A 71857-nucleotide genomic window follows, 5' to 3' on the forward strand; every position below is an offset into this window, starting at 1 on the left:
CTAATACATGGTGACAGGTTGTGACAGCTGCCAGTTTACATTGCTGCCTTATCAACTGTTCCGTCTGACGATGGGGATCCAATGACACATTTGCACGTGACGTGATCGTGCATCTCCATCCTCCCAGGCTGTGTGATGATTCAGTTTTCCCATCTCCTTTCTCTACTGTGAAATCTTTGTTCGTGCGGGCACTGTGACACCCTGGATTGTTACTTGGCATGTGTAGACACTCACACGAAGCTCTAATATGAGCCCTGGTGCCATATGGCTGGGCTCGGGGGTAAGGTGGGCATTCTGGTCATCCAGAAGAGATTCTGGTAACTTATTTAAGAGTAAATCAAAATGAAAACATATGGAATTCCCAGGTGGTCCAGTGGTTAAGACTTGGTACTTTCGCTTGCCATGGGCCCGGGGTTCGATCCCTGGTCGGGGAACTAAGATCCTGCATGCCGCTCAGTAGGGACAAAAAACAAGCAAACAAATGAAAACAACAACATAATAATCTCATAGCTTGTGGGACCCAGGGAACAGACTTCCACGGACCCCTGGATTACCCATTGCATTTGAGAAATAACGTACACAGTATAGCACAGTGTCTGAGATCATGGAAGACCCCTGTGAGCAGCAACTTAATTTTCAGGCGATTGCCTGGTGCACTTCTGATTTTCACGCATTTGCTGTATCAAATCCTCTTACATTTGAGTATCATGAGCTCCAGGCCAACACTCATTGAAGGATTTGTTTCCTTTGGAGTTTTAGCGACAGGCAGCCTTGATGCACTGAGGGGCTTTTGGATTCCAGGGGGGAAATTAAGAACCTTGCCACCAAAATCACAAGTACAGAGAAAACAGTTGAGTGGGATGTTCTTCTGTCGAGCTGCTTTGGGGCTCACATCTTCTGGCGCCAGAGTTGCTGAAGGGCAAAGGCTGTTTCCTGAAGACACTGTCCCTTGACTTGTGAACAACTGGGCATGGGGACTAAAGACGCTGCCCCAAAACCCTGAGACCAGTGGCTGTAATGAATAATTATTCATGTCAATGAAACGTCAGTTTTTATTTCTTAGACTTTACGGAGTTATTTAAAAGAAGATTCTTACCAAAAGAGTACATGTCTATGGTTAAAAGCAATATTCTCCCGCCTCAGTCCTATTTCTGAGCCAACTGCTTTCTGTTTCATGAGGCAACTGCTAAGTCTTTTGCAGCTCTTTTTATGTTTTCCTCCATGTGTCTAAGTATATGCTTTTACTTCTATTTCTTTTTTTTAAAGTTTATTTATTTACTTTTATTTTTTGGCTGGGTTGGGTCTTCGTTGCTGCATGTGGGCTTTCTCTAGTTGTGGCGAGTGGGGGCTACTCTTCGTTGCGGTGCACAGGCTTCTCATTATGGTGGCTTCTCTTCTTGCAGAGCACGGGCTCTAGGCACGTGGGCCTCAGTAGTTGCAGCATGTGGGCTCAGAAGTTGTGGCGCATGGGCTTAGTTGCTCCACGGCATGTGGGATCTTCCTGGGCCAGGGCTCGAACCTGTGTCCCCTGCATTGGCAGGCGGGTTCTTAACCACTGCGCCACCAGGGAAGTCCTACTTCTCTTTCTTAAAGTATAAACTTTGTACGTTATCTTTTCTATCAGACTGATGTCATTTACATCTCTATTGGACAAAAGTCATATGCTCTTTATTTTCTACAAGTTAACAGTAAGTAGTAAGTCAAATAAAGTTGTGTTTGTAGAGAGTGAGATGATGCTTGAGTAGGCCTGGTAGGTAATGCTCTAGTATGACCTTGAAAAGACACACAGTGTTGGTGGGAATGTAAATTGGTGCAGCCTCTATGGAAAACAGTATGAGAGTTCCTTAAAAAACGAAAAATAGAGTTACCATATGATCCAGCAATCTCACTCCTGGGTATATATCCAGAACAGACGAAAACTCTAATTCAAAAAGAAACATGCACCCCAATGTTCATAGCAGCATTATTTACAATAGCCAAGACATGGAAGCATCATGGATGTACACTGACAGATGAATGGATAAAGAAGATGTGGTCTATATATACAATGGAATAGTACTCAGTTATAAAAAAGAATGAAATAATGCCATTTGTAGCAGCATGGACGGACATAGAGATTAAAGGCAAATATCATATGATATCACATGTTGAATCTAAAAAAATGATACAAATGAACTTATTTACAAAACAGAAATAGACTCATAGAAAAGAAACATGGTTACCAATGGGGAAAGGTGGGAGGGATAAATTGGAAATTTGGGGTTAACTGATACACACTACTCTATATAAAATAGATAAAAAACAAGGACCTACTGTATACACAGAGGACTATATTCAATATCTTGTAATAACCTATAATGGAAAAAAATCTGAAAAAGAATATCTATCTATCTATCTATATATACATATATATATTGATATATATATAACTGAATCACTTTCTTGTATACCTGAAACATTGTAAATCAACTCTATTTCAATTAAAAATAAAAGGCACACCATAATTATCCCCCCCACCCCTTTTCCAGGAATTGGACAGTTTTTCTTAACGACATCGTCCTTTAGCCTTTTCATTTTATAGGTGAGGGAAAGGAGGTGCATGGCGTGGCTGTGACTTGCGGAGGGCGGCACCGACCTTGAGTATTTGAACTGGAAATAAAGGCACTCTTGATTTGGGGTCCTTCAATTTCTGTCTCCTGGAGTTGGGATATTATGAAACACTGTGGGAGAAATCAGCAACAATTACCCAGAGCAAGACAGCAAATACGAACCACCTCACTCCCATAATTGGGGCTGTACTTACCTAGCAGGGTGTCAGCGGTTGAGCCACCCCAGGCAGAGCACCCCTGGCCACCTAAGCATCATTATGCAATGCCGTAAGTGCTGAGCTGTACTGTGCACCGGTTTCTCAAACTTGAAGCAATAGCAGAATCACCTGGGGTGTAAACGAAAAGCTCTGGTGTTTGGGCAGAATTTAGACCTAGTGAGTTAAACCCATTCCCCTCAAAATTCCAACTTACCAGGTTTAGAGCTGGGCCTAAGATGAAAGAGGTGCGTATGGCAAGGTATGGAGACGGAGCGCGGAGCTCCCTTCTCTCTGAGGGTGCCACTCTCTCAAGATCTCCACACGTTCACCAGCCCAGAACTTCTCCAAACCCCATCTTTTGGCTTCATTACATGGGTATGATTGATTAAATCACTGGCCATTGGCAATTGATTTCAGCCTCCAGCCTCTCTCCTCTCCCTGGAGGTCAAGGGCGGGTGGCACTGTGAAAGTTCCAAACCCTCTAATCAAAGAGTTCGTTTTCCTGGAAACCAGCAAAATCACCTCTTTAACATAACAAAGACACCATGATTGCTCTCCATACCTAGGACATTCCAAGGGTTTTAGGAGTTCCGTGCCAGAAACGGAGACAAAGACCAAATATATGTTTCTTATTGTGAATCACAACACACGGTTGCATATTAGCTGGGCTGTGTCCTAAAGAGGTAAAATAGTATTGAGCTGAGTACATGAGATATCAGGAGGCAGGGCTCCATGTACGGACTTTCCCCTTACTGCTCGGACATCTCCCCCGTCATATGGGTTGGTAACCAAATCTTGTTCCCAGGCTACAGGGGAAGAGGCACATACCATCTGCAGGGCTTGGGCGTGGGGTGGGAGTGGGGCAGGGAGGACAGAAAAGACCAGTTTTCAGCATCACAGTGGTGAACCACTCCCTACCCATACCTTTGTGTAAGCCAGCTCATAGATGGGTCATCATGGTTGGTGTGACCCCGTCCTAGGAGTTGGTGAGGCCTGGGAAAACACTGGCCATATTTAGGAGAAAATTTTGTTTTGAGAAGTAGAGAGATCAGAGCTAAGAGGACTGGTGACAGATTTTATTTTTCTATGTGGAAAACTCAGGCTGTGTTCATGGTCTTTTAAAAACAATGTTTTCCAGAAAGAGACTCACAGACATAGAGAACAGACTTGTGGCTGCCCAGGGAAAAGGTGGGTGGGGGAGGGATGGAGTGGGAGGTTGGGATTAGATGCAAACGCTTATATATAGGATGGATAAACAACAGGGTCCCGCTGTAGAGCACAGGGAACTATATTCAATACCCTGTGATAAAATACTATGGAAAAGAATATGAAAAATAATGCATATATATATACATATATATGTATAACTGAATCACTTTGCTGTATAGAAGAAATTAACACAACATTGTAAATCAACTATACTTCAATAAAATAAATTAAAAAAATGTTTTCAAGTACATCATCAGTTGTCTAACCCTTAACATTTTTTTTTTTCCTGCGGTACGCAGGCCTCTCACTGTTGTGGCCTCTCCCGTTGCGGAGCACGGGCTCCGGACGCGCAGGCTCAGCGGCCATGGCTCACGGGCCCAGCCGCTCCGCGGCATGTGGGATCCTCCCGGACCGGGGCACGAACCCGTGTCCCCTGCATCGGCAGGCGGACTCTCAACCACTGCGCCACCAGGGAAGCCCAACATCGACATCTTTGATCTTGCTCACTGCTGGGTGGAAGTTGACCTTTAAGGAGGTAACAACAGAAGCAGGGAGACCATTTAGGGGTTATTGCAATACTCCCAGGGAGAGAGTCGGTGGTGGATTTCAGAGAACAGAACCCTGATCAGTGGTTGTGAGTTACAAGCAAATTTTGGCATAGAAGGAGTAGATTTTTTTTCTTAACACTTAGGCCTGAACAACAATAGGGTTTCAAGGATAATGATCCCCTTTCACCACCAATGTTGAGGCTGAGTCTGATTCCTAATGCAGAGATAGGAAGCCAGGAGATCTCCAAGTTTCCACCTACTACGTGAGTCTCCTTGGACACAGTGCAGTGTTTAACATCCACCACTGAGCACAAGGCGTCCTATATGCCTCAGTTAACACACGGTGCAGGAGACCGTGACCCAAAGGAAACATATCACATCGTGGTTAAGAACAGAAAGACTTGGCTTTTTATTTTTTTGGCTGTGCCACACGACATACACCATCTTAGTTCCCCGACCAGGGATCTAAGCCACGCCCCCTGCAATGGAAGTGCAGAGTCCTAACCACTGGACCACCGGGGAAGTCCCGAGACTTGGCTTCTAACTCAGCTAAATTTCTCAGTAGCTATGTGGCTTTGGGTAAGTTGTGTCATCTCCCAGGGACTGTTTTCTTCCATAACAAATAAAGAGGAATGGCCCCTAAAGGGTGGTTGTGAGGATGAAAAGATGAATCAGGGAAATCTCTATCAGATACAGAACGAGCTCTCAATATTGGTTATGCAAAACTGAAAGGAGCACAATGAATGGCCCCAAATCAGAGGTGAATGAGGCTATGGGTCACACAAGTCAGTGAATCAAGAGAGCCACACCTCTGCCTCCAAGCAGTCCAGAAGGAAGTTCTCCTTCACTCAGCGCCTGGCCTTTTCTGTATTTCCTCATCGGTGCTTCCTGGCATTTACTCTGCTCTGGTTTCTCCAGGACCCCAGCCCAGCCACACCACTGTTGCCTCCCAGTCACCCACTGAAGGCTCACAGGACGTCTGTTCCGGACTAGCTTTCTTGCCAAAGTGGGCACACCAAGAGCCAGGAAAGAACCCTTCTTCCTTGCTCATTTAAAGGCCTGGGAGTCCTGGACAGCTTTACCGGGCCCTTGGGTGCAGGTGGAGCTTGAACATTGGACTCGAGGACAAGAGCATCTCTTTGGACAAAGGTAACTCCTGCTGTTCAGAACCATGTGTGGGGAACCTTCTTTCACTGCTCTGTGTCCAACCCTGAGGAGCCTCTCTGGACCTTGGTCCAAGACACAGGGTGTCAGAGGAGCTGGGACTGCCTCCAATGATGTAGGCTTACTTCCTTTCTGGGGATGACTATAGAATCAGGCACTGCAGAGCCTGAGGCAGAGAGGGATGTGAACAACTGGTTCTCATTGTGGGGAGTTTGTGGTCTTTTGGGGGAACTGTCCTGGGACCCTAACCATACGCCCAGAGGTGGATGTCCCGTAACAGTCAAAATACCTCATGGGGCCCATGGATATCCTTGTGCAGAATCCTTAGAGATGCCTCTTTGGATGAGGGATGGGGGACGATGGGGGTGAGAGAGACAGGGTAGCTGCCCATTACTTAGGATGTTCAAGCTTGAAGTCGGGAGAATTGGTGGCTTACCAGCTGTATGGAGGGCTAAAGGGAGATAGGCACACCTTCTTTCTTCCTTCCTCTGAATCCAGAGACTCGCTGCACTAGAAGGCGGTTGAGCTGATGCGCTGGAATCTCCTAACAATCCCAGATGTGACAGATGGAGGGCATCCCAGGGCCACTGCAGCCACGAGAGTGATGGGAGCTTCCAGCTGGGGTTTTATGGCCCTGGAACATGATTTCCCATCCTTAATCTCAAATGTGCATCTATTGATAAGATAGGATCTCAGGGCACATTCCCTCACGACAGATGGAAAAAGAGAGCTGTAGCAGTGTTATTTCCCTTGTTCCAGTCTCTGAAACAGTGGTTTCCATGACTTTTTCCTCCAGCCTTTGAAATACTCTAATATTCAAGATGTTGATGCTGTTGTTGCTTTCTTAAGCTCGAGTTAAGGTGGCCTTACTCAGATCCAGGGCTCTTGGCTGGTGAGTTATCCATAGACTGGCAGAGATGGGGTTATACTTGTTATGCTGAAGGATAGCCTTTCCCCTGAATCTCTTCCATTCAGCAACCTGAACCCCCAAATGCAAGTCTATTTCAGATTCCTACTCCCTCCCACCCATCCTTTCCAATTTGGGTCAGTGTCTATATTTGCTTTTCCCTTTCTTCATCTCCAGTTTCTTTTATTCTTTGGAAGAGAAAATTTCATAGGCTCTGTGAGCTTGCAACTGAGAATTTTTGTCTCTCACTTAGGTTGAGAATTTTAATTTTGTTTATAATCTAATGTGACCTTGAGGCAAGAAAACAACACTAGTTATCAATGAGAAAGAAGAAGGGAAGAGAAATATGCAGAAAATAAACTATCAATTAACTGATCAATTAGCATTTGAGTCATTTATAAGCAGAAGAGCCTTGATTATGAAGAAAATACTCCAGAGTCAACTCTAAGCCGTATGATTGGGTAATGACTCCAGGAATAAGTGGACAGGTCACGTGAAAAGTCATAATAACATCATTCCTCATTGGTTCTCTACTTGGCCAAAGATGCAACTAGAAATGAGATTCCCAATAACAAAGATTGTGCAGCTGATAGAGTGCCACCTCCCAATATCTAATACCAACCATTAAAAGACCAAAACCTACACAGTGATGTTCTCTACTTCTGTGCAATTTAGAAGATCTTTGCGGATTAAAGCTCTGATTAATATCGGCTTCATCTGTGCCTATAATAGCAGCATGACCATAATAAAAGCTGTAACTTACTGCCCAAGGTCAAAGCCAGCAGCAGTGGTTTCCCTAAACCCACCATGTGGCTTGAACCCCGAATACCAGAACTTGGGTTAATTCTCAAGAGGAGTGTCAGGACCGATAATTTCAATCATTTAGCAAATGTTTTTTGAGCACTTACACTGTTCTAAATGCTGGGGATACAGTAGTAAACAAGCAGAAAAACATATCTAACCTCCTGGAACTGACATTAAAGTTTGAAGGTTTGGGGGTACAGTCCCTTACCCCTGGTCCCCATCTACATTCAAACACAGAGAATACACTGATGACAAAATAAAACTCAAAGCAGTGCCCTTATTTTTGATGCAGCTGAAATAGAGAAATGAGAGGTACCTTCTACTCCCCACCTCAACTTTTGGGGCCTAAACTGTGTTCATCAACTCTGATCTCATAGTCTCAGGCCACTGTGATGACCTGTCATCTGCAACAGAACCAGGAGAATGAGGCAGAGGGTTAAGCTCCCAGCTGCTCTAGGCAGCCTCAGGGTGGAGCTGGTCCTCTTACCCACTGCTCTATGGTGGTCAGAGTCTTGTTGACCAGAGTTACTTCTCCTCCCTTGAGACACTCACAGCCTCTGCTTATAAACTACTTTCCTCACAACCCATTCACTCTTTCCACTTTAAAAAATATAAATTTCAGCTGTTATTAATACATGGCTACATTCTCCTGTAAATAAAAAAAAGTAAAAACATAACTGACAAATCCAAATCCTTTCCCCAAATCCCAATTCCCCCCCCCCCCAACCCAACGATAACCACTGATGTGTTGGCATCATCCTGGTCCATTTCCTATGCATTTACATACTCCTATGTACCCATTGGAAACACTTGGTGTTGTTCTGTGTGTGTGTATTTCCCTAATTGGTATGATACAATACCTATATTCCTCCAACTTTTTTCACTCAGCAATATGTTCAAATAGCTATTTATGCTTATATGGATGGATCTATCTCATTCTTTTCAACTGCGGCAGTTTCCAATAGAATGATTTTTACCATTGGTTGAATAGTCATCCCTTCATTGATGGACAGGTAGTTTGTTTCCATATTTTGTTGTTGTTTTACAATGTGTCAGTGAACGTTCTAGTATATGCTTCCTGTGCACACACACAAGACATTCTTTAGAATAGATTGGTGAATTGCTTGACCATAGATTAAAGAAATTCTTTCTTTTCTTTTTTCTTTCTTTTTAAAATTTTTGGCCTCTCCTTGTGGCATGCAGGATCTTAGTTCCCCAATCAGGGATTAAACCCATGCCCCCTGCAGTGGAAGTGTGGAGTCCTAACCACTGGACGGCCAGGTAATTCCCTGGACATTCTTTATTTTCAACTGCTACTGACAATCTGCCCTTCGATGTAGATTTTCCAATGTATACTCCCAATTATGTGTTCATTCCTCCCTGCCCAAAACTTACTTTCAAGTTAAAAAAAAAAGTTTTGTTCATCAGTGTACAAAGAATAACCTCTCGTTGTTACTTTAATTGGTAAGTCCCCGATTACTAGTAAGCCATTTGCTGTTCACAACATTCTGAAGTCAAGACCTCTGACTTTTGACTTCTCCACCAAAACCTTTCTTTTGAGCATCACCAATGATGTCGCTGTTGCCAAATCCAGTGGACACTCCACTGTCCCCACCTTAATTGGCATTGGACATGGCCTGCTGCTCTCCCCTCATCCTCACCCTCAGTGCTAGGGGTTCTGCAGCAAGTCACTCCTAGTTTTTCCCCAACCTCGCTCTCCTTTACTGATTCCTCCTTATGTGACTTCTGAAGGTTGAAGTTTCTCAGGGCTCATCCTTGAGTCCTTGTTTCCTCTATACTGTTTCACTGGATGATCTTACTTGTTACGAATTTAAATTCCAAATGGATATTGACAATTTGATCTGGCCCAGAGCTCTTCTTGGAGCTCCAGGTTTGCATTGGCAGCTACCAATTTGGATTGTCTCAGAACTTGCAAATTGAGTATGTCCTAAGTAGCACCCTTGATCCTTGCCCAATATGCCTATCCCGACTCCCAGTCCTTTCCATCTCGGTTACTCAAGACAGAAACCTAGGAGTCATCCTTGATTCCTCTTTTCCCTAAAGACCTACATCCAACCATCCAACCCATCAAGTCTATCCACCAAGAAGTCTACCTTCAAAATACATCTCAAGTCCATTTGGAATAACTATTGAGAACCTGCTTTAAGCTAGATGATATGGTGGGTGCTTTCTCATAGTAATATCTTCTTCTTCTCTATACTTCCTTATTTTTTAATTTACATTTTAAAACAACCTAATGAGATATTATTCCCATTTTGCAAACGAGGTGAAGGCACTCGTTTAAGAGTTCTCAGTTAGGGGATGGCAGAGACTAGATCTGATACAAAGTTCAGTTATTTATTTATTTATTTATTTTTTTTGCGGTACGCGGGCCTCTCACTGTTGTCGCCTCTCCCGTTGCGGAGCACAGGCTCCGGACGCGCAGGCTCAGCGGCCATGGCTCACGGGCCCAGCTGCTCCGCGGCATGTGGGATCTTCCCGGACCGGGGCACGAACCCGTGTCCCCTGCATCGGCAGGCGGACTCTCAACCACTGCACCACCAGGGAAGCCCTAAGTTCAGTTATTTAAAAAAACTCATTTTCTTCACCGCGGACATCAGTTCAGCCCTGGATTACCTGCAGTAAACTGTTGAAACATGGACGGTGATCAATACAGCCCTGATGTGCTGATTTACATACGAAGGAGGAATTCTTCCATCACTCAACACCTGCCTGGATCAGAGCCCCTCAGAGTGTGGTCCCAGCTTCAGCGTCAACCGGCAACCTACCAGAAATGCAAATGCTCAGACTCCTCCCGGACCTGCCGCCTCAGAAAAACTCAGGGGTGAAGTCCAGCCACTGTGGTTTAACAAGCTCTCCAGGTGATTTCATTTTAAATTGAGGTAAAATTTACATAACATAAATGCACCTCTTAAAAATATACCATCCGGCGGCTTTTAATGCATTCACAGTGTTATGCAACCATCACCACTAATTCCAGAACATTTTGCTGAGCTCCCAAAACAAACCCTAACCCATGAGGCAGTCATTCCTCATCGCCCCTCCCCCCAGTTCCTGTCAACCACTAATCTGCTTCCTTTCTCTCTGTATTTGCCTAGTCAGGACATTTCATATAAATGGAATCATTCAAAAAAAACCCACCTCAGATCCACCTATCCCTCTCCCACTTCTCTGCCACCCACCACTGCATATCTGGCGACCACCATAGCTCACCAGTCCTGTAAATCTGCCTCCTGACTGGTGACCTCCATCTACTACTCCATCTATATATTAAATCAGTTCTCTTTGAGCCAGCCAGGATTATCCCCATAAACGGAAATTCAACTATGTCATTCCAATGTTTAGACTTCTTTGATGCCTCCATTTGCAATTAGAATGAAATGCAAATTTTTTAACCATGGTGTACAGGTTTGCCTGGATGGTCTGGCCCTTGCTGACCCAACCCTTCTTCCAGGTCACTGTCTCCATTGCCATATTCAGTCATGCTAATCTGTCAGTTCTTTGAACATGCCAAGTCCTTTATAGCCCCAGGACCTTTGCATATGCTATGCTCATGTACCTCCCTTTTACGTGTATTGGCTTATTCTCATTCTTTGCCTCTCTGGCTCCTACAAGGAGCTCCTTATATGTCACATCCCCAAGACGCCTTCCCTAACCACCATGTCTGAATTAAGCTGTTTCTTCTACCTCCTGAAATTTCTATCTCCAGTTTTCCATTGTTTCCTTCACACAATTTGTAATGACTTTATTTGCCCTTGTCTTTCTTTCCTTCCCTCCTTGCAATATAAAGTCCTTGACTGCAGGGAAGTAGTGTTTGTCAAGTTCACCATTATATCCCCAGCCCCTAATACAGTATCTGTGTCTAATAAATATATGTTGAATAAGTATATTAATTATTAATAAATTGCTAAGTGAATGAATAAATGAGGAGCTGACTTCCTCCTCAGGCAGCCCACCTTCCCTAGCAAGACTAGCCTCATTCAGAATAAAGCCTACCTTCTCGTCCCTAATCCTAGATGTCACAGAGAAGGGAGCTCCCAAGTCCACACAAGGGCTTCAGCTTGTGAAGGCAGCGCCCACGGCCCTTTAATTTCCATTTGTTGCCAAGGCTGTTGCCCCAGAATCATACCCCTGCCCCTCCCTTGAATGGAAACTACTTGCTCTTATCTAAATTTCAGGAGGAAGCTGCAAAGAGAAAAACAAGAACTGGTTAAAACCAACTAAGTCCAAGATGGGGGAAGATTTGACTTCCGTTAGACTGTGAGCTCATTATACACTCATTGTAATGCATTAGCTAAGTCACACACACACACACACACACACACACACACACACACACACACACAGAGTTGACGGTTGACATGACAACAACCGAAAAAGCCTGACAAGGACTGAAAAGGAGTGTTGCATCAGTTCCAGGTCCAAACCATACCCCAGTTCACGACTATTCCTCCCTCTCTTTCCAATTCCCTCCCTTTCACCTCAACCTTCTGACATGTACACTGGTGTCTCCACCCAAATTGGATTGAGAAGTTGATTTGTGAACTAAGTTCCCACTTCTCCATTCTTTGGCAGTTGAATAAAGCTTGTGCTCTTCCAGTCTCAGCATCGGTTTTGTTATCGGCTGTGCAAATCCGAGTGGAAAAAGAAACTCCTTGGTTGAGACAAGGGATCTCGGCCAGGGTCTAGTTTACCAATTTGGTAACACTTTCCGCTTTGACATGAACCACCAAAGAGGGAAAGCAGTTCTTACTCACTCATGATGCTTCCTTCCGTGATGCACCTGGCCTTCTTCCTCCCCTGCACTCCTGCTACCCAAGTGGAGGGAAGACCACACACCCTGGTGCACACCTATTGTCCTGGTGTAATTGCTGATACCATCTTCTTCCACTCTCAAAAGTACTGTATTATAGGATAAATATGGGGTCACCTGACTTATTAGAAGCTGGGGTTGTATGGCCCACCTATTTACCTAGTTTCTATTGGGAACCAACTGAATTAAAGAAAGCATCCCTTCTACTCTGCTCCTTCATTATTTACATTTTTATGAGGAAGTCTGGGAGAGTCCAGAGCTGCCTGTGACTGGGCATGACTGTGATTCTCCCTCAGTGCTTCATTTGTTTGCAAAGAGGAATCCATGGGACTTCCTTGGTGGTCCGGTGGTTAAGAATCTGCCTTCCAATGCAGGGGACGTGGGTTTGATCCCTGTTCGGGGAACTAAGATCCCACATACCATGGGGCAACTAAGCCCACGCTCTGTAACTACTGAACCCCTGCACTGCAACTACTGAGACTGTGCACCACAACTAGAGAGAAGTCCGCACGCTGCAACTAGAGAAGCCTGCATGCCGCAAGGAAGAGCCACAAGGAAAGATCCCATATGCCTCAACTAAGACCTGATGCAGCCAAATATAAGAAACAAAAAACTTCCCCAAACCACCCCCCGAAAAAACCAAAAAACCCCAAAAGGAATCCATACTCTCCAAAATCAGCTTTATCAGTAATACCCTTATCAGTAAGCAAAAAATTGGACTTTGTCTTAATTCTCAATTTGTTCATAACTCAGGTGGGAAAGAGGGATGCCATTACCCCTCCCCTCAAACTCTAACAATTAACACGGCAAAAAATGCGATTCTGGCCTCACTGCCAGGGTCATCGGTATCAACGGGTGTGTCCCACTCCAGGTTGACCTAATATTTGGGTTCAATCTGAAGTGACAACTAAGCACACGTGACACAGCAGCACCGGTGAAGGAGGAGGCTGGAAACAGCCATCAGGGCAGCAGTGCATATATTGGCCACTCGTCTAGAATATCATGATGGGTACTTGGATCTGCTGTCATGGTCCAACGGTGAAGAACCCATGTCTGATTGTCACAGTGCCCCCATCAGCCTAAGACCACCAGGAACAACTCCGTAGCCCGACAACGTCAGGTTAATTGACTCATTGCGATAAGGGAGACTGTCCAGCAGGAGCTGTGGGCCATCTCACCAAACGAGGGAAGAGAGACCGTTATTGATTTGGGGCAAGGGTAATGCTTAGGCAAGATTTAAGTGAAGCAGTGTTTTGCTGGACCCACAGCAAAAAGACTGTGTGGAAAGGGATCAACCTCAGTCTGTGAAAGGCATCCCACATCTGTGTCCTTTGAAAGTACAAAGCTGAGATAGATCTAGAATGCTGTGCCCAGAGCACTCTCTGAAGCTCTGTGTTCGGGCTGGAAGTCAAGGCTGCTCCTCTGTGTCAAAGTGACTTATATCCTTCAGGTAAAAGTAGATGTTTCATTCTTGCTGATATAATTCAAACAGTCGAATTTCTTTTTTTGGTCTGTATGTCCTTTGACTTAAAAAAAAAATTGAAGTATAGCTGGTGTACAATAGTATATAAGTTACAGGTGTACTCTATAGTGTTTCACAATTTTCAAAAGTTATACTCCATTTATAGTTATTATAAAATATTGGCTATATTCCCCGCTCTACAATATATCCTTGTAGCTTATTTTATACCCAACAGTTTGTACCTCTTATTCCCCTATCCATTTATTGCCCCTCCCCCCTTCCCTCTCCCCCCGGTAACCACTAGTTTGTTCTCTATATCTGTGAGTCTGCTTCTTTTTTATTATATTCATTAGTTTGTTATATTTTTTAGGTTCTGCATGTAAGTAATATACAGTATTTGTCTTTCTCTGTCTGACTTATTTCACTTAGCATAATACCCTCCAAGTTCATTGATGTAGTTGCAAATGGCAAAATTTCATTCTTTTTTTATGGTTGAGTAGTATTCTGTTGTGTATATATACATCTTCTTTATCCATTCATCTTCTGGGTTTTTTTGGCTGTGTTGGGTCTCTGTTGCTGTGTGCAGGCTTTCTGTCTAGTTGTGGTGAGCGGGGGCTACTCTTCGTTGTGGTGCGTGGGCTTCTCATTGCTCCTCTTGCTGTGGAGCACGGGCTCTAGGCCCGCGGGCTTCGGTAGTTGCAGCACACGGGCTCAGTAGTTGTGGCATGTGGGATCTAGGGTGCTCGAGCTTCAGTAGTTGTGGCACATGGGCTCAGTAGTTGTGGCTCGTGGGCTCTAGGCTTAGTTGCTCCTCGGCATGTGGGATCTTCCCGGACCAGGGCTCAAACCCATGTCCCCTGCATTGGCAGGCAGATTCTTAACCACTGCGCCACCAGGGAAGTCCTCCGTTCATCTTCTTATGGACACTTATGTTGCTTCCATATCTTGGCTATTGTAAATAATGCTGGTATGAACACTGGGGTGCGTATATCTTTTCAAATTAGTGTTTTTGTTTTTTTTGGATATGCACTCAGGAGTGGAACTGTTGGGTCGTATGGCAGTCTTATTTTTAGTTTTTTGAGAAACCTCCATACTGTTTTCCACAGTGGCTCAAACAGCCAAGTTTCTGATAGTCCAGAGTTTTAAAGAACAAAGTCTCTGAGAGTAGAAAAGTGGAAGTCACTCAGAAAAGGGGGGTGTTATGCCACTTTTCAGCTGCAGCATGTTTCCTGTTAATGCCCAGTTGGCTTCCTCTGTGTTGTTAAGCCCAGCCTGAAGAGTGACTGGGCTGTTTTACTCTCTTACACTCTCTCAGCGTCTTCCCACTGGAGGTCCCCTTTTTATTCCTGAAGGGAAGGATGAGGCTTAGGACAACTTATGAAGCCTAGGAGAGCAACAACTCATGGAAAGTAGACTCGTCAGCAGTGCGTGGGGGTTGCATTCTCAAAGACTGTGAGGCCAGGGAAGGACCCTGAGGCCTTCCCAACCCATCAACTGCTTTGAGCCTGGGTCCCAAGGGCTGGAGGGATACTCTGGGATGGGCCAGGAAGTGAGCATCACAAAAGGTGAACAGGTGCATCTGCTTAGAACTTGCTGCTCTCGGGCTCTGGATCAGCATCCCCTCCCTGTCCCGTGCCGGGACAGCAAGGTACCAGTAGGGGGAAGCGCATTGTCCCCTCTTAGAGATCAATGTCTCCAGGCCTGTCTGCTCCCTGAGGGTCCAAGGCCAGTTCAGGGCCAAAGTCCTTCAATGTTCTTATTCTCTGTCTCTAGTCCTGCCCCTTCCCAGCTCTGTTGTGAGGAACATTGTTTCACCAACTCACTGCCCAATGGGAAGCAGCTGTCTCTTTGAGTCCTGTACAGGCTAAGTCCCTTGTCTGTGGTCACCACAGGCCAAAGGCACAGCAGTGATCGTGGGATCAGGGGCAGCAGGTTCCCAGCACAAGCTAGGCTCAGGGGCCCAGACACCAATGTGGATCAGGGTCTCTGCTCTCGTAGACACAGCCGGAAGCACAGAAGGATTTTTCTCTGATATTTACTGTAAGAACCTGGTCCACATCCTGGAGGTAAAATTCACAATGTGTCGGGGCTCCTCTTGATGGGCCCCTTCCAGTTTTTCTTCTCCGACTTGTCCCCTCGGAGGCTCCAGCGATTTGTCAATTACCTACCCTGGCTCTGGTTCCCACAGAGGTTTCAGCTCCGGAGTTTTTGCTCTGATGGCAACTGTATCATCACCACGTGTTGAAAAGACTATTCCTTGTCCCTGACCCAGAAATCTTGTGTCTCCGGCCAGCGTTGCTGGAGCTTGGCAGTCTAACTTGCTAGCAGCTTGCCCAGTTACAGAGGTTGGCGGTCCCCAATCAGAGCTCCAGTGTGATGGAGCTCTGAAGTGGGTGTGGGTACTTCAATCCCTGAGTACTGACATTATCCATTCGTCGTGTTTTCATTTAAATAAGGACACATTAAGTTTCTGGAAGACCAAACTTATTGTGATGAAGAGATACAAACTAATGAAAATCCCCTCTTTTTTCACACTAGATATATATACAATATGAAAAATGCAATCATTGCGTGTTAGCTTCAATAGCGGCCTTTGTTCAAATTTTGCCATATTTTAACAAGATGATAAAACTTGTATAATCAATATTATGACATCTATTTTTTTTAACATCTTCATTGGAGTATAATTGCTTTACAATGGTGTGTTAGTTTCTGCTTTATAACAAAGTGAATCAGTTATACATATACATGTGTTCCCATATCTCTTCCCTCTTGCGTCTCCTTCCCTCTCACCCTCCCTATCACATCCCTCTAGGTGGTCACAAAGCACCGAGCTGATCTCCCTGTGCTATGCGGCTGCTTCCCACTAGCTATCTATTTTACGTTTGGTAGTGTACATATGTCCATGCCACTCTCTCACTTTGTATGACATCTATTTTAATTATACCACAGAGATGTTTCATATCCTGTTTTTTAGATGTTTGTTCTAAATATAAAATCTATGTGGATCTGTAGTAATCCTCACTTCCTATATGTCTACCTACATCTAACTTGCATTGTTTAATAGTAAAAACATGTAAATGAAGGTGAAAGCACTAAAGTAGATGTATAGATTGACGTAACATATATTTATAATTTACTCATAGGATAAATATATAGAACTCACATCACACCAGACACTATCTCATTTAATCTCAGCAACACTATAAATATGGTCGTAACACTTAACATGCAAACCAGGGTACTTCTGAGGATGAATAAGATTACTATGAATAATTATTTTGGGACAATAGGCAAAAACCAGGATGACTAGTCACTCCACCAACAGGGTGAAAGTTTTCTTGACTAACACATCCCAGAATGATTCTTCTTTCTCAGCAGTTTTACCCCATTTACAAATGAGGAAATCAAAGTTTAGAGAGGCAAAGGAACTTAACATAAGTCCCACATCTATTAAGCATGTTAGTTGGAATTCAAACTTGGGACATAGGCTAAAGGTGACTGCTATCATAAGAAGTGAAGAAAATATGCACATTTCAGAACAGAAATTATAGCATATTATCATTGGTTAAATCTACATGTGCATGTTTAATTATGAAAGACATATGTCTAGAAAGATACATAAGCAAACAGCTAACAGTGATTACCCAAGAAGAATAGATGGTTGGAAATGGAAAGGCTTTCATTTTAGTATGTGTATATTTCTGTATTGTCCATTACCACGTGACTCATCCTCCCATAATCTCTCCACTCAGCCAATTGCATTATTTACTTAGAGAAAATATCATCATTGTTTAAATTTTACCTTTTTTATTAGAGACAGGCAAAAGTTAACATGCCTAAAATATTACAGATATAAAAACAAATTTGAACACATTTAAATGACATCCTGCTCTATAAGGATTTAAATGACATCCTGCTCTATAAGGATTACACTGATTGCAGGTTTATCATAACTTAAACCAATATTTTCAATTTTAAATGAAAAGCTTTAGAAGGTTACAATTGTATAATTAAAGCATTGCAAGTGTACTCACATATTGGTGAGGATTAAAAACTATGCTGTATTAAATACTTTAAATGAAATTAATTAAATAATAGACTTTACTTTTCAAATCTGAGATTTTATCCTATTATTTTCTTGCTTTAGCAGGGTTTCGGCTTAAATAAATGAAATGATTCGTTTAATAAATTAAGTTATATTAACACTCGACGTTAATCTTTATCACCTGGGGTAGGTAGTGTTTACTAGGTTTCTCCACTGTAAAGTTACTCTTTTTTCCTCCTTTCCATACTGTGATGAATGGGAAGGAAGTCACTAATGCAGTCCACACTTAAGACATGTGGAATATGCTTCAACTCTTTGAGGACACAGTACCAACATAAATTATTTGGAACTCATCTGAGTGGGGGATTTGTTTGTTCTTCGCCATTTATTTATTTCATCATTTATTTATATCAGTCTGGTTTCATGAATATTTATTTTATACTTTTCATTATAATCCATTGCTACTTCATTAATTTTGTTGCTCAAATTGTTCCGTCTTTGGCCATTGGATACTCTTTCAGTTAGCTCTTGTGTCTCTTTGATAGACCCCATCATTGTGGATTTTTTTAATAAGTATTTTATTGCTTTCTGGCACTTCAGGGTGATCCAGGCTCATCTTCCTGCCCCAGTACTAAAATCAGCCATTTCCCCAAGGGTGTGGGATACTTTTGTATGCCTAAAAATATCCTCCAGCTTTGTTCTGAGATGCGATTACGCTCCTGGCAAAGAGTTTGATCATTCTGGGTCTTGAGCTCAGATTTGATAGGCGAGGCCACAGCAGTACTTAGTCCAGGTCTCATTATTTTCCACCTCTTAAGCAAGGCCTTTCTGAATACTGTACCCCAATGCCTTGCGAATCATGAGGTTTCTAGTCTGGACGGTGGGAACAGGTATTGTTCCCACTAATCTTTTAGAATGTTTTAATCTCTAGCCTTGGGTAGGTTCCTCCCCTACATGCACTGAATAGCGCTCTGGTGATTATGCAATGGGGACCTCCTATAGACCCTCTGGATTCTCTTTCTATGCAGCCCTTCCCTCTCATACTCTATTTTATGATCTCTAACTACCTTTATCTCCATGAACTGAAAAGTTCCATCTCCTCTACTCGCAAAGGATGCAGGGCCCTGCCTGGGTTTCTCCTCCAAAGCTGGGGTAATTATTGAGTCACCTTATTTGTTTCCTGTCTCTCAGGGGTCACTGTCCTTCACTGGCCGATGTTCAGTGTTTTAAAACCACTGCTTCGTAGATTTTATCTATTTTCTTTTCTTTTTCAGTGGAGTCAAGTGGGAAGTTAAATTTGGTTCTTGTTATCCCATCCTGCTGGAAGCAGAACTCAGCACATTTTAATACTACGGAAGCCACATTTACATTTATAGCAAGAGTCTCAGATTAGCCACTGTATAATGCAGTATGATTCAGCCTCTCATTGTGCACGATGAATTAGTCTTCTCAAGATATCACTGTGTATCTGGAGAGATAATTCACATGCAGATGAAACTGTTATCAGAAACACCAGATCAAAGTTGGAATGCAGGTAGGTGATAATTCAAATAGATGTTTATAGCATGATATAGTCTTAATATAGGGGGTGGTGCTCAGGTATGGAGAGATACAAAAATACTAAGATCATTTCTTGCCCTTTGCCTGTCATCAACCTGGTGGGGGGAAGCAGGCCTAGGTTCCCCAATACATAAAAAGTGGACAATGTGTACCCTAACTAAGGAAGCACGGAGAGGTGACATTTGACTGGTGATCTAGGGGTTGGCAAACTTTTTCTGTAAAGGGCCAAATAATAAATACTTTAGGCTTTTCAGCCCTACAGTCTCTGTGACAGCTATTCAGCTCTGTTGAAGTAGCAACACAAAATAGGTATAGACAATGCATAAGTCAATAAGAAAAGCTGTGTTCCAATAAACATTATTTACGGACACTGAAATTTGAAATTCATATAAATTTTACTGCTATGATATATTCTTTTTTTTTTTTTTTTTTTTGGTGTGCGGGCCTCTCACTGCTGTGGCCTCTCCCATCGCGGAGCACAGGCTCCGGACGCGCAGGCCCAGCGGCCCTGGCCCACAGACCCAGCCGCTCCACGGCACGTGGGATCCTCCCAGACCAGGGCACGAACCCGTGTCCCCTGCATCGGCAGGCGGACTCTCAACCACTGCGCCACCAGGGAAGCCCTGAAATATTCTTTTAAAAATTTATTTCACTCATTTAAAAATGTAAAAAAACGTTCTTAGCTCATAAACTGTATAAAAAATAACTAGTGGGCCAGATTTGGTCCATGGGACATAGTTTTCTGACCCCTGGTCTAAATTGGCCTTAATATTCCTTATACCATATACAAAAATTAACTTAAAATGGATCAAAGACTAGAATGTAAGATCTGAACTATAAAATTCTTAGAAGACACAGGGAAAAACTTCATGATGTTGGATTTGACGATGATTTCTTGGATATGAGACCAAAAGACAATAAAAGAAAAAATAGATAAATGGGACGACATAGAAAAACACACAAACCTTGCGTACATCAAAGAACACTATCAAAGGTGCTTGACTAAAAGAATGAAAAGGAAACCCACTGACTGGGAATCATATATCTGACGCGATTAATATCCAGATTATACAAAGAACTCCTACAACTCAACTACAAAAAGAAGAACCATCTGATTCAAAAGTGGGCAAAAGATAGAATTGTCCTTTTCATTTCTCCAAAGAAGATATACAAGTGGCCAATAAGAACCTGAAAAAAATGCTCAGCATCACTAGTCATTAGGGAAATGCAAGTCAAAATCACAAGGTACCATCTCACACTTGTCAGGATGGCTATTAAAAACAACAACAACAACAATACAACAGAAAATAACAAGTGTTGGTGAGGATGTGGAGAAATTGGAATCCTTGTGCACTTTTGGTGGGGTTGTAAAATACAGCCATTGTGGAAAGCGGTATGGTGTTTCCTAAAAAAATTAAAAATAGAATTACTGTATGAACCAAGAATTCACTTTGGGGAATATACCCCCCAAAACTAAAAGCAGAGACCTGAATAGATATTTGAACACCCATGTTTATAGCAGCCTTACTCACAGTAGCCAAAAAAATGGAGGCAACCCAAGTGTTCATGAATAGACAAATGGATAAATAAGGTGTGGTGTAGCCATACGATGGAATGTTATTCAGTCTTAAAAAGGGAGGAAATTCTCAGACGTGCTACGCATGGATGAGGACATTGTGTTAAGTGAAATGGGCCAGTCACAAAAGGACAAATACTGTATGATTCCACTTACACAAGGTACTTAGAGGAGTCCGATTCAGAGGCAGACGTAGGATGGTGGGTGCCAGGGGCTGAGGGTAGGGAGAAATGGGGAGTTATTGTTTAATGGATACACAGGTTCAGTTTTGCAAGATGAAAATTTCTGGAGACGGATGGTGATGTTTGCACAACCATGTGAATGTGCTTAACGCCGCTGAACTGTACACTTAAAAATGGTTAGGATGGGAAACTTCACGTTATTTGTATTTTACCACAATTAAATACAATAATAATTTTTTAAAATTAGAAAAGACAATGTGCAAAAACCTATGCAATAATTGTTACCAAAAACAGCAAATATATATATATATACATATATATATACACATACACATACTTATATATAAGAAATAGTCCCTGTTCTTGAGGAGCTCAGAAAGGGGATAATTTTGCCCTCTCTGTGCCAAGTGTCACTGACAGAGCCAAGGAAGTCTTAGGGCCTCCTCCCAGGGGAGCCCCGATGCAGCTCCCCTTAGCCCACCTAGTTCTGCTGTGGGCGCTCACTGCTTCAAGTCCTTGGTGGAAAGGAGCAAAGACTACACGGATTGGTCGCAGGATGTTTGAAAGCGACGCATCCAAGCGTGGCCTGCCTGATCCAGACTTGCCAAGAGCGCCCTCTCTGGTGAGGTCACAGTCATGCACACAGAGCCTAGGCGCTGACAGGCAGGAGGAGGGGCGGGCCCAGGGAGCAGGGAGAACGGAGCCAGAGCAGCGCTCTTCCTGAACTGCTGGTTTTTCCCTTCCACGTTTTTGGTTTAATTCCAATTTCACGCTAGGTCCAGAATCTGGTTCAAATCCTAGCTATTCCGCAGACAGAAGTCTGGCAGTGACCAAACCACACAGCCCGTGGGAGGGGAGTCCTCAGGCTCTGGAAACCTCTGAGGTACAGACGAGGGAAGCACCTGGACCTGCTCCGGAGGGTCTCACCTGCATCTGGGATAAAGAGGTTGCCAGTGGCTCTGGCCCCGCCCTTGGTGACTCAGACAGGAGAAACTGCCTGTGGGTACGACACGCACAGGGCCTCCCCCTGCCTCGTGCGTCACGCACAGGCTCCCAGATCCCAGCTTGCAGAACTGGCCCATGCCCAGCCCTCCCACCCTGGAAGATTGCACGGGACTAAGAGGGGGAAACAAAGCCACACGTTTCTGGCTCAGCACCCGGCTGCAGCGCCCGCACCTCAAACCTCCCTGTGATTTCACGGGGAGCCCAGTGTTTTTCAGACGTGCTAAGAGCCCAGAGGCACCTTGCCCTCTGTCGCTCCCACGGTGACTGCAGGGTGTGTCTGGAGCTGGGTTGGGAGTCCAGGGCCATGTCCCTTTCTGCTCAGGGCTCCCTGGAGGCCGTGTCTGTCCATCACCACCGTCTCTCCTGTGCCAGGTGGGGCCTTCATGGACGTTCTGAGCCCCCAGAAGTCACCCCAAGGAGTGAGGAATCCCCGCCATCCTGATGTCTGCCACTGTATTGTCTGTACTGGAGCCGTTTGTCTCTGGACCAACTGGTGGTTCCCATTATCTTTCTCAAAGTTGCTGCTTTTCTCGAGACTTGGTCCTTCCTGCAAACAGACCCCTGGCAGGGAGGTCCCCTAGCCTCCTGCTCTGCCCTCCTTTCCTCTATTGCCTGAATCCGTATGAATTCCATGGTTTATTTGTTCACAGTAGGGGATGGGGTGAGTTAGTCTGGAATCGAACTGCCTGAGTACCAATACTGGGTCCATCTCTTACTAGTTTGTGACCTTGTGACCCAAACTCTCTAAGCCTGATTTTGGCGTATCAGTCAAAGGTGAATAAGAATAGAACTCTTCTCACAGGACCCCTGGCACGATGCCTGTCCTGCTTTTGAGATGGTGCAGCGAGTGACTGTGCAGCGAATGTTAACCTTCTTGGAAATCTTACAGCATGTGCTGCGGCCTCTCAGCCAGGCTGAGGCGGGGACTTCTCCTTCACTGGCCCAGGTAAGCATGTTAGCACATGCAAGGAAGTGTTTGGTCTTGAGCCAGCCCCAGATTTAGGTGAATGTGAACTTGTCCTCTGCTATGGTCCCAGTTTCCTCTTTAAGTACCTGGGGACGAGTGCAGGAGACCGGGAAACACAGAGAGGGCAGGAAGCAGACGTCTGTGGGTTTGTACTAAGCGCCCTTTTTTTTTTTTTTTTTTTTTTTTTTTTTTGCGGTACGCGGGCCTCTCACTGCTGTGGCCTCTCCCGTTGCGGAGCACAGGCTCCGGACGCGCAGGCTCAGCGGCCATGGCTCACAGGCCCAGCCGCTCTGCGGCATGTGGGATCTTCCCAGACCGGGGCACGAACCCGTGTCTCCTGCATCGGCAGGCAGACTCTCAACCACTGCGCCACCAGGGAAGCCCTACTCTCATCTTTATAGAGAAACAAAAAGGAGGTGAGATGAATCATTACATCAGAGAGATGAAGCGAATTTCCCAAGGCCATGTAGCTGATGATGATGCTGACGATGGTATAGCTGACATTTGAGCACCTACTATGTGCCCAGCACTGTTCTAAACACTTCACGTACATTAACTCATTTAATCTTAACAACCACTCCTGAGTAAGTACTGTTTTTTTTTGTTGTTGGGGTAAAATTATTTTACAATGTGGTGTTAGTTTCTGCTGTACAGTGAAGTGAATCAGCTCTATGTATACATTTATCCCCTCTGTTTTTGCATTTCCTTCCCATTTAGGTCACCACAGAACATTGAGTAGAGTTCCCTGTTCTATACAGCAGGTTCTCATTAGTTATCTCTTTTATACGTATTGGTGTATATATGTCACTCCCAATCTCTCAGTTCACCCCACCTCCCCCTTCCCCCCTTGGTGTGCTTATGTTGGTTCTCTACATCTGTGTCTATTTCTGCCTTGCAAACAGGTTCATCTGTACCATTTTTCTGGATTCCACATATATGTGTTAATATACGGTATTTGTTTTTCTCTTTCTGACTTACTTCACTCTGTATGACAGTCTCTAGGTCCATCCACGTCTCTACAAATGACCCAATTTCATTCCTTTTTATGGCTGAGTAATGAGTAAGTACTATTTTTATCCCCATTTCACAGATGAGGACTCCAAACACAGAAAGGTTAAATAACTTGACCAAAGGCACATGCTAATAAGTGACAGATTTTTAAAAAATTCTTCTTTAAAAATTTTATTTATTTATCTTTGGCTGCGTTGGGTCTTTGTTGCTGCACGTGGGATTTCTCTAGTTGCGGTGAGCGGGGGCTACTCTTCATTGCGGTGCGCAGGCTTCTCATTGTGGTGGCTTCTCTTGTTGTGGAGTATGGGCTCTAGGTGCATGGGCTTCAGTAGTTGTGGCACTCGGGCTCAGTAGTTGTGGCTCGTGGGCTCCAGAGCACAGGCTCAGTAGTTGTGGTGCACGGGCTTAATTGCTCCACGGCATGTGGGATCTTCCTGGACCAGAGCTCGAACCCGTGTCCCCTGCATTGGCAGGTGGATTCTTAACCACTGCGCCACCAGGGAAGCCCCAAGTGACAGATTTAGGACTTGAATCCAGACAGTCTTGACCAGAGTTCAGCAAATTTTTCTCTAGAGGGCCAGGTACTAAATATCTTAGGTTTTGCAAACTCTGCGGTTTCTGTCACAAATATTCATTGTTGTCATTGTAGTACAGAAGCATTCATAGGCTGTGTTCACAAATGGGTAAGGCTGTGTTCACAAATGGGTAAGGCTGTGTTCCAATAAAACAAACAGTGGGCCCATCTTAGCCCACGGGCCAAAGTTTGTCCACCTGTGGTCTTAACTGCTACATCAAGAGAATGAAGGGCCAGAAACATCAAAACTCTGAGAAATAAAATCGTAATTGTGAACAAAATGTTAGACAAGTCTCTGGCCTTTTCTACATGACACAGCCTGTAATCCATTCGATGTCATCGCAACATTATTAATTGAAGGCTTACTGTATACTAGGCACCACCTTAAGTGCCTAGAATATGCCAATGAACAAACAGAAAACACCTGCATTTGAATGAGCTTATCTTCCAGCAGGATTGGCAGGGGAGCTGATAAATAATACACATAATTATTATACAAAGAATTATTCAGTGTGCTTACGAATGGGGAGTGCTTTGCAAAGAAATGGAGCGTGGAAAGGGGAATGTGGGAACAGGAGAGAGCAGCATAGGATGATGAATGTAGGTCTCATTGAGAAGGTGACAGTTCAGCAAAGCCTTTAAGGAGTAAGGGAGTGAGCCATGCTGATATCTTGGAGAAGAGCTTTCCAGGCTGAGAGAACAGCCAGTGCAAAGGCCCCGAGGCAAGAGCATGCCTCACTTGTTCAAGAAAGAGCAAGAGTTTCATGTGGCTTGAGGTGGTGAAAGGATGAGATCAGCAGTTAGTGAGAGCCTGATCTGGAAGTATGGTGAAGACTTGCCTTTTACTCCCAGAGACATGGGGAACAGGGGGCTGATGGGATTGGACTCAGATTGTGAAACCATCACTCTCACTCGTGCGTTGTGTCTTGGGGTCAATAGCTTTGGACTCGGGTTTCCTGGGTTTGGTTCTGACTCTAATACAAATTGCAGGTCCAATATCAGGAAACAGTTAATCTTTCTATGCTTGGTTTCCACATCCGTGAATGAGACATAATAATGGTATTTACCACACAGGCCAGTTCTGAGCACAAAACGAGAAAATTCAGGTCAATCATTAAACATTGTTCTGGGGACATAATGAAGACCAAATGAATACTGTTTATTTTAATTATTGTTAAATTTATCTTCTTAATAAAAAACTACCATTTTACTATAATAAACGTTTTGTGAATGTGTGCTTACATACTGATACAGGTGTGTACACGTGTTGTTTGAATCCTCATCTCTCTGTCAAGGGCAGGAGCCACACCTACCTCCAGGGCACTGCTGCTCAAGGGTGGTTGGAAGTCACCTGGGGTAACATTACCCCTCTGCAGGATGGGACAGCGTCTGGGCACCTCCATAGTCCTATAAAATCTGTGAAGTATTGAGCTGTTTCCTAAGAAGGGAGGATAGTCACTGAAGACTGGAGAATGAAAAAACAACAGGAACAACAGAAACAGAAACTGCCAGTCGTGATGACAAGGTGTATCAGTTACCTACTGCTGTGTAAGAAATGATCCCCAAACTTAGCAGCTTAAAACAACAAACATTTATTATTTCATATAGATTCTCAGAATCGGGAATCTGAAAAGTGGCGTTAGCTGGGTGGCCTGACTCAGGGTTTCTCATGAAGTTGCAGTCACGATGTCAGACAGGGTTGCATCATCTGATGGCTCTAATGGGGCTGGTAGGTTTGCGAGTGAGCTGTTGGCTAGAGGTTTGAGCTCCTCACCACGTGGGCCTCTCTGCAGGCTGCTTGTGACACGGTAGCTGGCTTCTCCCAGGTGAGTGGTTCAAGAAAGGTCCAGGGGGAAGCTGCAATGCCTTCTACCATCTAGCCTCAGAAGTGGCATGCTACCACTTCCACCATATAGTATATTATTTAGAAACAAGTCACTAAGTCCAGCCACGCTCAAAGGAAGGAGGATGAAGCTCCACCTCTTAAAGGGTGGAGTATCAAAGAATCTGTGAACATAATTTAAAGCCACCACACATGGTGTGTGAGTCTGGGGCAAAATAACGTTGTTTTCGCTAACGCCAGTTTCATTTTCAAAAAACCCAAAACATGACTCTCATACAAACACATAGTGAGCATGTGTCAAAGATTTATCTTTGGGCTTCCCTGGTGGCGCGGTGGTTGAGAGTCCGCCTGCCGATGCAGGGGACACGGGTTCGTGCCCCGGTCCAGGAAGATCCCACATGCCGCGGAGCGGCTGGGCCCGTGAGCCACGGCCACTGAGCCTGCGCGTCCGGAGCCTGTGCTCCGCAACGGGAGAGGCCACAACAGTGAGAGGCCCGCGTAACACACACACACACACACACACACACACACACACACAAAAGATTTATCTTTATTAATAAATGAAGGAACTGGCAGGATGATAAAGTTAATTCAAAAGATAAGTTAAGGAACAGAGGCTTGTATGATCAGTCAGGAAAAAAATTGTGGAGTAGATTGGCTTAGATAAAAAAAAAAACTGCTTAATGAATTGCAAGGCAATCCAACTGTACCCTTTGAGGTTATCTTTTCTATTAAGCAGGAATCATTTGAAATTTATCAATCTTCTCTTAGTTCACATCTAACTTCACAGAGTTTGATAGCTAATCCATGGTAGTTAGTAAGTCAAACAAAGACAGATGTTCCCCAGGGAACTGAGCAATTGTTGGTGGGACTGTTTGAGGATGCTCCAGTATGACACTGAGAGCACATGATGTCATCATTGTGTTTTATTTTCAAGTTTGGAGAAATTTTCTTAACAGGGGTTTGTTTTATTTTTCGTACTTTCACCTTCCTGGCTCATCCATTTGTTGTCCCGTCCATCCGCTCTGTATCCATCCCCTGTTATGCACATGGTGGAGTAGACCGAGCTGGCGGAGACATCCCCCTGAATCCTCGGCATCCCGGGGGTGGGCAGCCACGTACTGGCTTCATTCTTTATTAGCAGAATGAGGAAAGCGCTTGATGAAGCTCCACGGCAGTGTCCTGGGGTGCAATTCACTGGGGTTAGGAAATCAGAGAGGGCAACCAGGGCAGATGACATTTTACCTTTTTAGGGGAAACAAAATCTTCTCTATTATCACTTTGTAAATGAAAGCCTGTTTGCTTAAAGCCACTTTGCCTAATGGCCAACTCCTTCTGGAGTTTCTTTTTTCTTTTGTTCTTTTTTGCAAGTATTTGCACAAATAGTGTTATTTTTGTTTGGTCAATTTATGGCCAATTCAACAATTTTGCATAAGCCTCTACATTTTCTGAAAGGTGTTTATCACGTTAGTGGCATTATGAGTGTTGAGTTATTTTTCTATCCTTTGAACAACTTGATATTTTATTTATTTTTGAACACTTTAAGGACATTTTAGCCCATGAGCCTGAATACAGTTTCTTTAAAAGGTATGCCTTAGGGCTTCCCTGGTGGCGCAGTGGTTGAGAGTCCGCCTGCCGATGCAGGGGACACGAGTTCGTGCCCCGGTCTGGCAAGATCCCACATGCCATGGAGTGGCTGGGCCCGTGAGCCATGGCCGCTGAGCCTGCGCGTCCGGAGCCTGTGCTCCGCAACGGGAGCGGCCACGGCGGTGAAAAAAAAAAAAGGTATGCCTTAGCAATAAATGGTTATCCGTGGTGCTCAAGACAAAATTAATTTGTCATTATGCACTGACCCTTACCTTTCATTTAGATCCATCACAGAGAGTGTATGGATGGATTAAAACAACATGCATCGTTACACAGTCACATGTTATTTTACCAGTTAGGTACTGAAGAAAGATCAATCATAGATGGCCCAAGCTAGGTTTTATTTCCAAGGGATATAATCAGACACTTGAGCAAAGAAGTTTGTCACAACATGCTTTTCAATGACACATAATAATAATAACAATAAGGACTAATAATAACAGATCGGTATAAGTAAATGATGTTGCATTTGTAGAATGAAACACTATATGGCTATTCAGTATTCTGATATCATTGTACTGGGTATGGAAGGAGATTCTGCTATCTTGCTACATGAAAAAAGCGTGCTGGAATGAGTGCAGGTTCTGGGATGCAGTCGTGTGTAAAGCTGTGATGGTTACAGGCGTGTATGTGCAGGGGAAAAACTGTTTTCCTTGGTTTGCTGATGACGCACACACTGGAGATTAGTATCCATGTGTTTTGTTTTGTTTTGTCAATACGGATTTTCACGTTAATCTACAATGAATACGTAGACTTAACATCCCCTAAGCAGGAGAGCTCCACCTCTAGCATTTCCCGTAGTCCCGGCAAAGGCAGAAAGGAAGGAAGGAAAGAAGGAAGGAAGGAAGAGAGGGAGGGAGAAAAGAAGAAAGGAAAGAGGGAAAGGAAGGAGGGAGGGAACAAAAGAGGGAGAGAAGGAAGGAGGGGAGGGAGGAAGGAGGAAAGGGGGTTGTTCTAAAATATGCTTTCCTTGAGCTGTTCTCTGCATGATACCCCTGGGTCTGGAAGGGCCACATGTCCAGGAGCTGAGTGCTCACTAAGGGCTGCAAAGCCCCTGGAAGTTCTTCAGAATTGCTAGAAGAAGACTGTCTCTTCAGAATTGCTAGAAGAAGACTGTCTCCAGCAGCTTCCGTCCCTGAGAGAGATAATGAGCATCAGGTGTTTCTGGAAGCGTCAGGTGGTGTGAAATCACTCTGGAAACCCCCCTTCTCCGGAGGCTGAGGCAGTTTCAGGGGCCCCACCCTAGGGCGTCACTCAAAGGGCTGAGGCAACCTCGGAGGAGCGGGCAGACACCTCGGGTCCTGCCAAGAGAAAGGAGCAGTCTGAGGTGTCCTCTGGGGAGCTGGGCTTCACCTCTCCTAACCCCAGACCTAGAATCCCCTGATCCTTGGGGGCTGTTCGTATGCCGGGGCGCTCAGGGGGCTGCTTACTGGGGCCCCTGCCGGCTCAGCCTCTATCTCCACCTAAGATTTTCTGTTATCTCAAAATAGGAGTGTCAACACACAGAAGATCGAGATGGTCCTGAGTGGGGCGCTGTGCTTCCGGTGAGTATCTGAGCCTCTGCTTGGGTCATGTCCTCTGCGGGGGAGTGAATTCTGGGTAGATCTGTTGTCCAGCCTTTCCGGGGAGGGCGCTGTGATTGTCCCACAGGTGGGATGGGCAGCTGGGAAGGTGTGAACAGCAACTCCCTGCCCTTAGAGGAGTTCTTCCAGCCTCTTCAGACGGGAGCAGGCCCTCTCCTGGGGCTTCCCTGATGAGAGGGGCTTGTGGCCTCATCCCTTTTAGGGAGTTAGGAGGCCCGGCTTAGAGCCCTGCTGTTACCACCCACCGCAGTGAAGAGATGTCAATCCAACCACTACCTCCTGGCTGCCCTCTGGGACAAGACAGCAGCAGCAAAACTCTTCTATCAGTCAGCCTGTCTGTCCATTGGCATGTGCTGAGCCAGGGGCTCTACAATGAGCTGGACTTTTGCAACAGTGAATGAGAAGAATCTTGCTCTCACTGAACTCGGAGTCTAGTATAGCTTTTCCCAAGGTGCGTTCTGTGGAACCCCAGTCCTACGAGTGTCTCTATACAATGATGCTCCTCGGTCCAGGAAATGTGGGAAATATGCTTTCTAAGTCCCCTTAAAAAAGGACCATAGCACACTTCAGCATATTAGTCACTTTGAAGTAGAGATTTGTTTAATTGTGTTTAGTCAGCATTGAACCAATTTGTACACATCTGGAGGAACCCCCTTTAGAGTACAGCTTTCGCCTCACAGGATGTCAGAAAATCAACTGAGATTGTAGGTGTGAATTAAATTTGAAAAGCAAAATGAACGAATTTTAAATGTAAAGAAATCCCTCACGTGGTAGGGACTGTATGGCCAAGCGGAAGTAAAGGCGGAAGTCAGTCAAGGCGCATTTTTATCCTGAAGAGGCCTGGGCAGCATCTGTCCCATCTTCTTAGTTTAGCAATGAGGAGACTCAGGCCCAGAGAGGGTGAATAACTTGTCTGTCGTGACTCAGCAGTGATGGCGGCAGAGCCGGGATGAGAACACAGGACTCTGACTCAGTTTAGTTTCTTTTCCAACATGACACCGGGAAGAGTCTGGTTAGCGTAGAAAAGGTTGAATAGGATGGGCTTACCTGGTGGCGCAGTGGTTGAGAGTCCGCCTGCCGATGCAGGGGACACGGGTTCATGCCCCGGTCAGGGAAGATCCCACATGCCGCAGAGCGGCTGGGCCCGTGAGCCATGACCGCTGAGCCTGCGCGTCCGGAGCCTGCGCTCTGCAACGGGAGAGGCCACAACGGTGAGAGGCCCGTGTACTGCAAAAAAAAACAAAAAAAAAATACAGATTGAATAGGATGAAGGGGCAAACCCCAGACTCAGATGGGAGGCTGTGGCCTTGTCCTGGCGGTAGGCATGAGCCCCCAGGGCTGGGAGAGAAGGTTCTGGCTCAGTGGGAAGACAGGGTGACGGTGCCTGAGACTGGGGGACTCTCAGAGCCCAGGCAAGCTGGAGCACCCACCACCTGCCCTGAGTGTCATCCTGTCCTGATGCTTTAGAATGAAGGATGCGGCACTGAAGGTGCTTTATCTGCAAGATAACCAGCTTCAAGCCGGAGCGCTGCAAGCAGGGAAGGTCATTAAAGGTTGGTGGCAAATGAGGACCCTACTTCCCTAGGTTTCTAAATACTCTGAGGGGAGGGGGCCTGAAGAGGGCTTAGAAACATTGGCACAAGCCAGCAGACCCTGGGCCTGACACAGTAGACGGGGCGTCAGAAAACCAGGCTCTGAGCAAGGACAAATAAAATAGCACACCTTCCGGCATGGCGTCATGCCCCAGTCCCACCGGAAGCCTCTAAGCAAAGGTGGGATTATTTTCCAAGATAGCTGTTTTGTCATTTCCTCGCAGGTGGACTTGGGTCCAACATCCCTTTTTGTGGGAACCAGTGCTGAGGAGAGCCCTAAAGCAGGCTCTCTACACCCTCACTCCCATGTGGGAGTGGGTTTCTGCCCCTTTGCCCCTGGTCCTCTCGGTGCTCTGAGGGTCCTCAGTCACTCAGAGTGGTGGGGCCTAGAGCAGCAGGTGATGCCATCTGGCCTCGTGCTCATTCACGCAGCCCCACACAGTGTGACAGGACCTTCTCCCTAGCGTGGCACATACCTACTCGCCTAGAACAGCCTTACTGGGCGCTGGGGCCAGGCAGAGCCCTCTGTGAGGCTGAGTGTGTGTGTGTGAGATGGAGGGATTTCACGGAGAAAAGTGAGACCCTTTTCTGTTCTCAGGAATCTCACAGGGGGTGGAAAGATACCAACTAACTCTAATAGGAGGTTTATCAAGACAGGTTACAGAAAAGAGGCTGGAAGGTCGAGGGGCATTAAAAGAGGTGGTCAGTCTCCCTTTGGGCTTGGAGAAGACTTGAACTTTTGACCCTGGAGTGGGCGTGGGGTTGGGAGGTGGTACCGTGTGCTATCTGCCTTGACTTCCACTGGACCAGCTGGCAGGAGACCCCCCTTCCCTACATGACAGCTGTTATGAGGCTCCCCTTCTGTCCAGCCTGGGGACAGGAGGCCTGATACAGCCCATGATGGGGCAGAGGGAGGGAAGGGCGGCCAAGGTCCCTGCATCTGCTTCCTTCCTCTAGGTGAGGAGATCAGCGTGGTCCCCAATCGGTATCTGGATGCCAAGCTCTCTCCAGTCATCCTGGGCGTCCAGGGTGGGAGCCAGTGCCTGTCGTGTGGGATGGAGCAGGAACCGACTCTGAAACTAGAGGTGGGTCCTGTTGGGGGTGCCTCACCACGTGGCTTCACTAAGTCAAAGATGCCGATGCCACGGCTTCCTGGGCTCCTCTCCCTCCAGGGTTCTGTTAATTATGGCTCCGCCTCCCTGTGCCTTGGGGCCGGCCCCTACCCCTCAGCCACCTGCCGTGCCCTTTGATTGCAGCCAGTGAACATCATGGAGCTCTACCACAGTGCCGAGGAGGCCAAGAGATTCACCTTCTACCGGCGGGATACGGGGCTCACCTCTAGCTTCGAGGTGGCCGCCTACCCGGGCTGGTTTCTCTGCACCATGCCCGAAGTGGACCAGCCTCTCCGGGTCACTCAGCTCCCGAAGGACACCAGCTTGGACGGCCCCATCACGGACTTCTACTTCCAGCAGTGTGACTAGGGCGACATGCCCCCAGGGCTCCTGGGGCGGGCCAGCTTGGGCAGGGCCAGGAGGTGTAGGAGGAGACCCGTGGTGATGAACCCACCTCTGCTCTCAGGGCCTCCACCGTGGAGGGGCTGGGCACACGGCCACTCTTCCTCCCTGTTTCCCAGGTTGGGTAAATCCTTCTGAGATTTGGGGCTTAGTCCACAGTTTTCTTTTCTGCTGGGTGGCACTACTGATGTGAAACCTTGCAGAAAGGTAAACCCCTAAAATAAACCCCTAAGGGGTCAGGGGCAGGGGCAGGGGAGCAGTGGGAATCCTTCATGCTTTGTGGTAACGTACAGGTAACAGTCCTGTGCTCTGACCTGGATTGGTCACAGTCTTCTGAGATTCCAAGAGGTGGGATCCAGCCTCCAAGGGGTCTCCTGGGCTGGTGGAATACTGTTCCCCACAATTCATGTCCTTCTGGGAACCTCAGACTGTGATCTTTGTCAACTGAAAAAAGATGTACAACCTTAAGTTGAGAGTTATGTTTTATTTGCTGGGCATTCTGAGGGCTTCAAGCCTGGAAGACAGCCTCTCAGATAACTCTAAGGGACTGCTCCAAAGAGGCAAGCGGGAAGCCGGGATATATAGGAGTTTTTGCAACAAAGACCAGGTATGCGGAACATCAAAGATGATTGTTAATTTAAGGCAATCAGACATCTCAAGTTAAGGAATTCAGCGCTTTTCTATATATGGGAAGATGCAAGATTCTGGGCTCACTGGAATCTTTCCTTTGATAGGCACCTCAGCTATCTGGGGCCAGTATCCTGTGTTTTCTCATCCGGGGTTTCCTCAGGATGCACTGTGGTGGGTGGCTGCAGCTATGGGCATTCTGTTTCCATCCTGAGTTCCCTCAGACCTCACTGCTGGGGGAGGCTGTAATGTGATGGCTTGGTGGCTACCACATCCTCTGGTTACTGAAATGGCAGGCAATACTTTTCATTCACACCTTGTTTGGAGGTAGGGTCTTTGTAGATGCAATTAGTTAAGAGGTCATGCTGTATGAGGGTGAACCCTAAATCCAGCAGGACTTCTGTTCTTGTAAGAAGAAAGAAACCCAGAGAAGGAGGCCATGAGAAGATGGAGGCTGAGGAGAATGCCACAGGCAAGGTGTGCCAGTGATTGGGGCACCATCAGAAGCGAGGAGGCAGGTTCTTCCACAGAGCCTTCGGAGGGAGCTCGGGAGCCTTCGAATCTCCTGAACTGCGCGAGAATAAATTTCTGTGGTTTGAAGCCACCCAGTTTGTGGTAATTGGTTAGGGCAGCCCCAAGGAATGAAGACAGCAGCCAATGATCCCCATCTCTTGGTATTCACACCCCCTGTGTGCCCCCGCCCACACTGGATCAGAGTTGTCTCCATGACCAGTAGAATGCTGCAGAAGTGATGTTATGCCGCTTCTGAGATTAGGTAATAAAAGACACTGTGGCTTCTATCTTGGTCTCTGTTTCTTTCTTCACTTGCTCTGGGGGAAGCCAGGTACCATGTGTGAGCTGCCCTGTAAGGAGACCCATTGGTGAAAAATGAAGCCTCTTGACAACTGCCACACCAAGGAGCTTAGAGTCAGCTCCTCCAGCCCAGGCAAGCCTTCGGGCGATGCGGCCCTGGCTGACTGCAACCTAGTGAGAGACTCTGAAGAGAATCACCCAGCTAAACTGCTCTAGAGTCCCAACCCTCAGAAACTTGGAGAAAGTTAAGTGTTCCTGCATTAAGTTGTTAAAGTTTGGGGTCACTTGTTACACAGCAATAGATAACTACTATGCAGGGGAAGAGAAACAAATTCGTTATTTTATTATGATTGCAATTTTCTCCATGACTTTTATTTTCCCTCCCAAAATGAGCACCAACCCTTTTATTTCCACAAACATCTGATTTAAAAGCAGATCGTACCAAATTGGTTGAATATTCTCTGTTCCCACAAGGTTTAGATCTTCCCTGACTACCTTTGCACCTTCAGACATACGTGCCAGGGACTGTGACTCCAGGGTCCCTGCCTAAAGTCTGGGGAATGAGAACAGAAGCCAGAGGAGGGGCTCAAGTCGGAGCCCCAGGAGTTCCATCTGTGCCTCACCAGTCAGACCAGCCTGGCAGGTTCACCTTCTGCTGAAAGACCAGCAAGGGAGAGGCCAGGCCATAGCGTCTGCCTCTGGGGATTGCAGCGGCTCCAGCCCAGACGCAGCTCAAGTCCCTGGGCAGCAGGCAGCACAGCTGCTACCACAGGCCTCTCAGGGCTGCCGAGAACAGACCTAGCTCACGCTCTCCTTCTGCCCACAGGCCCAGCCGCAGTCTCATATTGTCACCTCCTCTGAGGAGCCTTTGCCGAGTGGAGGTCCCTGGTCATCTGCTCTGACAGGGCTTTGTGCTTCACGTTATGCTAACTCCCCCTCCTTGTAATAAATTGACTTGGGGTCTGAGGCCCCTAAAATCACCTCCGGGTCAAGGCTGTGTCAGTTTTGTTTCCGAGCACCTCGAATAATGTTTGGCAAATAAGCGGGACCCAGTAAGTGTTGAATGTGGAAACGATTCCTCCACCTTGGAATATTCTTTCTCTCTCCTCCGCCCACCTGGCAGGGAGCGGCTGAAATTTCACCTCATTCTTGAAGCTTTCTGCAGCCTGAAGTGATTGCTTCATCATTTGTAGGATTAAAGAATTCAAAAGGGCTTTAGCAGGGACGAGCTGACACAAGTAGATGAAAAGGGAGGAACAGAGACCTCCCTGGCGGTCCAGTGGATACGGCTCTGAGTTCCCAACGCAGGATCTTTTTTGGTTGCGGCATGCAGGATCTAGTTCCCTGACCAGGGATCAAGGTCCCTGACCAGGGATCAAGGTCAGGGAACTAGATCCTGTATGCCACAACCAAAACGGATCCTGCGTGCCGCAAAGAAGATGCTGCATGCTGAAACTAAGACCCAGCACAGCCAAAATAAATAAATAAATATCTTAAAAAAAATGAGGAACGATGTAAAGGGCTAAGGCCCTTTCAATTCTAGGAATTTATCTTTTTACTCGAGAAGGTTCTCGGTTTCTATTGTCTCCAATATTCCCTTGGCCCACAGATTAGAGAGTCTGGTCTTTTCAAGTGCTTATGGCTTAGCCCCCAGCCAGACTGTAAAGCTACTTAACAACAGGGACCAGGTGTTGTATGCCTTTGTCACAGGGCATTGTCAATGCTCAGTAAGCACTCATTGATTGCCTATATAATACCCTGTACTTTGACCTCTTCCGCTGAGGGGACAAGAGATCGGGAAAGGGAGTGAAGAATGACTGTTGGCTTTAGAAAACAGAAATCTGTTCCCGTCTCTGCCCATCTTTTCTCATCCGTCACTCTGCAGACATATGGGTATAGGACTGACCTCTCCCACCTCCTTGCCAAGCCTTTTATGGAACGTTGCAAATGACCTGTGAGCAAGAATTACCATAAGGCAGTTGGTCTATGTTGGGCACTATGCCCAAGTGTCTCTGCCCCTTGTGAGTAGGTGGATGAATGGATGGATGGATGAATGGATGGATAGATAGAAGGATGGATGTGTGGGTGGGTAGATGTACTGACGGATGGATGGATGGATGGGTTAATGGACTGATGGAGGGATGGGTGGATGGATGGTTGGATGGCTGGGTTGATGGACTGATGGGTGGATGGATGGACTGAATTAAGTAATATCAATCAGAGGCCTGAGTGTTTTTCACCCCTAACCCTGATCACACTGAGCCAGGTGCTCTCATAGTCCAGGGCAAAGGGCACCTGCTCAGTTCCAGGATGAATCTAAGGTCAACGTCTTCTGTCTGTAGTGGATTTCCTTAGACATTACATCTCATCAACTGGTACCAACTAATAGAACCTGTTGAAAAACAGAGACGTTCCTCTCATAATTCTGAACAGGGTCATACTCACAATGCCATCAGTCCCTGTTCTCACATCGCCTCACTGGCCACAGCCTGGCTACAGAAAAAAGTCTGTCCTTAGGCCCTTCAGAAACACTCGCTCTTGCTTCTTCCACCTCCCTATGGCTAGGATGGAGCCCCATGGGGCACCAAAGGGAAGGTGATATAAAGTCGTCTGACCCCAGCATCATTTATCTGGCTGCCAAAACCACCCAGAATAATAGCTATGAGCAGAGTCCCAGTGTCTGGCTTTTGCCAAGGCTTTATGGGTGACTCTCTCCTCTTGCAACAAACACTCATTGTTGTTCCCCACCTCCTTATTATCCATACTGTGCTGAAGACATTGTGAAATCCCTAGGCCCTTCTTCCCCATCCTGGAGACAGTTATAAAGATTGCTACAGGCTTACCCACCCTGACCAGGCAATATAAACTCAGTGCACATGCCCTGGAGAAATCAGTTGGAGGTTCCAGGCACCTGGGATCTGCAGGTCAGTGGTGGACAGGCAGTATTCTATCTTTCTCTGTTTTCTTCTCCCTCTGTCAATAGCTCTGATACGCCCCCTCTTTTTAACTCCTCCTGTCAAGCTCTCTAGTTAGCAAGGTATTCCCTACATAGATCACCATGGGATGCTAAATAAGTCTAGGATCACATAGAAGGAATTTGAGGAGAAGGTATAGGTTAAGTCAAGATTTTTAAATATTTAGGACCACTGGTTTTAGAAAGTAATTTCAGAAGAACTCATCTAGGCCAGTGGTATTCAACAATGTTTTATGAAGCTTGAGGTTCCTTAGAGATGCCCCAGTGCCTTTTTGTTTTTTGGGGTTTTTTTGCAGTGTACATTATTTTAGTTTTATTTTTAAAAAATTCAAAAAAAATTTTAAAGTAATTTTTATTGAAATATAGTTGATTTATGTTTTTGTGTTAGTTTCTGCTGTACAGCAAAGTGAGTTATACATATACATCTTTTTAGATGTATACATCCACTCTTTTATAGATTCTTTTCCCATATAGGTCATTACAGAGTATTAAGTAGAGTTCCCTGTGCTATCAGTAAGTTCTTATTATCTATTTTATATATAGTAGAGTGTTTAGTTACCAAGGGCGAAAGGGGGGAGGGATAAATTGGGAGATTGGGATTGACGTACACACCCAGTGCCTGCTTCAGTAGTCGATGCTGGCTGGGTCCTAGTGTCACCATCATTCTCTGCTTCTGCAGAAGCAGGTGTCTTTTATCCATTTAACTTTCATTAGTGTCTGTTTAAAATTTCCTCGTGAAACCTAAAATAGTTTTGAAAAATATTGACCTTGCCCAACGCCTCATTCCAATAATAAGGATTTGGAGGCCTAGGGAATAAAGGAATTTTCCAAGGTGACAAAATAAATTGGTAGCAGAGTTAGGTCTGGAACCAACCTTGCCATCCGAATCTGCGGTGAGTGTTTCTATGTCCTGCTCATGAGCACCAGTGTGTCTCAGTGGGGACAGATGGAGAGAGCTACAAGCTATGCTTTGTGGCTTCAAGAACTTGTTAACTTTTTATAAGGGAAAAAGTGTCTATACATAAAACAATAAATAACACACTGAAATTTAATGGGACTTCAGAGTACGTTTGCAATGGTAAAGTAAAGAGTCTTTAAACTCTGAGTCATGGAATCATTGATTGTTTGATCTTGAAAGAATCTTAATAACCACATCCTCTAACTCCATGATTTTATAGATGCTGAAAACTGAAGATTGGAGGGTAAGTGACATGAACTTGTATGTCTGAGCTGTTTCTCTGAGCTGATAATTAACTTGGCAGAACTAGATACTCAACCTATAGATAATAATGCCATGTCCAGTGATCTTAATGTCAAAGATTTGAATGGACAATGATGAGGTCGGGAAATGAAAGATAACTTTCACTGTCGTGGCCTCTCCCGTTGCGGAGCACAGGCTCCGGACGCGCAGGCTCAGCAGCCATGGCTCACGGGTCCAGCCACTCCGCGGCATGTGGGATCTTCCCGGACCGGGGCACGAACCCGTGTCCCCTGCATCGGCAGGCGGACTCTCAACCACTGCGCCACCAGGGAAGCCCGAAAGATAACTTTGAGTATGCCTACCGAGAAGATAAGAAAGAAGTCTCATTGCCTGGGAGGTGGTTTAGTGTCCACGGAGAAGTGAGATACACTTAAGATAAGTATATCATACAATGGAAAACCCATGTGGATTCTAGAGCTGGATGGGGATGTGATGAAAGCAGTACTTAGAATACAAGTCCAGGAACCTCACATAGGTTGGGCTGGATTGAAGGTAGAGAAACCAGGAATACAGGTGCAGTTTCAATGGTTATGAAGAAAACAAAGTTATATTTTAAAGAATTTATTTATTGGGACTTGATAAATCTGACATAGAGTCAGGAAAAGTGGGAGAAATTGTCAACAGTTCTCAGGATTTGAACCTACCTGTCTAGAGGAAGATTATGGCAGTGAGAGAAATGAAACCAGGAGGGATGAATGAGCTGGGAGGAGAAGGTGAATTTGACCTTAGATGAATTTGGTTGGGTGTGATGGCAGGATATCCAAAGGGTGGTGTCCTGTAGGCTGTTGGAGATAAAGGAGGATGTTCAGTCTGGACTTGGAAGGCATTAGAGAAAGATGATCTTGCAGCTGAGGAAATGGATGGATTGCAGCTTCATGTGATATGAAAGAGAAGAGCTTAGGACCTTGGCCGGTGACTTCCAGGTTTAGGGGTGACCCCCAAACAAAGGGAGAATCTACAATGCATCTGAGGAGAATGGAGAGGTGTGAATCAATATCAAGGGGTCCCAGGGGGACAATGGCCAAAGATCAGAGGAATCAAAAAAAAAAAAATCTTCGGATTTGGCTCCACAGAAGTTAATATTTGTCTTGGAGGGAACAGATTCCATGGAGATAGTGTGTAGGAGGATGAAGGAGAGGCTGGAACAGGTGTGATGTGCAAAAGAGCATGGGGAAGCCCAGGGCTATTAGGTGGTGGTATTTGACCCAGGATAGGTGAATTGATGAGGTCTGAGACAGCCAAGGATGGGGTCCAGAGAGGGGTATAGACCAAAGTCCAGTGAAAGGTCACTTGGGGACAATAGGGAAGGGAAAGCTTGGGGAATGGAGTTTGTGGTGCACTGGGAGGGATCATGGCAAACACTCAAAACCAGGAGCCCAGGCTCTCTGATGGACTAGAAGTCAGTTTCTCACTCCTACACGATCCTCACTTCATCACAATCTATACCAGGACCCCAGGCAGGGGTTCCTGATATGGGAGTCTGTAGGAGAGACACTGGAATTTGGGGCTGGACCAGGACAACAGGACCCCAGCGATCCAGCTGGACTCGATCAGTCCTGAATTTCTGCCAGCTCTTTGAGCTGACACGGACCAAGAGCGGGAGTCATCAGCTTGCCTATCCAGCTTTACACAGGGACCCTCCACTTTGTCTGCTCCGGCCAGCCCTTGGCGCAGCTGCTAGGCTGGCCATATTTCTGCTGCTCCAACCAAAGAAGCCCCAGTAGCCTGGCCAAGGGAGAGCACAGCATCTCAGTCACATGGGCTTGCATGGAAGCCATGCTGCTGTCGACCTATCAGGGCTGGGGGATCATCTCGTCCTTTGTTACTAAAAGTGTGGTTCAGGGACCAGCAACATTAACGTAATTTGGTTGCACGTTTGAAACACAGTCTTAGGTCCCACCCCAGACCTAGGGAATCAGAATCTGTATTTTAACAAGAGCTGCAGGTGACTTACACGTTTATTAGAGAGTGAGAAGAACTGAGCTAGTGTGTACGTTCCCAAGACCAGTTGATCACTGAGTCATTCAAGAACCTTCAGCCCAGGCAACAGTACTTCTCAAGAGTCCCCCAGGTGATTCTATGGGCAGGCACATTTTGGAAAGCCAACGACTGTAATCGAACGCTTCATTAAAAAAAAAATTAAAACTTACCATATACTACAAAGGAAATTTATTTTCATATAAGGAAAAATGTTGAAATGATAAAGTAAATAAATAAAAATCACTCATAATCTTGTCAGCCATAGATAAGTGCTGTAAAGTGTCGAACATCTTTGTTTCTATGTATGTGGGCAGATTTAAATGGAATCATAATGCACACATTATTTATAACCTGTGCTTTTCACTTAATGTATTTTGACCATTTTTATATCATAAAATGTTTTTATACATCATCTTTAATGTACACATACTTTCTTATTTACCATAAATTTTTAACCAGTCACCTATTATTGTGCAGGTAGATTATTTTCAGCTTCTTGTTATTATAAAAAATGATGCCGTGAACATCTTTATTATTAAACATTTGGGCAATTCCTTATTTTCCCATAGAATAAGGGCAACAGGTGAAATTACAGAGTACATCGAATGCTTTAAGACTCTGATTCACATCACCAACATCCATCCAGAATTTGTACTCCTGTGATCCTTTGCTCTCACCAACCCTTAAACTCTCACTGCAAAGCCAAGGATTAGGAAATGACTTGTCCAAGGTGATCAAGTGGCAGATCCAGTACTAAAAGCCACCTTGGCTAAGTCCTTCTTCTAAGATCCAGGCCATGTTGCTCAGGGATGCTGAGATGGCCGGAAGTCCTGCCATCTCATCAATCTGCTTCTCCTTACCTGCTTCCCAAAATGTCCCTCAGTGTCACTCTCTCCTGCTCTGAGCCCTGCTTCCTCATTCCTACCTTTCTCCTATTTCCTCTTCTTTTCTGCTTTCTTATCTTTTCTCTTCTCTTTCCCTTCTTCCTTGGTGAGAGAATCAGCCCTAGCCATCCTTGCTTTTACTTTTCTGGGCTATTCTCCAAGTCCTACCACCCTCATGCCCTGATTGGCTCTGGGTTTCTTTCCATGCTGGATTCTGGAATGGCCTTTCTGAAGGTGGTCATTTCAGGGAAACGCTCTAGGGACGGATAATCCAACCGGAATGAGTGGAGCCACGTGCAGCTCTGTGGTTTAGGGTCTGTACAGGAACACTGGCTTCAGTTTTTAGATCATTCCTCCTCAAAAACGCAAGTCTGTGTATCTCAAACCTGTGCTGTTTTCCATCTGGAACAGAACAGGGGAGTGTGCATGGTCTCTCACAGATCACAGTCTTGGCAAAGCGATCCAGTCCCCAGAACGACACCCTCTAACTGCAGAGAGATCCCGTCCTGGCTGCAGGTGGGAGGTTCCTCCTAGTAGCGGAGGAAGCAGGGGGAGGTGGTGACTCTAAGGCCAGGCTGGGAGTGGGACAGGATGTCAGTCAGGTTCTTCCTTAAACTGTGAGGCTAGAGCACACCCCACCCCAGTCTGAGCCCCAGGAAGGGCTCCTGGCTGAACTCTTTGGGAAACCTGTCATCCTGTTTCCCAGAACCGGCGGCACCAGTGCACAGTCAAGCTCACACCCCTGCCAGCTCGACTCGGGTGGCCCCAAATGAGGGAGACTCAGAGCTGCCTGGAGCTTGCTGGGCTGAGGAGCCCTTGGTGGGTTCTGGTAGATAAGCACCTAGTGAGAACTTTCCACCCTGTGATTGGGTAATTTGGCTCCTTGGGATGTCTGCTCCCTAGCTCCACCCCCTTCTTTCTCTGACAGCCCCCCCTTTTTTTAAATTACAGCCATTCTTTTAAAAAAAATTTCATTGAAATATAGTTGACTTACAATGTTGTGTTAGTTTCAGGTGTACAACAAAGTGATTCTTTTTTAGATTCTTTTCCATTATAGGTTATTACAAGATATTGAGTATAGTTCCCTGTCCTATACAGTAGGTCCTTGTTGGTTATCCATCTGTTTTATATATATTAGTGTGTATATCTTAATCCCAAACTCCTAATTTATGCCCCTCCTTCCCCCTTTGGTAACCGTAAGTTTGTTTTCCATGTTTGTGAGTCTATTTCTGTTTTGTAAATAAGTTCACTTTTAACATTTTTTAATATTCCACATATAAGTGATATTATATGATATTTGTCTTTCTCCGTCTGGCTTATTTCACTTAGTATAATCTCTGGGTCCATCCATGTTGCTGCAAATGGCATTATTTCATTATCTTTTATGGCTGAGTAATATTCCATCGTGTATATATGCCACATCTTCTTTATCCATTCATCCTCTGATGGCCCTTTTTTTCCTTCCCTCTCAGCAAGGACCAGTCACCCCTGATTGCAGGAATGTGCTCCCTCCCCATGGCAAAATACTACATGTAAGTCTTCCTGGAGTCTTCCTTTTCCTAATCAGGGTGTCTGGAGATGACAGAGGAAGAGGAAAGAGGGCTGAATCAGTCTCCTTCTCACCCCAGAAATCTCAAGTGCCCCATAATTAAGCTTAATCATCATCATAATCACAAGAGCTTTCTTTCCTGAACTTCTGCAAGATGCCAGTCATTCTACTGCCCTGCCTCCATCCTGAGAAATCTACAAAGGGGGCATTACTAAGCCCATTTTATAGATTTGGAAACTGAGGCTCAAATAGGTTATAAAGCACCTAATGTCACACAGCGCCAGGACTCAGACTCCAGGTTCTCTGTGCTGCTCCGGCCTCCATTCTCTAAAAGCTCAGAGATAACTTTGAATCTCAGTGACAGCATCTTTGTATGTTAGCCTCTGTGGCCTCTATTCCCAGTCTGGGCTTCCAACTCTTACCTGCATTTTATCTCACTTGACATTTGAGTCTTTACTTTTAGTTTACCACTTTATTGTCTGTGATTTTTGTTGTAGATTATCTCAAGCTCTTCGAGGAATGAGTTAAGGCATGATAAAAATAAAATAGGATTGACACCTGGGATGCATTTCCTCAGCTCCTCCATGGGCCCATCCTATCCTAGACATGGGGCGCCGGTCAGGGCCTTGGGAAGGTACAGCGTAGCTGGGAAGACAAGACACAAGTGCATGGACCACGCAGATGACAAAACAGATGTCAACTCTCTGGGGTATCTAGCCTGGGTTCTGGTCTCTGAACAGAATATTGCTGGCAGCTAAGTTATCCACAGTTCTTGGTTGTCCAGGTTGGAGGGAGAAGGCCAGCTGGCAAACCCAGGCTCTTTTCAGATCTTCGTTTTTATTGTACAGGGGAACCTGCTTTAAACACATACAGTCATTGGCTAAGGGTATTATAATTAGCTGTTACTGAGAGAGAAGAATCTCCTGGAAGTGTGGTGTTGGCCAGGAGGTTCTGCTCTTGAATATAAGGAGGGCTCCCCAGGCCTGAGAGCAGCTGACGACCATGTCTGAAACCAACCAGCCATGGGCTAATAGCGTGGGCGTGGCTTTGAGGCTGCACAGCCTCACCACGGTTCCTTCTCAGCCTCCCTGGCATGAGTTTACCCTCCCAGGCTGATCGTCAGAACCACAGGCAATCCCAGGGCCAGCTCCCTGCTGACCACCTGTATTTGGCATCCATAGCCCCGCCCCGCCCAGCCCAGCCCTTACACACTCACCGGAGCAGGGTGGCCAGGCTGGCATGCTTACCATCACATTGGACTTTTTTCCCCCCTCATTTGTGGATTTTCTTCTATAAAAAGCCTTTAAAATATCTGAAAAACAAACCACACGTTATTATATACTCAATTAATCCCTTTACTGAAGAGAATAAACATATGAAAAATTGGGTGGGCCCAGAAAATCTGGGAGAAGTCTCACCACATCCCAGAGACATCGGAACCTCGTTAGGAAATTTCTCAGGGGAGGCATGGAAAAGGGCTGGAGCGTCAGGAAAACTCTACCCTTCAGTGGGAAGACGCAGGCTCCGGTCACCACCCTGAGGGCCTGACAGGGGCCAAGCTTGGTAGAGACAGAGGTGGACTGGGAGGACTTCCTTCGCCTAAGGCTGACCTGGTCTTTGTTTTGTTTTGTTTTTTGCGTTATGCGGGCCTCTCACTGTTGTGGCCTCTCTCGTTGCGGAGCACAGGCTCCGGACGCGCAGGCTCAGTGGCCATGGCTCACGGGCGCAGCCGCTCCGCGGCACGTGGGATCTTCCTGGACTGGGGCACAAACCCGTGTCCCCTGCATCGGCAGGTGGACTCTCAACCACTGCGCCACCAGGGAAGCCCCTGACCTGGTCTGGACATGCTCTTGGGTGGAGTAGCACCCCTACTTCTCACCTGAAGAAGGAGAAGAGGCCCTAGTTCTCCATGCTGTCCTTCAGAGTGTGGGGTGGGAGGGCCGTGGGGCTCAGGGGTGCCTGAAGGGGGCGGGCCACCAGCACTGCCTCCTGTTTCAGAATTAAGGACGCAGATCAGAAGGCTCTGTGCACGAGAGACCGCCACCTCCTGGTGGGGGATCCCGCCGCAGACAACTGCCGTGCAGGAGCATCTGGGGCCTCGACGCCCTGGGACTCACCCAAGCTCCGTCTACCCCAAGCTCTCCCTTTCCTATTGAAGGGTCAGGACCCCTGTAGGAGTCCCAGCTCACCCTGCAGCGTGCATGCAGGGGTGCGGCCAGCTGTGCCCTGGCCCAGCTCCTTCCTGTTCGAGCTTGTGATCTGGGGTCCCCTCATCTCCTGGCTCTCTTTTCTCCTCCCCCCGCCCCACCCCAGAGATGATCTGCATACTCCCCAACAGAGGCCTGGGCCACACCAGTTTCCCCGTCTTCCTGGGGATCCAGGGAGGCAGTCGTTGCCTGGCATGTGTGGAGGCAGGGGAGGGGCCTTCCCTGCAGCTGGAGGTGAGAGACCGCACCCTGTTTTGGGGGCCCCTGCAGACCTGGCCTGGCCTCCAGGGCGCTCTGGCTTCTCTGTGCTCATCTGTGGGTTCTGGCCAGGTCCACACATCCCTCCTGCTGAGGTTTCCACCCTCTTTCCCTGCACCCAGCACCCAGACCCTTGCCTCCAGAACCTTCAGAGGGCAATTCCCTGGGGAAAGAGCCACCGTCTCAGGTCCCTTGTTGGCCAAGCCCCAGAAGCCTCGAGGGCTGACACGCAATCAGCAATCTTATCCAACAGCCGCCTTCAGGCTGGAGGCTGCTTCCTGACCTGACTGGTTTCTCTGTGGCTCAGCTGAGCCCCAAGAGCCGGTACGACTCACCAAGGAGAGTGAGCCCTCAGCCTGCACTGAGCTCTACTTTGAACAGAGTCAGTAGAGAGGCAGGAAGCTGGGTTCCGGCCTGGCGCCCCCAAACCAAGCTCATTCTGCTTGGGGTCTGTGGGAGGCAGAATAATAACGCCCCCCAAAGATGTCCACATCCTGGTCACAGAACCTGTGAATATGTTACCTTACACGGCAGAAGGGACTTCACAAATGTGATTAAGGCTGGTCTATCCTGTAGTATCCCAGTGGGCCCAAGGTAATCAAACACCAGTGTCCTCCTATGAGGGAGGCGGGAGGCTGAGAGTCAGAGGGAGACTGGAAGATGCTATACCGCTTACTTTGAAGATGGAGGAAGGGGCTGTGAGCCAAGGAATGCAGGTGGTCCCTAGAAGCTGGAGAAGGGCAGGAAATGGGTTCTCCCGTAGAGCCTCCAGGAGGAGCACAGCCATGCCAACAACTTGACTTGAGCCCAGTGAAAACCATTTCAGACTTCTGACCTCCAGAACTGTAAAATAATAAATTTATGTTGTTCTAAGCCATTGCATTTGTGGTAACTTGTTACAGCAGCTGTAGGAAACTGACACAGGGAGTGAGTGGGCCTCTGTGTGCACTATTCAATGCAAAGGGACTGGATAACTTGGTGAGTCCTTCTTGGAAGCCTGGCCATGGCTTCTCCTCTGGCCCCTCTGCTCCAGAGCTTCTAGAAACAACCGAGAAACTCTAGGCAGAACCCAGCTCTCCTCCTCTGTCCATGGACAATGTCTTGGGCTGCTTACAATTTCAGTTTTAGTTCAGGTCACGATTTTTCTATCAGATACTTCTCAATGAATCAGTCATCCAACTGACTGACCGGTACCATTAGTTGCCTGCTAATGTTGATGTGTGAGGACCAAGCAGGAGCAGTGATGGAAAGGCAGTGAGCTTGGACTGGACGTACTGAGTTTAAGGTTACTGTGGAACTGATGAGTTGAGTTGACAGTTTACAGCTGGGAATATAGGGCTGGCCCTCCACTGAGAGTTTGTAGTTAAAACTGACACTCATCCTCAGAGCCCCAAATCCCTCTCCATTTCGTAGAGGATCCACAGTCAAACAAGCTAGAGCAGAGAGCCCGTGGTGTCAGGGCTCAGAGGGGTGGACTGCTGGTCCTCTTCCTCTTGTACAACCACTCAGCATCTGTCCAACATGTACTGTGGGCCAGGACATTTAAGAACAGTGTATCTTCACCCTCACAGCGACCCTGCAAGGCAAGTATTCTTACCTGCATTTGACAGGTAAAGAGACTAGACTAAAGGAAGTGACATACGTAACTCGCTGAAGGTCACACAGGCTGTACATGTACGTCTGGTCCATTTGACGCCAACATCGTTCCGCAAATTTTTATTCCACTCTTATTCTAGGAGCAACAAAACTAAACTTCCTTGGAGCTGATAATTGAGTGGAAGAAACACTAAACAAGCAAATTCACAAACAAGAAAACAAACAAGGGCAATTTACATGAGAGAGGGTGAGGGCGGTAGGTACCCAATGGTAACATTAGAGAGGGTGGTCAGGGGAGGTGACCCTGACTTTTTGCAGGAGGTGACGTTTGAGCTGAGGCTGAAGGGCAGGAGGCAGTGGGACTAGAAAGTGATGCAGGAGAGAAATAGCAAACGCACAGACCTGAGACAGAAGGGGCTAATTGTGTCTGAATAGCAGTGGAAGCCTGGGGGGCTGGACCCTGGAGAGGGTTAGGAGGTGGGCAAGAGAAACGGGGGCTGGATCATGGGGGCGTCTTGAAGGCAAATAAAGGTTTCTATTTATTTTTAAGTGAAAATGGATGCTATGGGAAGATTTTAAGCAGAGGAGAGACATATTGAGCTTTATGGCTCTGATAAATTTTGATTCTTTCCCTGCCTCTCCATGGCCTTCATGTGCCCCATTATTTTATCCCCTGGCGATGACATCCTAACTATGTATTTATGTGCCGGGACTACTCTGTGCCTTTTGAGCGGGTGTAGTTCAATTTTGGGTCACCAGTGCCCAGGACAGCTGCTGGTACATTGAAGGTGATGAGTAAGTGCAAATTCTTGAACAAATTAATGGATGATCACTTGGTTCTCGTTAGACATTCAGGATACGGTGTGAGGACATCTATGGCAGCAAGGTAAACGGACGCCACTGTAGCATGGAGGTGCAGCTGGTGGAGAGGGCTGGACGGGTCTTCACAAAGGAAAGGGCATTTAATCTGGGCCTCAAAGAAAAAGTAGTTTCAGGGCAGAGAATGTGTGGATGGGCATTTCTAAGCAGAGGGAGCAACTAAGGAAGGTGTGATGGAGGAGAGCTCCCAGCACACTTGGGGCGTGATGAGTCATCCACGTGCAGGGACCCGAGGCTTGTGGCTGAGGAGTTGCCAAAAATTAAGATGGGAATATATGTGGGGCCTGACTGTAGATGCCTGGTGAAGGAGTGAAGGAGGAAGCCTGGAGGAATCATCCAAGTATTTCAAGGAGGACCCAGATTTTAAGCCTGGGCCCCTGAGGTCAGCACTGGACCAATCCACCTGCTTCTAGGGCTTCTGCTCATCTCAGCTTTCTCTTTGCCCTACCTCTCGCCCCACCTGCCTTCTCTTAGGCTCTGCCCTGGGATCAGCTTCGATGTTGTGGTTCCATGGTTGGCCTGACCCCTGCTTCATCTTTCCACATCAGCTTATCTACCTCCTTCACCGGTGGTAACTCAACTTGACCCCGCTTGGAGCAGGGCCAGGAGTGGGAGGAGACCTGGGTATGCCTGGGTGGGTGGCAGGCACATTTCACAAGAGAAGGGCCAGCAAAGATGAGTTGAACATGTTCTCTATTTAAGTAGAAACACATTTGGAGCTTTAATATATGTCAGTTCTATATGAATGCTTCGGAGAGGAAGAGGATACAAGAGATTTAGAAGACACGGTCCCTACCCTTTAAAGACATATGGTGTGGGTGGGGACACCAGACATTATGAACAAAAGCCAACATCTATTGACTGCTTCCTATGGAATGACTAGTAAACACTCCAAACATTACTCAGGGAGCCTTGGGTTGAAATTCTGCAGGGCTCAGGTAGAAATAATGATGGGATGCTGCTATTATAATTATCATTAATAATAATAATGATATCAGCTTCTGATAGACACCCCTCCCAAGTCTTATCCCTGAAATTCTTCCTCCTTCCTTGTGACCATGCCAAAGGCTTCTTTCCACAACCAACCCATCAGAGCTGTATTATGTAAATTCCTGGGAGAGGCACACTTTAGGTCACGTCCACTATTTACATCTCAGAGTGAACTGAACTGGCAGGTCCTGAGCCAGAAACCAGTAAACAAGTGAGTAGAACACAGTGTGGTAACCTCTCCTTCAGGCAGCACCAGGGAGCTGGACTACTGAGTGGTCCCATCCCAGGGGGTCAGGAAAGGATTTAGAGGAGATGGTGTAGGCATGGGGGCCAGCCAGGTGAGGGGCAGGGGGAGGTGTGGGGCAGGCAAAGGAGACAACCATATACGGGCTTGAAGGAAGTCTTGAGTGTAGCTGTGTGTGTTAGTGTGGTTAGTGTGTGTGTGTGTGCATGTGCACATATGTGTGTGCACATGTGTGTATGGTGTGCATGTATGCATGCATGAACCTGTGTCTGCATGTGTGTGTATGTGTGTTGACAAAAAGCTCCAGATATAGCTAGTGACTAATGCATAGAGGAACTTGTTTTTATTCTGAGAAGATCTGAAGCAACTTTATACAAAAGGGTGATGTGTTCAGGGTCTCCTGAAACCTGTGTGTCCTAAGTCACATGGATTGAAAATCTATCACACTTCCTTTGTGACCCAAATTTTCATCTTGTGATCCCAAGCCCACACTATAGCCCCTATATTACTATAGTCTCCACAAACAAGTGCTAAAAACATCACACACAGGAAGCAACCTAAATGTCCATCAACAGAGGAATGGATAAAGAAGATGTGGTACATAGATACAGTGGAATATTACTCAGCCATAAAAAAGAAAAAAATAATGCCATTTGCAGCACCATGAATGGACCTAGAGATTGTCATAGTGAGTGAAGTAAGTCAGACACATGTCACATATTATACGATATCGCTTATGTGTGGAATCTTAAAAAATAAAGGGTACAAATGAACTTACTTACAAAACAGAAGTAGAGTCATGGATGTAGAAAACAAACTTATGGTTACCAGGGGATAAGGGGGAGGGAGGGATAAATTGGGAGATTGGGACTGACATATACACACTACTATATATAAAATAGATAACTAACAAGAACCTGCTGTATAGCACAGGGAATGCTACTCAATACTCTGTAATGCCTATATGGGAAAAGAATCTAAAAAAAAAAAAAAAAAAAGAGTGGATAAAGGCATATGTATAACTGATTCACTTTGCTGTACGCCTGAAACTAACACAACGTTGTAAATCAACTATACTCCAATAAAAATTAAAAAAAACACAACAACAAACATCACACACAGAACTACACAGGCTACACAACACATGGAAGTTCTGGGGAAGTCTAAACCCAGATTCAGGGAGGGAAATAGTAAAAGTAAAGAAGAACACTCTAATGGAAACCAAAATTTCCTGGATACCATTGGGCCCATTCACCTGTGCGCAATAAAATCAATTTATTGGCACCAGGTTGTGGTCAAGGAAAGTGCAGCATTTATTGCAGGGCGCCAAGCAAGGAGTACAGGTGGCTAATGCTCAGAAGGCCTGAACTCCCAATGGCTTTCAGGGAAAGGTTTTTAAAGACAGGGTGAGGGAGAGTGTTGCAGGGTACGTGATCAGCTCATGGACATTCTTCCGACTGGGTGATGGTGAGGTAATTGGGAGTCAGCATCATCAACCTTTTGGTTCCAACCAGTCTGGGGTCTATGTGCTTGTGGGCAGCATACAGTTAATTTCTTCCACCTGGTGGGGGTTTCAGTATCTGCAAAACAGCTCAAAGGACATGACTCAGAATATTATATATAGCCCTTGAGGAGAAACTAAATGTCCTTAACTTCATTTAATGGCTAAACTATTATTATTTTGTCTTGCTCGACTGTTTTCCTTTGTTTCTGCATTTTCTCACTTCTCTGATTAAATTTATTCTTTGGAACTTGAGGAAGACCTAGGAAGCTAAAGTATTCCTAAAAAACAAGAGGCAAGCAGAGGACACTGGAGGGGGGGGTCTGTCCAGGGAAGTCCCCACAGGGTCCTGCTCAGTTATACCATTCTACTACAATTTGCAACCATTTCATAAATGATCATGACAGAAGTGAACATGACGAGCATAGACAGAAAAGTTAATGTCTTAGAAGCACTAGCATTTGAGTTATTTGACTACATTTCCGGTTGGATTTTACATTTGTGTAATTAAAAGTGTTTGCTAGTGATTCAACCAAAACAAAAAGTCTATCTATGCCCAAAGTAAATTCCAATCTTGGCCCCCTCAACAGGCACAGACTCTGAGCAATCCAGGATCTACATCCCATGGGCCCATTTCTCAGGCTGGGAGCCTGCAGTGGGGCCTCTGGGCTGCAGGTGGCGACAAAGATCAATTTCCCTGCACTGCCTTTTGGGTCCGGTGCTGTGTGAGCAATTAAATTAATCCGGTATTTGGTATCCACTGTGTGTCAGTCCCTCTCCCTGTGACAGAGATGCTGCCGTGAGTCATCCTCTCCTACACTCATCCCCTCTGACTCCCTTGGGACACCCTTGCCCAGACTCTGGTCATAGAATTAGAGTGACAGAGGAGGCTGGCCGTCTGGAGTTTCAGCACAGCCTCTTTTATACTGGACTGTTTCCTGCAGACGTTTTCTGAGGCCCCATCACTCATAGAACCCGAGACGTGCAAAATAGCACAGTCACGTGAGTCTGTCTGCTCAGAAGACTGCAGACTTGGGTACCTCCAAGATATGTATTTTCCAGACTGGTTCCAGGGAACACTATTCCAATGAATGTTCATGGGTTTATGGGGAAAATGCATTATTGTGACAGTTAATGTATGTGTCACCTTGGCTGAATTAAGGGATGCCTGGAGAGTTGGTTAAACATTATTTCTGGGTGTGTCTGTGAGAGCGTTTCTAGAAGAGATTAACTTTTGAATCAGTAGAATGAGTAAAGGAGATGGCTGTCACCAATGTGGGTGGGCATCATCCAATCCACTGAGGCTAAGAATCGAACAAAAATGCCAAGGAAGGGTGAATTTGCTCTCTCTTTTCTTGAGCTGGGATGTTCATCTTCCCTTGCCCTTGAACATTGGAGCTCCTGATTCTAGGGCCTTTGGAGTCCATGATTTGTACCAGCAGTGCCCCCTGCCACCATAGCCCCCTTGGTTCTCAGGCCTTTGGACTCAAATTAAATTATACCACAAGCTTTCCTGGTCCTCCAGCAGATTGACTGGGGGACTTCTTGGCTTCCATAACTGTGTGAGGAGATATATATATATATATATATATATATATATACACACACACACACACACACACACACACACATATATATACACACACATATATGTATATGTGTGTGTGTGTATATATATATATATATGGAGAGCCCTAATACAGTTATCTCTGATCTATTCTCCTATATGCTTCTCCCTGTTTACTCTGCTTCAGCCATATCAAACTCCTCACTGTTTTCCAGAGACAAATGCTCCAGGCCTGATACCACCCCAGGGCCTTTGCACTAGCCTTCTGTCTGGAAGTCTCACTTCCTCAATGAAGGCTTCTCTGATCACTTCATTTATAACTGCAACATGGACCCCTCTCTGAATCTCAGCTCTCCTGAGTCCCCTATTGTACTATCACATTCTAACACAACTATGATTTATTATTTATTTATTATTCTGTTGACAAAAAATTAATCAGTAGTCAATCTAAAAAAGAAATGGAAAATTTTACTTGAGCCAACCTGAGGATTATAACCCAACAGACAGTCTTCCAGAAAGCTCTGAGGACTGTTCCAACCATCAGAGGTCACAGCACAGTGATACACATTTTTGAGATAAAGGGTTACACGTCACTGACAGTTTACACAATCCAGATCTGCACGTACAAAGCAACTAGTGGGTCATCATGACCCCTTACGAGATTGAGAAGGAATGTTATCTCCTAAGGAGGTCTGGTTAATGCAGATGCACAATGCACACTAAAGGGGAGGGAGGAGGCCTAAATGGGCAGAGGAAAATGTTATGTTAAAAGTTTTCTTGTCTTGCCATAAAATATGAATTTTATTTCATCAGTCCTTCTTCCCTTCTCCTTCCACTGGAATGCAAGTTCCACAGGACGGAGGTTTTTGCCCATTTTGTTCATTTATATTTTACGAGCACTTAGAAGTTGTTATGACATGCGTCAGACACTCATCAACATTTGCTGAACAGCTATGGGAATAAATGCACAAGTAAGTTGGGGAACTATTGGTTAGTCAGGTCACCATGGGCAGCAGTCCCAGAAAACTCCAATAATAGTCCCCAAATGGTCTGATTTGGAGGTCAGGCTTGTCAGGAAGCCTGACAAGATTTGTCAGGAAGGACTGTGGCAGTGGGAGGGAGTAGTGGAGAAGGGTCTAGTTTCCAGAAGGAGAGCTGGTGGGGGTGGATGGGGCCTCAGGACTCCCAGACAATGTCTGAAGCCCTTTGCATGGTGTCTCAGTTAGCTCTTGCTGTGTAACAACCAATTCCAAACTTACCAACTTAAAACAACAATTTATTATTTTTCATGATTCTGTGTGTTGCCCCCAGCAATATTTATTATGATAAAGGTACTTATGCTATTCTTCTGATGTTTCCTTCTTTTTTTTCCCCTCCTTCCCTTCCTTCCATGTGTATGTACTGAATCCTACTTTACACTGTGTGTGAGGAGATACATGTAAGGATTGACGTCCTAGTGTAGGAGAACAAAATTTACCACTCCCAAATGTCTTTTTGGCATGTGGATTATTTTGAGCTGAAAACAATCAAGGCCAAAAAGATTCTAGAAGAAACTTTGACCTTCCCCCTAACTGCCTAAAGGAATGTAGGTAAAGGACCTGTTCCAGGAAGGGAGCTGTCATCATAGATAACTATAGTATGAACTAGGTGTGTAGACAGGGAGGAACCTAGCAAAGTTTGTTAAAATTCCTCTCTGTTTCCCATTGTCTCTGCAGGGCCAGCAAACATTTACCAAACATTTGCTTTTCCATTTCCATGTTAATTGCCTTTCTCGCCTTTGAAACCCCAAACCACTCTCCACCCCTCAACATCCTCTTTCGTCTTTAGCTGAAGATGGTATTTAAGGTGAGGGTTTTGGCTATTTTGGTGAGTTACACAGGTTTCCTGGGTCTCTCCCATGTCTACATGTTGTTAAACTTTTGTTTGATTTTCTCCTCTTAATCTGTCTCATGTCAATTTAATTCTTAGACCAGCCAGAAGAACCTAGAAGGGTAGAGGAAAATTTCTTCCTCCCCAACACGAGCCTTCTCAAATTCTTACTTCCTTCTTGCTCTCCAAAGCCCTGAATTCAGTGTCGAGCACACAGTGAGAGCTTAATCAATGGCTTTGAATGATTCTAAGCAAACTGCAGATGCAAAGAACATTTTCACCGATATCCTCAAGAGTAGTCTGACCCTCATCCAAGACTATGTCCCCTTCACATTGTACAACTCTGAGGATGCCGTTCACATTGTAGACAATTTGGATTTGTTTACTATGTTAAATTATAACTTGCCCTCAGAGCACCAGAGGGTCTCAAATGCTCTTGACCACTTACATCAGGGTCAGCTAGTGAAAAATGATTCCCGGGTCCCCACCTCCAACTGGCTGATACAAAACTATGCGGTTGAGGTATTTCTGAATTTCTAGGAAGCCTCTAGTTGATTCTTAGGAAGACTCTAAGGATCCCCAACGTATACCGAATTTCCTTCAGCATCAACTCCACAGATATTAGATCCCAGTCAGAGTACACGACACTCTGTATGTGTATGTTTCCATGACCAAAAAGGAATAACTAAAACAGGAAGTTGAGAATCAAAACATAAATCTCCTGTACAAAAATATGTGCCTCACATGTGACCCAATATGTCATTTTATGCTCTGTCATGGAAGATGGAAAATCATCCTCATTAGGAGAGGCTGCTCATCGTTCATTACTTCCCCATATGCCCTGCGAGAGAGGGGAAGGGGGTGATCAGCATGGAAATTCAGGCAAGCCTGGTTAGGAGAATTCACTAGAATAGACTCCACTGGGGCAGGAGGTGCTTCGCCCGGGCAGGGGCATAGTTTTTGGGTGACGGTTCAAGGCTGATGTTACATCCTTTCCTGTTCTGGAGGTCGGGGGTCTCTCTTTACTGTGTTGTCCTTGGGTAAACTTTTGCTGTACCTTGTAGGTGGTACTTCCTAGGCCTGGCCAACCGCTTAACCAAAGGGATGGTAACTCCCACCCAGAAGGTATCCTGACAAGGGTGTGGCAGAGCCCATTCTTCCTCACCCCCAATACTCTGCAGGCAGCAGGTGAATGCTTGTCCCTTTGTCAACATTCTTATTATATGGCGCCAGACTGTGAGCTCCTAAGGGACAGAGACTTTGACACTTTCATTTCCATATGCTCATAAATGAGTACAAAGATGCTGGAGTCACCTCATACAGTTATGTATCTTTTACCCCTCGGCTCTAGGGCACATCACCCACATTTCCATATCACAGTCTATAATATTTATTATGACAACGTTATGGCCGTTGGCAATAAACTGCCTTGTACCAAAAAAAAAAAAAAAAGTCTTTCTAATGACTTTCCAGCTGATGAGAATAAAATCAGGAAAGGAAACCTTCTGCTAATTCACTCCAAGGAGCCACCAATGGCTGGAGCAAAGGGTACAAAGAAAGAGGAAGAGGCAAAGATGTGGCTTAGAGGAAAATAGGGTCCAGATCATGAACTTCATTGTAGCATGCTAAAAGCCTGGTTTCCAACAGGAGGTCCCTGCAGATGACCTCAAGCAGGGTAATGACATGATCAGATTTGCCTCCTAAAATTAGTGCTTCTGGCTGCTGGCTGGGGAATGGATGTTGGCACAGCCTCTCACATGGTTTTTCCTTGCTCCAGCCTTGCTCTCCTCCAATCCAGTTGAGAGATGAGTGTCGAATGATTGTTGCAGGGGATTTGAGAGAAGTCAATGGATTTAAGGAAAAGGAAGAAGGTAGGGTCAATAGATTTGGGTGATTTATTGAATGCAGAATGAGATTGACCACCAGATTTCTAGTTTTGGTGTCTATTAATGAACGTTTCTACTGATGGGTGGTGATTCCATTTACCGACAAAAGGGAGAATGGAAGAGAAGGTGGCAGTCTGGGTAGAAAGAGAATAAGATCTGCTTTTGACTATGTTGAATTTTGAGGTGTCTATAGACATCCAGATAGAGGTGTGAAGTGGGCAGATCTGGAGTTTGGGAGAGGAATTTGGAATGGAGATATAAATTTCAGAGTTTTTGGCATAAAGAAGATAATGGAACTGAGGGGGTGAATGAAATAGGGAGAGAGATTAGTTTAAAAGAGAAGATGATCAGGACAGAAAGATATGTGAGAATCAGGCAGAAGATTCAGAGGCTTCTGGAGGCTTAGGAGAGGACTTCAGAGGTAGAAGGAGGACCATGAGACATGGAGTATTGATGTCTAGAGAAAAGAGGGTTCAAGGTGAGAATCAACAGCATCAAACTAACAGCACATCAAGTCTGGTCAAGTTTGAAAAGTGTCCATTGGGTCTAGGAGCTAAGACACCCTGGAGAGCTTTCAGGAAGAGAGCTGTGCAAAAGTGAAAATGAAGGGTCTTCAAGAGTGAGTGGAGGGTGAGAAAGAGGAGGCAGTGGGTAGAGATAATTTTTTCAATAAATTTGGTTGTGAAGGGGGAGAGAGAGATATGGGTGTAGCTAGAGGGAGACATGGGTCTAATGGAAGAAAATTTCAAGATGTGACAGGTTTAAACAAGTGTAAAAACTGATAGGAAGAAGTTAATGAAGAAGGACAGGCTGAAAAAAACAGGGTGGGTATGCAGTACAGGTTCCTGGGTATGGGCATGGGCTCTGGAGAAAATCCATCTCACTTTAAATTTCTACTCTGCTCTTTCTCATCTGAGTAAATTGAATGAAATAGACATACTCAAGTTCCTTTTAAAATTATAAATGTCTCAGAGTCATACGCTTTTCATACGCTTTTATCTTTCCATAATGCATCTAAAACAAAAGTGCCAATGACCTTCTTCAGTCTTAACAAGAAATCTTTTAGATCTTTATACCATTTAAGGATCTGGAAATGCTTTTTCAGCATTATTTCTGAGGCAACTGTTTCATTTATCTCTTATTGTGAAATAAACCATCCTGAAACTTAGTGGCTTAAAGGAGAAAAAAGGAGACAATGTTTATTCTGCTGTGAGTCTGCAACTGAGCAGGGCTCAGGGGGGAACCTGTTTCTTATCCACCCAGTATCAGCTGAGGGAGCTCAGAGGGTGGGAGCATCTCCATCATGCTGGGACCTCAGTGCGGCTGTTGCCCAAAACACCTTTGCATGTCCTCTCCATGCTGGTTGGGCTTCCTCACAACATGGTGCCTGGATTCCAAGAGTGACTACCTTGGGGAAGAGTCAGGCAGAGGCTGTATAACTTTTGATGACTGGCTTTGGGAGTCATTCAGCATCACTTCTACCACATTCTATTGATTAGAAGTGAATCACTAATGTCAGCCCACATTCAAAGGAAGGAAAATTAGACTACCTCTTAATGAGAAAAATCCCAAGGAATATGTTGGCATGTTTCAAAACAACAGCAACACATTACCAATTAAAATAACACAAAGAAAGAGGAAGAGGCAAAGATGTCTTTTTCTGGCTTGCTTTTTTGGGACATAACAACTTCTGAAGGCTTCAGTGTCGTATAAGACCCTTTTGTTCAAATACTACTTGCAAGGGCATATTTATTTTAACTAAGAACAGAAAAGTTGGAGATAGTCATGAATAGTCATACAGCTCATAATGACAGAAAAAAAAGTGATAGTCTTGTGACTGTTCTCAATTTAATGTTTCTCAACATGGATTCTTTGAATTAGTTTATGATGCAGAACAATTCTCTCTCCCATGGAATTTTATTTAGTGTTGGTGGAATAAGGAGCATAAAGTGTTTTTCTCCCACCATGGGTAAACTTGGACTAGTTAAGGGGGTGTATACTAATAGTATCCACCACATCATAGCCTTTTGGAAGAGGATTGGGTAAGCTAATGCCACAAGCCATTAGCATGGGGCCAGGCACATAGGGTGTCACTAAATGATGGAGAATTACTGATGAGGTGAGGACCTTGAGGAGGCTAAATGGGATGGTACCCAAAGCAAAAGTATAGGGACTGGCCTTGGATAAGAGTGGGACTCCTGCTTCTGTTGGATGAGAGGAGAGAAGAAAAGAGTAAAGAAAGATTCAACAGGTTTTAAAGTGGGCTGATGGGCAGTTGAGAAAGTCTTCTGTCATTTTGCTTCTGTTACTTTGCTGTAAGTGAGAGTTGAGGAGGTAGGGTAGCGTACTGCCAAAAGTGGGGATGATTTCCTGTGGAGAGGGGACAGCCATCAAGTTACAGAGACACTGAAGGGTTGCTAAAGCAACCATAAAGGTCAGTTGGTTTTGGTCATCAACGTGCAATGGGATCCATGTTCTCTTGAGGTGCTCACTGACTTTGGTGCAGGATCTGAGAGGGAAGATATTGGACAGATCCAGAACTTTGTCAGGCAGTGCAGTGAGAGGGCAGAGGGGCCAGGCAGCGGGGAATAGCGACAAAAGACTGTCAAGTGAGGGGCTGGAAGGAAGTGAAGACAGGAGGAAACGATGGAGCCAAGTTGAGTCGGTCAAAGGATTAGAGATCTCTGGTGGCTGAAATATGCAAACAGTGGGGAAGCTGGAGAGAGTGAGGAACAGAGGGAGAAGGAGAGGAGGGAGGCAGAAACAGGCCATAAAAATGGTCTGTTGTGGTCAGAGAACAAGATGTTTGAACATTTGAGCTATGAAGAGGTTAAGAGTGATGGTAAGGCACAGGGTGTGACTCTGGGGGTGTATGGAACAGAAAGTAGAGGAGGAAGTGACTGGGTGATAAAGTCAAGGGGTTGAGAGGCCATGGGGTTGGTCATCCAAATGGGCGTCAAGGTCAAAGAGGTTTAGGACAAAGAGGAGGGCTTGGTTCCAGGTGCCAAATGTGTAATAAGTGGAGGGGGCTGACCAAGTCGGTAGCTGAAAGCTACAAAGAGAGGCACAGGATGGCATAACCATCAAAGGACTGGGGTTTTTGTCTGTTTGGGTGGGTTGTTCATTTTACAGTGTTGCTGATGTCCTATTGTGATGTCGGTGGAGAGATGACCCGATGTTGGCCCCAACTTCCTGGCTGGGAAATATCTGTGTGTAGAGGCATGAGTTCTTTCTCCTTGAGAAAGCTTCAGGGAAAGCATGGTCTTCAGAGGACAGCCAGGTTTCAGCCAAGGCAAGAATTGGGGGAATATTTAGAAAGAGATAAAAGAGATAGAGTCATTCATTTAAAAAGTAACTGTTGAGGACCTGCTTTGCATATGATCCTGTTGGAGGTGTTAGAATGTATTAAGGAATTTACATTCCAGTGGCAAGAAATGGAGAAGAAACACAAAGCAAATACATACTGAATATAATTTTGGTTAGAGATACAAGCTGTAAAGAAAAAAAAAATAGGGCTATTAGATGGAGAGTAAAAGGTGTGCAGAGGAAGTGGGGATTTATTTGTCGCAAACTGTGTGTCTCTAAAGGGAATGGAGGGTTTAGTGGGAGTTGTGTCAATGCTAAACCCAGATCCATTTTATTGGATTAATGCTTGCTAGAATAAGTAGCTTTGCTGAATAGCAGATGGAAGAAAGCACAGTAGGGTGTGCCAACCATCACTGTAGGATATGAGATTTTGCAAAATAACTGTCAGGGTTTTCACAGAAATTATTTCCCATGTGGCCTCCTGGAGACGTTCTGACCAGTACGTGACCTCCCCTCCCTGCTTGACCTCAAGGCCAGTGACAGACACTTGCAATCCCTGTCCATGACTCCCATGGGTCACCAAACTGTGGGGCTTGGAGGCAGCCTCTAGGGCAGTCTCAGTTTGCACGCAGCTCAGGAAGCGATGGAGCAAAGGGTAGTGACTAACATTTCAGACATGACACTTACTGAAGCTTAGAGGAGACAGTTTTAGGGCAAAGAAAAGGAAGTTTTACTTTACTAGGCGTTGGTAAATATAGGAGATTTACTTTCTGGATCAATCTCTAAATAAGGTCAAAGGAAGACCAGGAACAATACCTAGGGGATAGAGCTATAACTTATTGGTAATGGGAACTGGGGACTTTGGGGAGGGTGCCCTCCATCCAGGTGACCCAAGAGCATCCGCCCTGGTCTCCTGTGATCCTGTCTGGTGCCCTGATTTGCCAGGGCATTGGAAATGTCACTCAGGCCCAGATCGGTACCCCCATCCTTGCCTGATTTTCCTTTTTCGTGAATCTTACAGTCTTATATTTCCTGATTCCCTCTTCACCTGTGCCTCTCCTTGAGATCACAGGGAAGGTATATTTTTCTGGTTAGTTAAAGCCCTTCCTTTTTAAAATGACTAAATTAACACATTATTGATTTATTTATTCCAACTTTTTGAGCTCTTACTCTTTTAAGGTACTATTGTAGAAAAGAGAATTGAAGACAAAAATGTTAGAGTTCATAATCTAACAGAGAGAACAGATCAGTTTTTAGATGACATTACAAAATAATAAGTGCTACAGGGAACTATATTCAATATCCTGTGATAAATCATAATGGAAAAGAATATGAAAAGGAACATATATATATATGTATATATGTATAACTGAATCACTTTGCTGTACAGCAGAAACTAACACAACATTGTAAATCAACTATACTTCAATAAAATAAATTAAAAAAATAATAATAAGTGATGAAATGCTGGTATGCTCTTTATGCTACACTTTCTCTTTCAGGCATCTCTTGGACTTCAACCATCACTTATAGAGCTTTTTCTCTAGTTCAGTCTTCTAAATTCCAGGTGTGTAAGTCCAGCTGCCAACTGGACACCGCCATTTGGTGTCTCATCCACATGCAAACGTTACACAACTTAAGTTGAATTAACCATCTCTCTCCACTACCCTCAGAAACAATCTGTTCCTCCTTCTTCTTGTATCTTCTTTCTCAATAAAAGGTTCTAGTGTCCCCCTGTTATCTAAGCCCCCAAATAAGATATCCTTGATCTCTATTGTCCTTCCAAATTCAAGAGTCATGTCCTTCATTCAATAGTCACTAAGTCCTAGTGAATTTACCTCCTAAACATTTCCAGGGCCTTCGGTCCATCTTGATGGTCATCATCATAGTTCAGACCCTTGTCTCAGCATCCTTGAGTTACCTGAGGCAACTTCCCTACCAGCCTCCTGACCACAGCTGGCCTTGTTCTACACCTTGGTCCACACTGCTATATCTGGATGGTGTGGTACCTTTTCTTCAGTGGCTCCCATATGCTTTTAGCACAGACAAGATCCCTCATGTTCTGGGCCCTGCAAATCCCCCAGCTCATCTCTCAGCTGCCCTCCCAGCTCTCTGCACACGCAACAGGTTATGGCCCTTGTGAGCCTCTCACGGGTCCTCCAGGACACTATTCTCGCTCACAAGATGTCTTTGCACAGGCTGCTCCTTCTGTTTAGAAAATCATTCCTCTTCCACTTCCTCGGCTAATATTACTCATACTTTGGGACTCAGCTAAGGACTCAACCCTTCAGGGAGACAATGTATAGCCCTATGGCCAGATTAAACATCCCTTTTCTATGGTCCAGTGAGACCCTGGATCACCCCCATCATAGCACTTGCCAAACTACTTTTTAATTGTGAGCCTCTTCAGTGAATCTGTAAGCAACCTAAGGGCAGGAGCTGTGCCCTATGAGTTTTTGAATCTTCAGTGACTGTCTTGTAGTAAGTGCTTCATAAATGGGTGATAAATGAGGAAATGAAAGAAGAGAAAGAATGAATGAAAGGAAGAGAGAGAGGAAAGAAGAACAAACAAAAGGACGAACAAAAGAAAGAAGGAAGAAAGGAAGGATGAAAGAAAGAAAGAAAGAAAGAAAGAAAGAAAGAAAGAAAGAAAGAAAGAAAGAAAGAAAGAAAGAAAAAAGAAAGAAAGAGGGACTTCCCTAGTGGCGCAGTGGTTAAGACTTCACACTCCCAAGCTCCCAATGCAGGGGCCCCAGGCTCAATCCCTGGTCAGGGAACTAGATCCCACATGCATGCTGCAACTAAGAGTTTGCATGTTGCAACTAAGGAGCCGGTGAGCTGCGACTAAGGAGCCCACCTGGTGCAACTAAATAAATAAATAAGGGGGCTTCCCTGGTGGTGCAGTGGTTGAGAATCTGCCTGCTAATGCAGGGGACATGGGTTCGAGCCCTGGTCCGGGAGGATGCCACATGCCACGGAGCAACTAGGCCCGTGAGCCATAACTACTGAGCCTGCGCGTCTGGAGCCTGTGCTCCGCAACAAGAGAGGCCGCGACAGTGAGAGGCCCACGCACCGCGATGAAGAGTGGCCCCCGCTTGCCACAACTAGAGAAAGCCCTCGTGCAGAAACGAAGACCCAACACAGCAAATATAAATAAATAAATTAATAAACTCCTACCCCCAACATCTTAAAAAATAAATAAATAAATAAGAAAGCAAGAAAGCTAGAAAGACAGAAAAGGATGGCAAGGAGGAGCAGGAACTAAACCATACTGGAAATAGGAAGTGAAGGTTTCAAGGAAGAGGTGATGTTTGAGCCAAGTGTTGAAGTAAAAGTAGAATTTATCTAGGCAGAGTTAGGGCAAGAAGAATGTTAGACAGAGCCAAGAACACATGCTAAGGCAAAGAGGCGAGGAAGATGGTGGACTGTTGATTTATTTGGCAGGGTTCAGCTGCAGGTAACAGAAAATACTGCAGCTGATTCGATCAGGAAATGTTTTCATATGAAGAACTGGGGACTTACAGAATCAGCTGGAGGACTAAAGGAATGACCTTTGCATGAGGCATCCAGGAATCATCCCTGGGGGAACATTCCAGAACTGGCTTGCTGGGAGCACCAGCGTCTCTGCCACAGTCAAGAAGATGCTATCACAACTCCTGGCTCCAACTCACACCACTTGAGCCCAGTGCAGGGGTCAGGAGGCAGTTGCCATGGCTGTTGACTCCAGAAACACAGGGGCTCACCCATGACCTGGAGACCAGAAAGCCACCCACGGAAGCATGCCTGGCTTGCTGAAATCTGCAGTGAGAGAATGGATGACTCGCCCCAAATAATGCATTCTAAATTTGGGTCTCCCGTGGAGGTGTCTGGCAGACTTGACATCACAGGGAGTCTGAGAGATGTGTTTTCAGCTTTCCAGGCCCTGCAAGGACAAGCTGGAAGGAGGCTAAAAGATGAGGCCCAAGAGCCAGGCTACCATGTGCACGGCCCCTTCCCGTGCCTACAGACTCATAGTAACCAGATGTGGTCCACGCACGACTTTGGAGAGAAAGCAAAGCTCTACGCAGGGCAGTGACCTCCCACTCCCTTCCCCCGCTCCGACTGTGCAGGCTTTGCAGGGCCTTATGCCCACAGTAGAAAGTTGAACCAAAGCTCTCGTGTTCTTCTCCATTGAAGCCCATGCTCCTTCCTGGGTCTCCACCTTGTAGCTTGGAGCCCAGTTTAGCATAGCATGTGTGGGGCTTGTGCTCGTGTGGTGGCAGACTCACAGTGACAAGTCTGATATCCTCTTACTGGGGGTGCAGTCAGCAGAGCGGAAAGGGGTGGGCAGAAGTCTTGCCCCACCATGAACTCTACTCTGCAATAGCTCTGTGACTGTGGGCAAATTACTTTGACATTCCAGATCTCATCCAGTGCTTCGTTTCGTCAAGATGCTCACCCATAAAGGAGGGATTAGAATAGCAGCTGCTGCCACCACTGCCATGGATAACAAGGCTCTCTTTTTAAAAAAAGTTTTATTGAAGTGTAATTGATTTACAATGTTGTGTTAGTTTGTGCTGTACAGCAAAGTGAATCGGTTATGCACATACATATATCCACTCTTTTTTTAGATTCTTTTCCCATATAGGTCATTACAGGGGATTGAGTAGAGTTCCCTGTGCTGTACAGTAGGTCCTTATTAGTTATCTATTTTATATACAGTTGTGTGTATATGTCCATCCCAATCTCCCAATTTATCCCTCCCTTCTACCTTTGCCCCCTGGTAACCATAAGTGTGTTTTTTACATCTGTGACTCTATTTATGTTTTGTAAATAAGTTCATTTGTACCATTTTTTAGATTCCACATATAAACGATATCATATGATACTTACACTGAGCGAAGTAACAATGCTTTCTGTGTCTTTGCGTCACTCCCTCAAATTCAAAGTTCTCAGTCGGAGCACCCAGCCGGCCCCTATTTAGTCATGTGCCCATCCCTCACTGTCCTGGGAAGAGGAAAGGAGTATTTGGTTCTTTCAAATTATGAAATGGAAAGCAAAACCCAGACACTTCCTACCCAGACAAGATTGGTGGGGGATTTATCCCCAGTGGGAAGCATGTTTAGTTGGTGGATAGAAAACAAAAAAGTAGCTATACCACAGATGCATTTTTAAAATAGGAATTATCTATTTTACCCTCCTCCTCCACTGATATCCTTAAAATCACAAGTTAAATGTGAAAGCTGTATTTGTTTCTATCACATCTGAGAATAAACACATAATTGTACTATTGATATATAAAAATATATTCTGAGAGGGACTTCCCTGGTGGTCCAGTGGTTAAGAATCCACCTTCTAACCTAGAAAAATGGTACAGATGAACCGGTTTGCAGGGCAGAAATAGAGACACAGATGTAGAGAACAAACATATGGACACCAAGGGGGGAAAGCGGCCGGGGGAGTGGTGGTGGTGGGATGAATTGGGAGATTGGGATTGACATGTATATGCTAATATGTATATAATAGATAACAAATAAGAAAAAAAAAAAAGAAAGTTCTTCCTAAAAACAAAAAAACCCCACCCACCTTCCAATGCAGGGGACACGGGTTTGATCCCTGGTCAGGGAACTAAGATCCCTCACGCTGCGGGGCAACTAAGCCCGCGCACTCTAGAGCTGGCGCATCACAACGGAAGATCCCACGTGCCACAGCAAAAGATCTCGAGTGCCGCAACTAACACCCGTCCCAGCCAAATGAATATTTAAAAAGTTGAGATTAAAAAATTTATATATATATATACGTACATATGTGTATATATATACACATATGTATGTATATATATACACATATATACGTATATATATATAAATTCTGAGATCTAAAATTGTCTCATGGATGGCCAGTGAGAGCTGTCATGCATTTAGTGACCCCAAATGTCTGCATGGCAGGTGGAGTGTTGATAATAATAGTGTGAGAAGCCAATCATTGTTGACAGGTCCGTCTTTATCAGCCGGGATCTATGGGAAAAGTAATGGAAAGGGACTCAGACTAGCGGAAATAGAAAAGTAATGTATTGAAAAAATTATCAGGGAGTTTCCAGAAGTGACAGGAAGGTTGGAGAACGGGCTCAGAAAACGAGCAGAAATCAAGGGAGGCTCTTTTTCTGCAGGCATGGGGGTGGGGTGGGAAATATGGAGGAAAAAAGAGCGAAGAAAGGATAGAGAGAAACGCCACTCACAGAGGAGGGAGCATTCTCATGCGGCATTCTGTTCTTTCTTTAAAGCTGGAGATAGTCTGTGGTTAGATGCATCCATATTCACACCACCAGGGGCTAGTTGAGTCCTGTTTCAGGAGAAGCAGAAAATGCCAGGATGTAGTACCAGGACAGAAGCCTGTCAAGCCAAGGGCTGGATATGGTGGAAGACGGAAGAAGTGGGTCTTGGTCTTATTATCGATGAAGTTGGCCTAATGGCTGACCTTGAAGGTGCTGTGTCGAGCACATTACCTTGGGACACCTCACATCAGCACTTTCAGAACCCATCTGTGTTTTCAGCCCACTCAAGATGGCTGTTCTCTTGCTCTCTGAACATCCCCTGCCCAACCAGTGCCTGTTTCACGCTCACCCGTGTACCTGTGTGCTTACACCAGGCCCCAGCTAGTGACAGTTTATCAAAGGGGTGGTGAGGGGCGTGCCCCTCTACTGGTTTCCCTGGTAAGTAATGAGCTAACCTGATGTCAGTTCCCCTATAACTGGCCATCTCCCCATCCCCGTGGGAGCAAAGACTGCCACAGTGTCCTGCCTGCTGTCTGCCACATATGGTGGGGTGTAGCCCCAGGACCTTGCTTCAGACGTGTAAGATTCCTCCCATCCATTAAACCATTGATGTCTCTGTTGCTGACTCCGGGCTCTTTCTTCCGTCTTGAAGCTGGGCAAGCACAGGACTTGTAGGCCTGTGGGGTGCAGCCCAACACCATCCTACAAACGAAGAAACAGAGGCTCAGAGAAGTTAGGTCACTTGCCTTGGTTGGTAAGTTTTGTAGACTAGGTTCCAGTTCAGACCTTCCTGACCCAAAGCCCGTATTTGTCATCATCACTACTCACTCTTCCTTCTGAGTACAGGGTGCCTCACAAGTTCAAACAAGCCAAGTTTTAGTGCTGCCAGGAAGGTCCAAACAGCCTGTGAGGAGGAAGTGATGACAAATGGCTGGGGCATCAGGAAGGTTTCAAGGAGGAAGCAGCATTCTGTGTGGGCTTTGAGGGTCCACCAGGATTTCAACAGGTGACTATAGGCAAGAAGGAGGACGTGGCAGTTTGAGGGAGCAAAACAAACCAAAGGAATGGGGAGCGGGGAGACTTCCAGAGACAGTAAAGAGAATTCCCTGGCAGTCCAGTGGTTAGGACTCCACGCTTTCACTGCTGAGGGACCGGGTTCGATCCCTGGTTGGGGAGCTAAGATCCCAGAAGCCACGTAGTGCGGCCAAAAAAAAATAAAAAATTAAATTTATTAATTAATTTAGAGACAGTGAAGGGTCCATGTGACCTGTGTGGGAACGTGTGGAGGGGTCTGAGCAGATGGGGAACCTGCTGTGAAGACCTGGGTTGGCAGAAGAAGCAAGACGGTCTCCTTTTGCAGGCAAAGGGAGGCATTAACATTTTTAGACTGAGAGTGGATTGGGGGCAGGAGGCTTACTGTGATCAGAGCTATGATTTAAAACAACTCTTCACAGACTATTGAATAACTCATGGCAATAATTTTTTTAAATTGGGGAAATCCCCTTTTAATTCTGACAAAGACCTTAATAAAAATAACAGGTTCCACCTATTATCACCATTACTTCATAAAAGAAAGGCCCTTTTTACACCCCTCTCCTCCCCCAATGAGAACTGCTTGTCCAATACACTGTATTATTGGAACTGCTTGTCCAAAGTATTGCAATAGCCCCTTTTGAACTGAAACCCTTCCTCTGTTTGTAATCCCTCCCCGGCTCCAATCTGCCTTCTATACTATTGCCAAATCTTTCAGAACAGTCGTTTCTACATATTGGTTCTTAGACTAGTACCAAATAAAATGAGAAAAGTGAGAGCCCTGTACCTGATGTTTAAATGTATTGGGGGTACTGCTGACAACTCTGTTTTTTGAGAAGGGCTGTCCTTTCTTCTGAGAACATATTTTATGCGGGAAGAGGGTGTAAAATTCGCCCTTTTTTTGAGTTTCAAGCCATTAAGTTTTGGTCATTTGTTACATACAGTAGTAATAGGAAATGAATACAAGAAGGGTGTGTCATCAACATAAACTGAGTAGTCTGAAGGATGGAGCGGGAAGCTGACAGATTCTGTTTTGGGCATTGTGGATGTCATATGTAGGGTATATTTTATTGGGAACATGTCCCTCCAACAGCTGGAACTTCAGGGATGGAAAGTAAGGAACAACAATATTTTGAAAGGAAGACAAGTGGATAATCAATATTTGTTGACTACCTACAAGGTTTCTGGTTCTTTCACTAAGTTATGGTATGTAATCCTCATGGCATCTTGGAGGTTTATTTTTTTTAACTTGATTTTCACAGGTTAGCAGCCCAGATAAGTGTCCAGAGGTTAGAAAATATGCTAAAAATTACTCAGCTAATAGCAGACAGAAACCAGCCTCACCTCTGGGTCCAATCTGATTCCAGATTGTGTGATTTTTATCATTCATTATGCGTTGCTATGGTTCTGTAGCAGTTCGGAAGAAGGAAGTCAAGGGAGTTCCTGACAAATGTCTTAATTCTTCTCAGTAACACAGAAGATGAGGTCCCCAACAAGTAATTTCAGGGTTAAGGAGTCACTTAGAGGTAAGTTCAGAGCAACAGTAGTAGAAACAGAGACAAATCTTTGGTTACCTGGAAGTGATGCTTGTCAGAAGGAAAGTTTCTTCATGTCATGAGGTCATAGGTTCCAAGACCAGTGGGTGTCATGGATGATGCTGATAGTGACTCACTGTCTGTTGGCCCAGGACACGGAGAGGGCAGAAGCCTGGACAGTGGCTCAGGGTTCTGACTCCTACCCCTACGGTGATCTATTCCTGGGTCTCCTCACTGTGGGGGCAGGAGATGTGTGAAGGGATTTCCCCAATGTCTGAGGGCTCCAAGGGATTTTCAGAGCTGGACTCTTGTTGGCTCAAGGAGCTGGGTGTTCTGCGTATCATACATCTCCCCTGGCCCGGAAGGTGCCACACTAAGTTGGGAGTCAAAAGACTTTGGTCTTGGTCTACACCATGTGTTCACCGCCTGAGTGCACAGCTAACATTTGTTGGGCATTTAGCGTGTGTTAAGAGCCTAATGAACAGTTTTTCTTTGACCTCTGTTGTATTGATGAAGAAACAGAAGTTCAGAGAAGCTCAGCAACTTGTCCAAGGTCATAGAGTCTGTGTGTGTGGCCAAAATCTAAAATCAGGTTTATCCAACTCCAGATCCCATATTTGATCCATTTTGCTGTGAATTCGACATGATTCTGATTTGGAGAAACTCTCAATCTCAGTGAGGAAACAGATGGAATTGCAATTTACTATAACACAGTAGAGCAGTGTGGAAATAAAAAGAAGGGCAGGGAAGTCTTGGAAAGAACTAACACTGATGGGGAATGCATCGGGAACACTTCTCAGAGGAGGTGGCCTTTGAGCTCAGGGGTAAATGAGTTTCTGGACAGAAGAAGGGCATTCTGGGTAGAAGGAGTATTACACAGACATGAAGATGGTGGAAGTGTTTGGCAAGAGTGAGTAGGCTGGTGACCACAATGATGAGTCAAGAGCCTATGGCATCAGGGGCTACTGTAGACGTGTATGACGGCTGGAGAGCCTGTGAAAAGAAAACCCCTTCCAACTGAGTCCTAAAGCCCTGCTGGTTATACATCATCCCTCATGAGAACAGAGCAGGTGAACATTTGGGTCTACTTATTATTCTGTTCAGGAATCACTATGTTGCTCATTTGGTATACGCCAGAGTAACATTTTTGGTGAGATTTGTTTGCTGAGAACTGTAAACTCTATACACGGAGTCATAGGCTTCTCAGTTTGTTACTCATACAATATGGTCATCCAATCATGAGGCACAACTATCTGCTCAGAACTTTTTTAACATAGAGGGAAATTTGCATCCTAGTTCCATATCTTCTGAGAACTGTGCACCTCAGAAATCTCCTTGTGTTTTCTGAGCCTTTAAGATGACATAAGAGTGTGTTATAACCAGTTATCATGTTTGCTACTCAGTATTTAAAATTAAACATTTTAAATTGTTGCATAATTTTCCATAAATGTAACATTATTATTATTTTTGGAGTATAATTACTTTACAATGTTGTGTTAGTTTCTGCTGTATAACAAAGTGAATCAGCTATACGTATACATATATCCCCTCCCTCTTGTGTCTCCCTCTCACCCTCCCTATCCCACCCCCTTAGGTGGTCACAAAGCACGGAGTTGATCTCCCTGTGCTATGCAGCTGCTTCCCACTAACTATCTATTGTACATTTGGTAGTGTATATATGTCCATGCCACTCTCTCACTTCGTCCCAGCTTACCCTTCCCCCTCCCTGTGTCCTCAAGTCCATTCTCTACATCTGGGTCTTTATTCCTGTCCTGCCCCTAGGTTCTTCAGAACCATTTTTCTTTTTTAGATTCCGTATATATGTGTTAGCATACCGTATTTGTTTTTCTCTTCTGACTTACTTCACTCTGTATGACAAGCTCTAGGTCTATCCACCTCACCACAAATAACTCAATTTCATTTCTTTTTATGGCTGAGTAATATTCCATTGTATATATGTGCCACATCTTCTTTATCCATTCATCTGTCAATGGACACTTAGGTTGCTTCCATGTCCTGGCTATTGTAAATAGTGCTTCAGTGAACATTGTGGTACATGGCTCTTTTTGAATTATGGTTTTCTCAGGGTATATGCCCAGTAGTGGGATTGCTGGGTCGTATGGTATAACATTATTAATTAATTTTCCTTTTTTGCACATTGAGTTCTCTTCTAATGTTTTGATGTTTTCATCTATGCCGAAATAATCATGTGGTTTTTATCCTTCAGATTATTTTCTGTTGAAAGAGTCCCTGAAATGGGATTAAAGGATCAAAGAGTCATGATTTTGTTTTGATACATGTCACACAATCACCTTCTGAAAAAGTTTGAACAATAGCTTGTCATCATCATCAGATTTCACTGCACCATCACCCATGTTGGGAGGTGTGTTTTCCTAATTTTTGCTAATTCGTCAGGTGTAAATACCTTATTTTATCTATGATTTCCTTGTTAATGGTGGAAGCTAAGCATTTACTATATTTCTATTTTGCATCTGATTTCAACATTTTGTAAGATTTCCTTTGCTCATTTGTCTACTGGAATTTTAATATTTTGCTTTCAAATTTGTATGACTCCAAAATCTCACATGAGAAAATAAGCTAAGGTCTCTCTTAGAAGCCACAGAAATGAAGGAATGGATTAGGAAACAGTAAGGGGATAGGGGGATACAGTAAGGGGATAGGGAAGAAAGATACAAAATAATACCTGAGGGTTTATTTTCATTTCTGAAGTTTCCCCAGAGTAGTGATTCTTAACCTTTTTTGAGATTATACATCCTTTTGAGGTATGAGTCCTTATCCCCAAGATGAACCTGACCTATTGCATAAAATTTAAATGAGTTTATGGCCCTCAGGCCTATACACAGACCCCTCTTAGGTTGGGATCCTTTGTTTTGTAATAACTGCTTTAACTAAAATGTTCATTTAATTATTGCTATTTTTAGCTATCTTAAAGAGCTAAACAGTTATGTTTTGTGTTAGAAGGTTAATGTTATAAATAAAACTCAATGTGGTCTTTATTTCTTTTCCTTTTTCCTTTTTTTAATTTTTTTTATTTTTAAGAGAGTTTTGAGGTTATTGCTGGGTGGACTTCAAATCCCAGATGGGAATTTGACCTCACCATTCAGACCGCCAACTTTGGGTATAAGATGGTCCCAGTGATGTGGGAACCTCAGAGTCTGAAACAAAGATAACAGATTGAGACCCCCCCCAAAGACTTCAGATTTATCAGATTCAGAATTTTAAATAACTACTTGTAAAATATTTAACATAAAAATTGAATCAAGGGGCTTCCCTGGTGGCACAGTGGTTAAGAATCTGCCTGCCGGGCTTCCCTGGTGGCGTAGTGGTTGAGTGTCCGCCTGCCGATGCAGGGGACATGGGTTCGTGCCCCGGTCTGGGAGGATCCCACATATTGCGGAGCGGCTGGGCCCGTGGGGCCATGGCCGCTGGGCCTGCGCGTCTGGAGCCTGTGCTCCGCAACGGGAGAGGCCACAGCAGTGAGAGGCCCGCGTACCGCAAAAAAAAAAAAAAAAAAATTGAATCAAAAAGTGAGCAAGAGACAAATATAACAAATGATCTGGCAGTTTGGGGAAATAAATTGAGCTTTTAGAAATAGTAAATATAGTTTTTAAAATAAAAACTCAGTGAGTGGGTTTAAACAGCAGAATGAATGACTAATTAAAGAAGAATTATTACACTGAAAAGTCCAGTCCAAAAAAAAAAAAAATCACACAGAATGCAAAACAAGGAAACAGGGCAATTCAATGTATGACAGACATGTTAAGACACTGTAAGCAAAGCATGAGAAAG

At 45.2% G+C, this 71857-nt stretch overlaps 2 protein-coding genes and 1 long non-coding RNA gene across 4 annotated transcripts; 2 read left to right on the plus strand and 1 right to left on the minus strand.

Annotated features, from left to right (window-relative positions):
- Window positions 1–29112: 29112 nt before the first annotated feature.
- Window positions 29113–34261, plus strand: IL36RN (interleukin 36 receptor antagonist). 2 transcript variants are annotated; one of them, XM_067704407.1, is made up of 5 exons: window positions 29113–29324; window positions 29638–29691; window positions 31198–31283; window positions 32280–32407; window positions 32579–34261. In XM_067704407.1, exons 2-5 carry the CDS (start codon window positions 29663–29665, stop codon window positions 32801–32803), a joined length of 468 nt encoding a protein of 155 aa, XP_067560508.1. In that variant the 5' UTR covers window positions 29113–29324; window positions 29638–29662; the 3' UTR covers window positions 32804–34261. The 2 variants fall into 2 exon arrangements, with proteins under 2 accessions (XP_067560508.1, XP_067560507.1); XM_067704406.1 differs by lacking the exon at window positions 29113–29324 and adding an exon at window positions 29407–29474.
- Window positions 34262–42465: 8204 nt separating this feature from the next.
- LOC137205961 (uncharacterized) lies at window positions 42466–45044 on the minus strand. Its single transcript, XR_010934384.1, has 3 exons — window positions 44804–45044; window positions 44141–44236; window positions 42466–42947 (listed from the first exon to the last, which is right to left on the minus strand). It is a non-coding gene; the product is annotated as an uncharacterized lncRNA (long non-coding RNA).
- IL1F10 (interleukin 1 family member 10) lies at window positions 42876–45779 on the plus strand. The gene is given in 4 exon segments (XM_067704413.1): window positions 42876–42907; window positions 44923–45010; window positions 45240–45422; window positions 45627–45779. Coding segments are annotated over 4 exon segments (456 nt in total).
- The last annotated feature ends 26078 nt before the right edge of the window (window positions 45780–71857 follow it).

The sequence above is a fragment of the Pseudorca crassidens genome, chromosome 14 (assembly GCF_039906515.1).
Source record: "Pseudorca crassidens isolate mPseCra1 chromosome 14, mPseCra1.hap1, whole genome shotgun sequence".
Classification (NCBI taxonomy): Eukaryota; Metazoa; Chordata; class Mammalia; order Artiodactyla; family Delphinidae; genus Pseudorca; species Pseudorca crassidens.

Bases quoted from the DNA above. Each gene is read 5' to 3' on its own strand.
- IL36RN (XM_067704407.1), top strand. From the start codon at position 29,663: ATGGTCCTGAGTGGGGCGCTGTGCTTCCG. The intron at 31,284-32,279 runs GTTGGTGGCAAA...TCCTTCCTCTAG, and splicing joins AGCAGGGAAGGTCATTAAAG to GTGAGGAGATCAGCGTGGTC. The intron at 32,408-32,578 runs GTGGGTCCTGTT...CTTTGATTGCAG, and splicing joins AACCGACTCTGAAACTAGAG to CCAGTGAACATCATGGAGCT.